A 72089-nucleotide genomic window follows, 5' to 3' on the forward strand; every position below is an offset into this window, starting at 1 on the left:
GTCATTTGAGAAATTTCCAAAATCTTAAAAATATACCACCCTCAAATACCTACAGGAATTTGGGGAATTTCCAAAATGCCTGGGTATCTGGGAAATTTCCCAAATGCCTATTTAAAAAAATGTAAATGCTGTCGAGTCATGTCAGTTTTTCAAAGATAATAATGTGTATATCTCATTCAATCTTGAGCACACAAAATCTGAAATGTCTTTCTTCAGTCACTTTAAAAATTTCCAGGTTGTCATTAGAATCTCATCATTTGGACATGCAGTACTTCCTTAAAAAAAGATTAAAATAAACTTGAATCATTCCTATCCCCATCTTATTCTGAAGTTTTAATGCAGAATGAATTTTCTTGAAAAATGTTTCAGAATTTTTTTAGAAATAATCTTTTACATAAATTATTAACATAAATTATTAACATCAGGAGATTAAAAATATCATTTCTTTATTTTTTATTGCAACCGTTTTCATTTGCATAAATCTAATGTTTATCTATTTCTATTGTTGTACAGCGATATATAACATTAAAACTTTTTTGAAACCCTTTTAGGCTTCTTTGCTATAATTGAGGTCATATATTACAAGAATATTGGGCTCCCTACATTATACCAAACCAAAGCGAATACAAAATGCGTCTAATTTTAATCTCTAAAGGCTTGTTGAAAGAACATTAAACATTGATTGAATTTAGTTTAGTGTTCTGCCATTTTATTTTAAAGAGAAATTAAAAAAGAAGAAAAAGGTTTGTGAAACAAAAACGTGAAGTCTGTAATTTCATAAATAAAAAAATCTATTTCCGGTAATTTAAACAAATTAACAAAATTTCTTTTTACTATAAACATGTAGAAAAAATTAAATGAAAATACAGATATTTTGACCAGTTTTCCCTTGAAGATTAACAAATACTGCAGACTCATTTTCAGCTAGCTTGCATATTTAAAAGTTTCAAGGCTAAGCATATTTTCTTTAAAAAATTATCTTCTTTTTTATCAACAATTGAAATCACTCTTGAAATGCGCAATCATTTTATTGAGAAATCAATTTTTTGAAAAGAAAAATATTGATATCTTATTGATTCTTGATCTGCAGACCATGCCTTTAAGAGTGCGCCTTTCACTAACCTATTATTTTTCGTCACAAAACTAAAGCGATAAAAGGAAGAATTTTGATTAGTCCTTTACAGTAAATATGGACTATATAGAGTGTAGAGTGTAGAGTGTAGAGTGTAGATTGTAGAGTGTAGAGTGCACTGTAGAGTGTAGAGTGTAGAGTGTAGAGTGTAGAGTGTAGAGTGTAGAGTGTAGATTGTAGAGTGTAGAGTGCACTGTAGAGTGTAGAGTGTAGAGTGTAAAGTGTAGAGTGTAGAGTGTAGAGTGTAGAGTATAGATTGTAGAGTGTAGAGTGCACAGTAGTGTAGAGTGTAGAATGTAGAGTGTAGAGTGTAAAGTGTAGAGTGCAGAGTGTAGATGAAGTGACTCTTTGTTTCTAGATTGGCATCTAGAGGATTCAAAACAGTATACCGTTACAAGAAATATCTATTATTTTCTCTTTCAAAAATTGAGAAATTTCAGCTGTGGTTTTACTTTAAAGTGGGTTGCGGATATTTGCGTCATAAACAATAAATAAAAATTCGTTTCAAGGTAGAAAACCGACATTATCTTTCACATTATTGATCGAATATGAAGGGTGTAAATCGGGTAAGCTCCTAGATAAATTGAGGATTATTTGAAATTATATTTGAAGTTATATTTATAGCCCCTTTAATCTTAAAATTAAACCTTTAAATTATTTATTCTAGATTACATTATTAATCCGATTTTTTAACAAATTCTCTTTTTAGGCGACGGACCTTTAACGGTGTATTTCAAACTCCCGGTATCAGAGATAAGTGAAATTGATGATCATAAATCGGTAAGTTTAATCTATTTCTAGAATATAGTTCACATATGGAAATTCTGGTGCTGGATACCCTTAAGCCCAATATCCACTGTGAGCACTTTTGATTTTCTGCATAGTCCGCTCTTTTGGATATCCCTGCTGGGTCCCGAGCAATAAGAGCTCACTTTTACCAGTTGTTGATTGGCTGTTCGGTTTGTGCACGTCACACTCTGATTGTTGAAATTTAAAACAGTTTCCTGGATATCAAAATAAAGATTGTATTAATCTGCAGATAAACAAAAAGACAGGGGAATTTTCTGTAGGTTTCACTGTTTTCTTCGAGGATTTACAGAAGGAACTAGAATTACTCTTATAAAATATAAAATACTCTACAGTCTTTATTCGATAATGGTGAAGAGTGCTTTCTGTGAAAATCGAACAGCCAATCATAGACCAGGGAATTTTGCGTTTAACCAATGAGAGAAAAGAGAAATTGCGAATATCCAAAATGGAAAGATCAAGCAGATTCTGCGTAAAATTCAAAAGTAACCACTGTGGATATTGAGATCAAGAGATCTGGATTATGGGTATTAAAATTTCCCAACTCTGAAATCAGAACTTTTCTGTTTAAAATCTCAGAGAAAAGCTTTACTCTCCGTCTTACGTAGACCTAAATGGTTAAGTCTAATAATACCTCTTTGATATCCTGTGGCGGTAATACACTGCAGGGATAACTCAAATTAAAAGTTGATATCGAGATCAAACCTTCAAGATTAAAACGATAATCTAGACAATAGTTCCTATCTCTGATCCTTTTATCTTTGCAACCTGGTAGCAGAGACTCCAGATATTTTAATCTTTATATTTTGCCAGATAAAGTAGCCAAAGTTCGAAATATCAACATTTACACCGCAACCGTCCAGTTGCAAAATCACAAGAACCATAATGGATTAGAATTAAAGAATGAGTGTCTTTAGATTAAAAAAGAATTTCTGACCGGCCGGTTATACAATTTTTGCGTTCTATCCACCAAGAAAAAAGAGTTAAAGTTTCTTAATTTGAAAACTCTATCATTTTTAACCGTGCTTTCCCCACAAAAATGATTTGAGTATTTCTACTGCAGGAAAACATAAAAAAATTATCATAATTAAATATTTTTGAGCCTTTAGAAAAACTACACTATCTTGCATATTATTAATAAGATAAATGATTAAATTTAACAGAAATAGTTGATTCCTTGACAATTATATATGGAATCTTAATACAGCTCAGCTTTCAAACAAGGAATTCAGGGAAATAAAATAGTTTTAATCTTAAAATTTCAAAATTCCTTTTTTATCTAAAAGAATGCATAAAAATAGAATATTTCTTTAACTTTAGTTTAAAAAATATATTTAGAAATTGTGATGCCCTGGGCCCAAAGTTTGTAAACGAGTATTTTCCATTATTTCTTAAAAATTATGCTAGCTTTATATACACTAGGCTTCCAATGCGCTTCGCGCCCATTTTCTATTTCAATTGTGCACATTTTCTCTTTGTATGCATTGTAAAAAAAGAATTCGCAGATTTTTTCAAAAAAATTTATAGATTTTCTAAATTTTTGACAATCAAATTTTGTTGGAGGCTAATTTTTAAAATTTTTATCATTAATAAACCTTCCCTGAGATTCTGTGAGGTACCACAGAACATTTTGGCCGATTAGTTCATTCGTTTTGACGTTTATTGGATACAAACAAACAAACAAACATCCTAACACCCGGACAAGCCAAGTAAATATATAGATATCTTAGCAGAAGACAATTCTAGTATATATTTCTGAATTAAGAAAATTTAAAAGTTCTTAGATTTTAAAAATATCGTTTTTAAGTCTAATTAGAGTCCTTTAGTAAAAACTTTAATCTTTAATTTCATGAGTTATTATCTATTTAGAATCTACAGATCTGCACTTAAGTAAACATAAAGAAAAATATTGTTTACGCTGCAGGATAATCTGAACAAAAAACGACATTTCAGAATCATAATCTCGAGATTTTTTTATTTTTAAATCCCTGTTTTCCTGTCTACTTTTTTATGTCCAATCATAAAACTGAAACATTTGAACTCGACAGAACCACAGAAATATTTGATCTTGGTTTCAAAATTCGAACTGTGTTAACCCTATACATAATTTCTTCAACTCTCCTCCTTGAAGTTCTGGATATACGATGTCCATATGGGGTAGAAGGTACATTTTAAAATTATCTCCGAAACCTTTCTCAGGATCTTCAAAATCTGAAAGATTTAGATTTTGCAGAATCAATTTGTAAAAAATTGTTAAAAACAAAATAACTTGCATTGTAAAACTTAAAAACATTATAGACATAAAAGGTTTTCCCAGGCGCAACAAAATCTTTAAATTCCAACAAGAGGAAGTTTTGCATGGAAAACATAAATTAATTAAATGACTAAAGTTGAGTTAAAGATAGAAATATATTCTTTTTTAAAGATGAACAAACAGTGTTTGTTTAGTTTTCATTCAATCAGTTAAAAATATCTGGATGGAATTCATCCGAAAATTTTGATAAAAAAGTTGAAATAGAAAAACTTGCTCCCGGCTGCAACCTGCAATATGCAATCTAAACTTTCTTTCATAAATATTTCGATTCTAAAATTTCTCTGATCTTTAAAAAAAACTTCAAAATTATGTATTTACAATCAAATAATTATGTATTAAGAATGATGAATTTTTTTAAATTAAAAAAAACAAGTTGCAAACTTTTTCTTAAATTTGCAAGAAAATGTTTTGCACAACCTAAAAAGAATAATTTTTTTTTTTTTATATTTTTTCGCCTTTTTGAGCTGTTTTTTTACCCCAATCAACTTTGATGTTTTCAGCAAGATATTTAATATTGATATATGTTTTTACACTTTATATTTAGTTTTTTGTGCTATTTAATGAATCCCAAAGTTCACAGCACAAAAAAACCTAATTAGTTAGTTAAATTAAAGCAGTTTATACTCTTTATAAACATCAAGTGTGGGGTTTAATTGTGTAGAATTTTGCTTGATGCATTGAAGTGTTTCATAAAACTTAATGAATCATTTTATTGCTAATGGTGAGTTGTAAGATTTTGCAAGTTTCATCAGCAATTAGAGTCTTTTATTAGATGTAACTAGCGGTGGGCAGTTTTCATTTTAACCTTTTTTCAATCGTTTTTTAAAACATTGCCCATCCTTAATTGTTACCGGAACCTTTAAAGTGTCCTTTTTATCAAACGTCATGGGCGATCTGATATTAGGAATTAACTTTAGAATAAGTTATTGGAAACTCCCAAAGGACACAGATAAATCTGCGAAATTGTTTTAACTAGTTACAAGAATAAAATGTCGCAAGTAAAGCACCATAAAAATTAGGGCTGCGAAGTGTGATATAATTCTTATATTTGTGGGAAGGTAAGACGGAGGGGAGGGGGGATGAGGACTATTTTTAGAAACAAGTATTTGTTTATGATAAAATGTGCACTGTTTATTTGCAGAGCTTTACCTCAGATCTTTAATTCAAAATCTCCCAGCCTGCAGTAAAAATATAAAATACAATGTTACTCTTAAAGAATTAGATTTCAGACACATTTAAATGTATTCATTCAAAAATTCTCATATTAGGTTTAAACCGCTCTGTAATTCAAAAGACTAAAATAAAAAGATTAAGCATTCTTAACCCTATTATCTCGGAGACAGTGGGGGGGGGGGGTGTTGGGGTATTTTGGGAAGAAAAAATGTCATTTGGTTATACGGGGCTAACCGTTATTATTAGAAAAAGCCAGTAAAAATAATAAAATTAAAAGGGTTTAAAAAAAATCGCGTGGTTCCATAAAAGAATTAAAAGATAAAGGATTTTAAACATTATGATATGTTTTTGCTTAAGTTTTATTACAAATTCAAAACTTAAAAGTCACGAGTAAAATAGAGAAAGGGATAAAACATTGAATCTTTTACTAAAACTTAAAATAAAAAGAATACTGGGTGAGTCAAACAAAAATGGTGATTAACAAGATCTTGCATATAATATAATTAAGTTTTTTTAGGTAATCTCATTTTTTATATCTATGTACAGTCATAATCAGAAAGACCCGGAATTAATTTATACTTGATCAGACGACTTTACAATCTAATTTTAATAAAATGATTGATAGAACGATAACAACAAAAGGCATTAGTCCTGCTAATTCCAAAATGTGGTCTGCCTTTATTGTGCGTTTCATATTACCTGAGATATATGTAAAGTCGTCAAATTAACTGTCAATTAATTCCGGGGTCTTTCTGGTTATGACTGTATGCAATTTTTTAATTAAGTTTAAGATAAAATGCACGAAATTAAATTTAGAAAATGTGCTTTTTAGTGTTGAAATAATCATTAGAAGCAAGGTTCTGCCTGCAATGGCTCCTCATTTTTCAACAGAACAGAGAATATCCATAACTTTGTAATACAACAAGAATATGGGGACAAGTGGATTTAAGAAACAAATACTTTTGCGGATTATCTAAATACAATTTCTCGCATTTTCACCAATACTACTCTTCTGATCTGTTCAAGATTTGAACTATTTATCTCTTTATTACAGGGAGGCAATAGGGATGCAACAAGATGGAGGGAAGCCAAGGCAATTAATATTGCCTTCTATTAGTATTGCATCCTTGTTGCCTCACGGATATGAAGAGATAAGTAATTTGTCCAATTTTTAAAAAATTTCATGGAGGTTTTTAGTTTTTACTTAGTTTTACTGATATTTTTAAGGGTCTATTAGATTTCCTTTTTAAAAAATATTTAAAAAATTTAATACATACACTGGTCAAAAATGTGATTTCCAAAGAAGTTCTTTATTATATGCAAGATCTCGCTATTCACCCTTTTATTTGACTCACCCTGTATGTTTTTATTTCAATGTTTATTTTATGTATTAATAAATTAATAAGGATTATTTTTTGACATTTGAAACGGAATTCCGCTGAAATGAATGTATCTGCGCGTTTTTGGTCCAATCTAAATCTAAGTATTTGTCGCACAATTGCATTGCAAGGATGAATACATTGGACGAAAGAGAAAAATGCGTTGCCCGCAATACATTGCAGTGCAGCTCATGTCCCAGCGATATTCCGGAAAATTTCATTTTTAAAAATAGTTTTGAAAGAAAACAAATTTAAAATTCACCTCGTTTCTTACTGCACACCATGAAAGGTTAGAGTTAAAGTTTCCAGCTATAAATTCTATACTGAGAATTAACTTTACAATTCGGTCACTCTATATTTATTCTTCAATATAACTTTATAGGAAACAATGCAACATTACAGTTCAATTCTAGAATTGCTAAAATATTTGGAAATGTTCAACTAAAACTTTAAAACATTTTTTTATGATACAAAATATTGTAAAGAGACGACCTGAAACATATGTAAAATAATAAAATCTCCCGAGCTGAAAACTTTAGAATGAGATATCCTTAATCTCGATACTGAATCTGAGTATCCAATGGGCACACTTTTGATTTTCTTCTTAAGCCATTCTTTCTTTGATAAAATAGAGAAAAATCAAAAACCGGTTTTTTTAAAAAAAGAGAGCCCCTCCCGTTTCTGTAAATTAATCTTAAATTCCGCGCAAAATTTCAAATCTATCAGCTTCATATATGCGACTCTGATTGGTTGAATTGTATACACTTTTGAGGATACAAGTACAAGGTTAGGTTAGTCTCGATATTAAGAAAGAGAGAGGATCAAGCATTAATCTCGATATCCACCATTCTAAAGTTTTCAGCTCCGGTTAAATCAAGTCTAATTTCTTAAAGGCGGTTTATTAAATGATTTGTCAAAGATACGTATCAAGTTTCAGAGCTAGAATCATAAATATAAAGATACAGACAGTATAGATAGATTTCATACAGTAGTCTAGCTCTAAAGTCTCATACATAATGGGTAACTATGTAATTTCGATTGTGGGTTAATTTGGCATCTAAGATTTAAATGCAGTTTCGATTGTGTAATAACGGTTTTCCAACAGTCTCTAATTTTTTTCCTGTTTACATTCACACAATTTTAATCCATTCATGTATTCATTTGACTTCTAGTCATGTACCGTTATAATTCCTTTCAAAATTCTTAATTAAATTCTTTGGAAAATTTGAAACCCGCATTTTATAAACTTATCAAACTTTGGAATATCTAGAAAAATTAATTTTGAGAAATAATTATGGTTTGGATGTAAAGAAAGTGGATTTCCATTCTTATGATAATCTTTTAAGAAGTCTGGTATACACACTAAACATTCCTCCCAAGGGACATTTTCAGGTCATATATTCAGCGCTTTGACACAACATGAGGGGGGGGGGGACCAAAAAATGGGAAAAATATATTTCATTTTTAAGTCTACCAAATATTTAAGAATATGTTAACAAGAAATAAAAAAAATATTTATTCCTAGTATTTAGGTAGAATTTGATCCATTTTCTATTCCTCCCCCTGCAAGCAGATTTTATTACTATGAAGTAAAAACAATCTCTGAAGTGGGGTCCAACCTCAAAACTTTCTTCATATTTCACAGAGGTTTTCGGCATAATTGTTTAAAAGAACTTAAAGGGAATGAAGACTCAGTTTCAAGTGTAACTCTTTTTGTAGAATGACATGCCAGATTCAAAACCGGTACCCATGAAAAACTTTGTGTGATCATATTTTTCTAGATATTGGAAAAATAATTGTTTTCAAGCTGAACAAAAATAAATGGAGGGTGAGGTAAAATTACAGAAAGGTCACATGCATTGGAAAAAAAATATCGTCGAATTTCTCTGCTTATCTAACATAGCTTCATTTTCAATTTTTAAACTCCATTATATCCATATTCACAACTTTAATACATTCCTAATCTTTCTCAAACATATTTCTAAACCTAGACAAAGATACTTTAACATATTTCTGATCTTTCTCATGCATATTTCTAAACCTAGACCTAGATACTCCATCATATTTCTAATCTTTCTCAAGCATATTTCTAAACCTAGACCTAGATACTCCATCATATTTCTAATCTTTCTCATGCATATTTCTAAACCTAGACCTAGATACTCCATCATATTTCTAATCTTTCTCAAGCATATATCCAAACCTATACCTAGATACTCCATCATATTTCTAATCTTTCTCATGCATATTTCTAAACCTAGACCTAGATACTCCATCATATTTCTTATCTTTTTTAACCTCTAAACCTAGACATAGATACTCCATCATATTTCTGATCTTTTTCAAGCATATTTCTAAAGCTACACCTAGACTCCAACATTTTTTCTAAACTTAGAACTTTAACTCTAACATGTTTTTATTCTTTATCGTAAACTTCAATATATTTCTATTTCCGGCTGGAGAGTTAGAAAACGGAAATTGAAATGATACAAAAGAAAGAAAATCTAGAAAATATTTGACCAACAAATTCAACAACTAGATCATTTATTATTCATGCCAACGTCGCGTAAAGGGTTGAAATCGTCCTACAGGCAGTTTAAGCTTTCAAATATTGCTTATCAGGTCACTATTTCTACCCTGTAACTGTGTAATTGAAAAATTCGCGGATTTTTCTGTTAGCATTGATGGATTTTCAAAATCTACTCATTTTTTAAAGTTAAATTTTATTTGGAAAACAAACAAAAAATTCAAATTAATTGAATCTTTGCCAAAAACTCCAATATTCTAATCCTTATATCTTTGCAACCTGATGGTGTAAACCTTTGTTAATTACTGGTCCAAAGAATTATTAACTCTAAAAGAGATGACATATGAATAGGTTTGGACCGCCTTAATCCAATTGGGGGAAAATGTTACCTATATGTTATTGAAATTACGGTTAAGAAATCATAATGCAAGTGAGTGACCGGCAATGTAGGTTAGTTGAATTGAGAATGTTTAAAATCATTCATATATATGGGTTGTTAGTGGTTGAGAATCGATTTTAAAAAAAATAATTAACTAATGACGATACAGTAAACTAATTAGATGCTTAGGAACATTTTTCTCAAAAAAAAATTGTCGATAAAGCAATGTTAGAATCACTTATTTCCATGAAATCTACAGAAATGAGAAACAATGAGACATTACAGAAACCAATAAGATTACTTCATTTCGATGATAAGAGTTAATTTTATTTTCTCAACCTGTTCATAAACAACAAATTAGTTTACTGTAGAATTTATTACATTTTTCGTGGTCTTTATTAAATAATAAAAAACGATTCTCAAACTCATCCCTCTAAAATGGACAATTTATTAGGATTTTAAAGATTGAAATTGCACTCTTGCTGAACAAATATGCATCGTAGAAACGTTTGATATATCTCAAATGAATCCTAAAACATTTCTGCACAATACTACTTTCTCAGTTCAACTACCATACATTGCCGGTCACTCCCTTTTTGTTAAGATTTTCTGCTAATCTGTTTGCAAGGCGAGATATTAATTATCAAAAGTTAATTATTACTGTACTTTTTGTTATATGCAAAATAAGAGCATCATGATTATTTTTGATTTTTTTTATATTTTCATAATTTTTATTATTACCATACATTACTTTTTTATTATCATTATCATAGTAATACATAATAGGATAATATCGACTATATAGTACTCATGTTTAAGTTTCAGCTTGTGTCCCAGCCTTTTATTTCTTTAATAGCTATATACATGCCTGTCAAGATAGTGATTGTATTCATATCTGTTTACTGTTTAGATAGTGACTATTCATATCTGTTTAGATGGTAACTTTATCCATATCTGTTTAGATAGTGACTATATTCATATCTGTTCAGATAGTGACTTTATCCATATCTGCTTAGATAGTGACTATATTCATAATCTGTTTAGATAGTGACTTTATTCGTATCTGTTTAGATAGTGACTATATTCGTATCTGTTTAGATAGTGACTTTATCCATATCTGTTTAGAGATCTGTTATGAAAGTGACTATATTCATATCTGTTTAGATAGTGACTTTATTCGTATCTGTTTAGATAGTGACTATATTCGTATCTGTTTAGATAGTGACTTTATCCATATCTGTTTAGATAGTGACTATATCCATATCTGTTTAGATAGTGACTATATTCGTATCTGTTTAGATAGTGACTTTATTCATATCTGTTTAGATAGTGTTTATATCCATATCTGTTTAGACAGTGATTTTATCCATATCTGTATAGATAGCAACTTAATCCATATCTGTTTAGATAGTGACTATATTCATATCTGTATAGATAGTGACTTTATCCATAACTGTTTAGATAATGACTATATTCTTATCAGTTTAGATAGTACCTATATCCATAACTGTTTAGATAGTGACTATTGTAATATCAGTTTGATAGTAACTATATCCATAACTGTTTAGATTGTGACTATTATTCATATCAGTTTAGAAAGTAACAATATCCATATCTGTTTAGATAGTGGCTATATTCATATCTGTTTAGATAGTAACTATATTTACTATTGAGATCTGTTATGAAAGTGACTATATTCATATCTGTTTTGACAGGGACTATATTCATATCCATTATGATAGTGACTTTATCCACATATGTTAAGAAAGTGACATATCTTTTTAGATAGTAATCATATCCAAATTTGTCAATAAAGTGACTATTTCCATACATGCTTAGAAAGTGACTTTATCCATTTATGTTTACTGTTAAGATAGAGGCTATATCCATATCTGTTTAGATAGTGACTATATCCATATATGTTTACTGATTAGATAGTGACTATAAGTCTACAGTTTACGTAGTGAATATATCCATTCATTTTTACTGTTATATTTATGATTATATGTTCTGTTTAGATAGTAACTATCCGACTGGGGTATAAGCTACGTTGGCCTGAGTACAGAATGTTAATCAACTATAGTTCAGATTGGTCTAATGGAGAGATCAATATTAGCCCAGAGAACATCAAGGTCAGATGGTTTTTTTAAAAAAGAAAGTACCCATATAGGATGAGACATTGATAACGACCTACAACTCTATAAGTCGCCGATATTAAAGTGTATTTAATGGCCCTTGGTCTTTAATATAGACTCTTAAAGATTTATGAGTTTTTAAGAAAGTAGAGAGTTGAACCTTTTCGTCCTCTGGGAGTCTGCTTAATTCGGAAATTTTTAACAATTGAAAAATACTTTTTTACTGCATAAAAAAAGGAAATGGTATAATCATAATTAAAAACTATTTATAAATTATTTATTTCAAACATTTCTTTATTACGTAGTAAACATCTCATTGTTTATTTGGTTTCATTTAGGATTTAATCTTAATTTTTAGAAAATAAAATAAGTATCTTTCAAGGCTTCTTTTTAAAATTATCTGGATGCAATTATATTGCTTGCAAGCTTAATTATACATTTTAAATATATAGCTTGTAACAATAAAATTGTACTTTTTTTAACACTGTCTCATTATCAAAAAGACAAAGGTTAAATAAATTATTACTTATTATTATTCAAGGATTATTCTTTAAATTAAGGATAACTTATAATTCCGTGTACAGTCTCTTTAAAAAATGGTCAGATAGACCATTTCCGTTTCCTGGTTTAGAAGATACAGAGTACGTAAAGTAAAACATTCACTACCAGGTAAATAACAAGAAAGGTTGGAAATTTTCTATTGGTTATCAACAATGCCCCAACTTGATATCCAAAGGGGAAACTTTTGATTCGAACTAACTAAGTGTTTAATCCAAGAAAAACAGCTCACTAGTAGTTTAACCATATAAAGACTGGGGGGTCTGAATCTATGTATAGCCTGGGGGGGGGGCGTTTGGCACCCCCATCCCTAGAAAAAGGCCTTAGAGAATAGTTATAGGGTTGAAATGTATGTTCATAGCACAATTTTTCAAAGCCAGCTTAAAGAAAAAATGGTTTGGGTGCTAGGAAGGGTTGAAAAAATGCCTATAAAAGGGTAAAAAAAATGAAAAAATTTTTTTGTTTTAAACATATATTAAAGTATGAAAGATGTTTCTAAATGCATTTTTCAAGGGCTTTTCAAACCCATAGTTTTTAGATCTCTAGCTTTAGCTACAAAAACGTTATGGGCTATTTTAGATTTTTTTTTCACAGACCGGACTTTTCCCACCCTGTACCCTAGGACAAAAAACTACAGGTGGGGGGCTCCAAACAGAGGATGTTGACTGCAACATTTGACAATTTTCAAATTTGTAGGTTTTCAATTTATTAACTAAAAGTTCTGTCAAAAATATTAAGTTTCTATGAGCATGCCTTTGGCTTAAAACTTGAATAAAATTCTTATTTCAAACATTTTTATTCTTTCTTCTCTTCAACTCTAGTTGCGCGCCTGTTATTCTGTGAACAAACAAATTCAAACTTTTACTGAAGTACTGAAAAGAACACAAACTGGATGGTTAATTAACAAATGATAAACAAATAAACTGAAAAAAAAAAGATGCGCACTCATCTTTAATTGCGGCTACAGTAAATTCATGTTTATACTCACCTAAAGTTGAGAGTAATGGTGTTGCATTTTTCTTCAAACTTGGCTTTTCCCCTGACTAATATCTCCTTCTTTAAAATGGTTTGATAAAATACAACTTGAGGTATTTTGATATTTTGAAAAAAAACTCACTTTTTTAAAAGAAGAATTATTTGTGCACTTTTTTACGGTGCAAAATTTGGTCATACTTTAATTAACATAAACAAACAACTGAACTGGAATGTACTGCAGTATACAATCCTGTGTTTACAATCAATATTAAGTGTCTATCAAATTATCAATACTAATTTTCAATTATCTACATTTTACCACCCCAAAGAAATACGATCACACTCTATATAAGTTACAATGTTAGATACGTAAACATATCGTGATGTATACAAACGACCACTCAATTAATTAATAACGTCCACTCCACTGCTCTTTCTGTTTGAAATTACGTCCACTCCACCGTTCATTCTGTTTGAAATTACGTCCACTTAACCCTTCATTCTGTTTTAAATTACGTCCACTCCACCGTTCTTTCTGTTTGAAATAACGTCCACTCCACCGTTCTTTCTGTTTGAAATTACATCCACTCCACCGTTCTTTCTGTTTGAAATTACATCCACTCCACCGTTCTTTCTGTTTGAAATAACGTCCATTCACCGTTCTTTCTGTTTGAAATTACGTCCACTCCTCTGTTCATTCTGTTTGAAATTACGTCCACTCCACCGTTCTTTCTGTTTGAAATTACGTCCACTCCACCGTTCTTTCTGTTTGAAATAATGTCCACTCCACCGTTCTTTCTGTTTGAAATTACGTCCACACCACCGTTCTTTCTGTTTGAAATAACGTCCACTCCACCGTGCTTTCTGTTTGAAATTACGTCCACTCCACCGTTCTTTCTGTTTGAAATTACGTCAAGTCTAACGTTCTTTCTGTTTGAAATTATGTCCACTCCACCATTCTTTCTGTTTGGCCAATTTTTTAAATCTTATTTTTTAGAACGTTTGCATTTTTGAGGATTATTGCTCCTTCGGTAGAATACGTTAGCAGTCCCTTTAATCCTAGAAAAAACAAACAAGATATACAGTGCTCAAGCTTATGGTTAATTGAATGAGACCCCTATATATATTAGAATATAGAAAACTGTCTGATTCTGTCAGACGATGTAAACTTATAATAATATACAACCTTACTTGTATAACCTTCCAGGTCTAATTCAATTATGTCAGAGAATGTAGAAAGAAATAAGTTTATTTACATTTGTAATTTTATCGTATTCTTTATATACTAAATATTTGTTCTGTTTATCTAATGTAATTTTGTTGATCTGTTTGTGTCCGATAAATGTTAAAACGGCTGAACCGATCAGGACCAATTTTTGTGGTAACCCACTTAAGACCCGATAGGAAGAGATTTGGTCGGACAGACTTTAGAAATTTAGATTCAAAGTATTTTTTTTTATATTAGGAAATACGTCAAATAAAACAGGAAATATTCGGAAGTAATTAAGTCTTTGCCACAAGCTCTGATCTTCTATTCCATATATATTTGTAACCCAATTCTGTAGACCTTTGATATTTCAAAAAATAAATTTTTTAAGATCGAATAATCTAAGACTTTAAATATCAAAGGTTTACATCATCAAGTTGCACAAATATACGGATTGGATATTTTCAGTTTTTGTCTAAGACTCAATTTATTATAAAATCTACGACACATCATCTTGGCTTCAATGAAAAGTTGCATCAATTTTCTAGACTGGCTCCACTTTGAAGTGTCACATCTTTGACAAAGTTTTCCAGGCGAATATGTCCGTATATAAAACATTGACAATAGCAGAAGTGGCGTAGCAAGTTAGCAACACATGACATAATTTGAATGTTAAAAAGATTTGGGGCCGAGTAGGGGGTTATTCTTCTCTTTTGGACTTTGTTCAAATTGCGATTTTCCCAAAAAAAAACTAAGGTAGGGGGTTTATAAAGTGGAACAAATGACCAATTTTTTTCTTTTTTTTCAACTGTTAAAAATATTGATTTCCTTCAGTCTTTAAATTATCGTCCATTCTGCATCTATTTTGTTAATTTTCTTACTGATCGATCTTCCAGTAAAATCATTCATTTTCTTATTGAATGATTGTCCAGTACAATCGTTCATTCAGTAAAATTATTCATTCAATAAAATTATTCGTTAAGAATCGTTCTTTCATAAAATAAAATTTTTTCAAAAGTTGGGTCGGAAATATCGTTTGTTCTGTAAAAAAGAATCGATTATTCGATTTCAAATCGTTCGTTTTTGTTTTGCTTAGAAACAATAGTTTTTTTATTCCTCTGAATGATCCATGTTGTTTATCCATCTATTTTTGTCTTAACGACACCATCATGAAAAATGTAGTTCGTTCTCAAACAATTTATTCGTTCACAAAAACGATGCCCATCTCTAGTGGGGTAGCTATGATGCCCATCTGTAGGGAGTTAGCTCTGATGCCCATTTCTAGGGAGGTAGCTCTGATGCCGATCTCCAGGGAGGTAGCTCTGATGCCCATCTCTAGGGAGGTAGCTCTAATGCCCATCTCTAGGGAGGTAGCTCTGATGCTGATCTCCAGGGAGGTAGCTCTGATGCCCATCTCTAGGGAGGTAGCTCTGATGCCCATCTGTAGGGAGTTAGCTCTGATGCCCATTTCAAGGGATGTAGCTCTGATGCCCATCTCTAGGGAGATAGCTCTGATGCCCATTTCTAGGGAGGTAACTCTGATGCCCATCTGTAGGGGGGAAGCTCTGATGCCCATCGCTAGGGGGTAGCTCTGATGCCCATCTGTAGGGAGGCAACTCTGATGCCCATCTCTAGGGAGGTAGCTCTGATGCCCATCTCTAGGGGGGAAGCTCTGATGCCCATCGCTAGGGGGTAGCTCTGATGCCCATCTGTAGGGAGGCAACTCTGATGCCCATCTCTAGGGAGGTACCTCTGATGCCCATTCCTAGGGGGGTAGCTCTAACGCCCATCTCTAGGGAGGTAGCTTCGATGCCCATTTTTAGGGTGGTAGCTCTGATGCCCATCTCTAGAGAGGTAGCTCTGATGCCCATCTCTAGGGAGGTAGCTCTGATGCCCATCTCTAGGGAGGTAGCTCTGATGCCCATCTCTAGAGAGGTAGCTCTGATCCCATCTCTAGGGAGGTAGCTCTGATGCCCATCTCTAGAGAGGTAGCTCTGATGCCCATTTCTTGGGAGGTAGTCTGATCCTCATCTGTAGGGAGGTAGCTCTGATGCCCATTTCTTGGGAGGTACTCTGATCCCCATCTCTAGGGGGGTGGCTCTGATGCCCATCTGTAGGGGGAAGCTCTGATGCCCATCGCTAGGGGGGTAGCTCTGATTCCCATCTGTAGGGAGGTAGCTCTGATGCCCATCTCTAGGGGGTAGCTCTGATGCCCATTTTTAGGGAGGTAGTCTAATCCCCATCTGTAGGGAGGTAGCTCTGATGCCCATCTCTAAGTAGGTAGCTCTGATGCCCATCTCTAGGGAAGAAGCTCTGACGCCCATCTCTAGAGGGTAGCTCTGATGCCCATCTCTAAGGATATAGCTCTGATGCCCATTTCAAGGGAGGTAGTCTGATCCCCATCTGTAGGGAGGTAGCTCTGATGCCCATTTCTTGGGAGGTAGTCTGATCCCCATCTGTAGGGAGGTAGCTCTGATGCCCATCTCTAATGGGGTTACTCTGATGCCCATTTTTAGGGAGGTAGTCTAATCCCGATCTGTAGGGAGGTAGCTCTGATGCCCATCTCTAAGTAGGTAGCTCTGATGCCCATCTCTAGGGAGGAAGCTCTGACGCCCATCTCTAGGGGGTAGCTCTGATGCCCATCTCTAGGGGGTAGCTCTGATGCCCATTTCTAGGGAGGTAGTCGGATCCCCATCTGTAGGGAGGTAGCTCTGATGCCCATCTCTAAGTAGGTAGCTCTGATGCCCATTTCAAGGGAGGTAGCTCTGATGGCCATCTCTAGGGAGGTAGCTCTGATGCCCATCTCTAGGGAGGTAGCTCTGATGCCCATCTCTAGGGAGGTAACTCTGATGCCCATCTCTAGGGAGGTAGCTCTGATGCCCATCTCTAGGGAGATGGCTCTAATGCCCATCTCTAGGGAGGTAGCTCTGATGCCCATCTTTAGGGAGGCAGCTCTGATGCCTATCTGTAAGTGAGGTAGCTCATATGCCCATCTCTAAGGAGGTAGCTCTGATGCCCATCTCTAGGGAGGTAGCTCTGATACCCATCTCTAGGGAGGTAGCTCTGATGCTCATCTCTAGGGAGGTAGCTCTGATACCCATCTCTAGGGAGGTAACTCTGATGCCCGTCTCTAGGGAGGTAGCTCTGATCCCCATCTCTGGGGAGGTGGCTCTGTAAAAATAATACACTTTCAGATTAATCTGTTCTTTAGTAAGGGGGGGGGAGAGTTGTGGACTGAAAAAGAAAACCTTCCTTTCTTTCCCCCTCAAAGTAAAACAGAACAAAAGATAACTTAAAGTATTGAAGAAATAAAATTGATATGAAAACCCTTATACACCATTCATCAGTTTTCCCCAAATAAATCATATTAATAAATGCAATATTACCGTTGTATTGTACTCTATAAAATAAATGTGAATTATACTCGAAAAAGAATTATATTTTTGTGTTTTTTAAAACACTGAAAGGTAAAAAAGAAACACTAAGTATATTTTAAAAATTATCCTTTTCGTCATTAATACCATGCTTGTTTGTTTTGCTGAACTGACCAGCAATGGCTCGTGGGAAGGTTTATGGTCGGTTAGAATAAAAAATTTGGCCTGTAAAAATGTCGAAATTATCATTTTTGTAAAATGCGCCAAGTAAAACAGAAAAATCCGCAAAAATTAGTAATTATTGAAGTTCGATGAGAAAATAGTTTAAAGTTAATCTAATTACTAGGAAAAGGTGCGCAAAGTGCCCCGGAAGGCTAGTCTATTTTTAGATGTGTGTGTAGATTTTTCCATTCCTTAGATTAACATTCACTTTCATGAGAGGTTTTCATTAAAAGTAATTATTTTTTCTCCATCTATAAAAGACAAGTTTTATATACTCCAGGATATTAATGTGCGTAATAAATGCATAATGCCTGCAATTTCATAACTTTTGATGCCGCAGTTTTTTATACAGAGCATGGCTATATGAGGCATTTATAATATAAATCTTTTTTATTAATCTTTTATTTAAGATTATTAAATTAAGGAAACGAGGAAAGTTTTTTATTTCCCACTTTTATATGGGGACAGTAAATGTTTTTGCTACAGTTTTGCATGCACTCAATTGCAGGGCTAAATATTTTTACTAAAATTTATTCATTGCGCCCCTCCTAAAACATCCAACGTTTCCTTTTAAAAAGCTAAATATATATAGAACAAATAATTTGTTCTATACAAATAGAAGCTAAAAATATTGATATATTGAAAATTTGAGTTTTCCCAAATTATTTGATTACGCAAATGGTGTTGTCTCCGAGAGCAGTAAACAAATCTTAAGACTTATGAAAAACAGTTTTGGAACCCGGATTTCACGAATGGGGTTAGGGGTTTTGTGGATATCAATATTTTTGTTATGAAATATTATTTTAATTATTTTCTTCATATTCTCCATTTTTCAAATCTCTTAAATCAAAATCTACTTGAATGCTAAGACCCATAAAATCTGATACTCTTTTAAATTTCTGGCTCTGAAAGTGCAAAATAGAGATCATTTGAATCCTAGGATACACAATATTTTAAACAGCAGGTTCTATTGCGTACAAAGTACAAGCCCAATCAATTAACTATAAAAAATTAACTATTTTCATCGAAAATAAGTAATCTTCTTCACTTATTGGTTTCTGTAATGTCTAATTGTTAACAAATATTTTCCGTAGATTTCCTTTATTTTTTATTGAAAAGATGACATTTAAAGAGTTTAAAGATATCCGCGAACAAAATACAAATTCAAAAAACAAAAGAATAATAAATTCAATATAATGATGAAAAAGCAATAATTGAATCTAACATTGATATATTGACATATATAGATAAATATGTTCCTAAGCATCCAATTAGTTTATTGTCGAATTTTTGTTTACATTTTTCCTCGTCGTTATTAAATAACTAAAGAAGAAACGATTCTCAAATTGTATGAGGATTTTAAATATTCTCTAAAATACTGCATGCTTAGCTTAATCACCAATGTCTAGCCAAACACCCCCTTTAAGTTGAAGCTAATTTTCCATAGAGTTGGGTTTCTTAAACTGAGCTGAAAACTTTAGAATGGTGGATATCAGGATTATTTCTGGATCCTCTCTTTTTGATAATCTCAAGATTAACATAATCTTGCAAGATTATCTTAAAAGTGTATGAAAAACGATAAAATTCAAATTAATATTTAATCATCAGAGAAACTGTAGCAGCCAATCAGAGAAAAGCGGGCAACCAGTGAATGAACAGAAATATTCTCATCGGAGAAAACAATTAACGGATATCCAAGGAGAGAGAAAAAGAGTGGATTAGGACAAAAATGAAAAGTTTCCACAGTGGATATTCGGATCAAGAAGTCAGGATTAAAGTTTATCCATTCTAAAGTTCCCAGCTCTGGTTTGATATTGTTATATTTGGCGGTTTTTCATGGTTGGAATTTTTGGATTTGAAGATTTGACTTAGATCAACATTGAGACTATAATTCTTCACTAAAACCAACCAAGGTCGGTTATATTTTCATAGGACCTTTTGTTGGGCTTAATGAGCTAGTAGTTGTTGATCACGTTACACAAGCTGTCGTCAGCTGATTCATAAGTTGGGTCTAAGATTAAGCCTTAAACCGGGTCAAAGGAGTTAAGTCAAATCTCGCGGGCTTTGGATTTTTTTTTTGCATGGATCCATTCCCACTTCGGTACACAGATTGGATGTATCAAATATGGGGGTTCGTCAATATATATTTCTTGATTCCAACAATGGTGGCCATTTATTTGGCTCAACTTCGTGATCACAAAATTTTAATCTTTTTTTTACAAAAAAACTTGATTTTTACTAAATATTTGAAAAGCTTTGATGATAAAGATCTTTTATTTATTTGAGTAAAAACTCTGATGTATCTGATGTAGCAGTGGATTATTTTCCTTCATCAATGGCTAATTAATTGGTTCATGTATGCTTTGTTTTCATTTATAATATATATAAATATATATCATTTATTATTTGGTTTTTAGATCAGATTACTCACAAAAACAATCTTTTTTTAGTTTTTTTTTATCTTGCAATCTGATGCATTAAACCTATATATAATAGCCCAAATAAAACACAATCAACCTTAGCAAGCGTCTAAAAAATACTGGTTTCCATCATTTTTTTAAAATATCAGAACCGGGAAAGTCAACAGAAGAAAAAGAAACAAAGGCAGAAATAATGACAAGAAGAATAATAAAATTAGAATTATTCTGTATTAACTGCAGTATCCATTTGGAAAACAACACGTTAAAATAGTAAATTGTATTAAAAACCTAAAATATTTCCAGTTTAAAATTTTTCGATCGAATAGAATTAACAATTTGGATTATCAAAGGTCTTTTTAAAATTTGATTTTGAGATGTGAAATTACTCTTTTAATATGACAATGAGAATGTAATAAATTTCAAAGTAAAAAATTCAAATTTACAATCAGATCTTTTATCAAGAAAACATTTCATAACAAAATACTGAATTAATTAGCAACCTGGAGATTTTAGCGGAGTTTAGACGTAATTCCAACTTCCAAGTGACCTTTCAGTTATAAAGTGAATAACCTATCCACATTTTACCTTTCCAAAGGTTTTTGTTTGCAGTTCTCTTTAACAGATTGGAAAGGAAAGTCTATAGCATACTGCTAATTCGATAAAAGGATAAAAAGAGTACCGTTGTGAATCAGAAGGCTTTAAAATGGAAAAGAATATTTCTACCTAGTATATTGTATAGATCAGGAACCACCAGGAAAACACTCAAGTCCTCATTAAACATACTTATCCTTCAGAGAACATTATCTCATCCCACAGCCATCCTTTAATATGCAGAAACAAAGAAGAACAAAAACTGAATATTCAAACTTTTTCATCTAACCATAGCTTAATAAAGTAGATTCGCACTTTTCCACATGACCATTGCATAAAGAAGCAGATTCGCACTTGTCTACCTAACCATAGCTTAAAGGAGTAGATTCGCACTTGTTCATCTAGCCATAGCGTAAAGAAGTATACAATTCGCAATTGTCCAATGTCCTCCCATATATTGCTTAAAGAAGTTGATTTGCATTTGTCACCTAATCATAGCATAAAGAAGTAGATTTGCACTTGACAATCTAACCATAGTTTAAAGAAGTATACAATTTGCAAAAGTCCTATGTCCACCCAACTATTGTTTAAAGAAGCAGATTTGCATTTGTCCGCCTAACCATAGCATAAAGAAGTAGATTTGCACTTGACTATCTAACCATAGCATAAAAAAGTAGATTTGCACTTGACTATCTAACCATAGCGTAAAAAAGTATACAATTCGCAATTGTCCAATGTCCACCCAACTATTGCTTAAAGAAGTAGATTTGCATTTGTCCGCCTAACCATAGCATAAAGAAGCAGATTTGCACTTGACTATCTAACCATAGCGTAAAGAAGTAGATTTGCACTTGACTATCTAACCATAGCGTAAAAAAGTATACAATTAGCAATTGTCCAATGTCCACCCAACTATTGATTAAAGAAGTAGATTTGCACTTGTCCGCCTAACCATAGCTTAAAGAAGTAGATTTACACTTGCCAACCAAAATATAGCTTAAATAAATAGATTAGCACTTTTCCACCGAACCATAGCATAAAGAAGTAGATTAGCAATTGTCTACCTAACTATAACATAAAGAAGTAGATTCACACTTGTCCACTAAACCATAAAGAAGTAGATTTGCACTTGTCCACCTTACTATAGAATATAGCAGTAGATTTGCACTTGTCCTCCTTACCATACTTTTCCCCTTTTCAACCTAACCATTGTATAAAGAAGTAGTTATTTGCATTTGTTCACCTAACCATAGCATAAAAAGCAGGGAAAAATAAAAAAATAGTTTATTTTAATTTTTTTCTCTTTATACTTGTCGACCTAATTCTCTAGGTTCTAACATGCAGGTTCAGGGGCCAAAACTGATAATTAAATACACATTTTTTAATTTAGTGAACCAAAAAGGGGGAAACAAAACTCAATAGCTTTATCAATGAGTGTAAGCACTATAGTTTCAGTGTAGGTAAATATTTCCATTTAATGATAGCACCGATTGAAGGATTCATAACTCTAATTGGATGATGAGATAGATAGAAAGATAGATGTTACTGCCATACTATTTCATTGGTTCAGAATAGACACCAAACACATGACTGAACCCTGATTGGATCAGGCGCTAATGGACTCGGTATACAGGAGTGTAAGGGCCAAGGGGCAATAAAACATATTTTATTTTCCTGTTTTTTTTAAATTGTCATATATGAAATAAAACAAAAAAATTTATATTTTTTTTCTCTTTTATTAAGAAGACACGAATACAGACCAGAATTAAAAGTTTAGAAACGTTTTATATTTAGTTCCAAATTTATTTTTGAGACAGAGCTGGACCAACCTCAGTTTGCAAAACGGAGGTTTTCGAAAATTAGCAAAATAGTATGGTAAAGCACGGCAAAACGGTTAATTTCTAGTTCGGTAACAAAATGAATTCGCCGTTTTTATTAAAAAACGGAAAATTTTCGGTTTAACGGTATGAATTAACCCTTAAAGAAACGACTTAAAAAATATGGAACATACCCATCCCTATTTAAAAACAGGAATTATCCTACAGGAGAAATCTATATATAAATTTGGCTTGTCTGTCTGTTTGTATCCAATAAACGACAAAATGGGCGAACCGATCGGGCCCAAATTTTTTTGGGACATCATGTGACCACAGGGAAGGTTTATGAATGATACAAATGTAAAGAAATGTGTTTTAAAGGTTTTTAATTTTGTTAAAAATTTAAATTCTTGAAAATCCGCGAATTCTTTTTTGAAAATCCGCAAAATTTTCTTCTTCTTTGTTTTAAAATGTAAACAAAAAGACCATGTTCACAATTGCCTAGTTATTAATACTACCGTATCAGGTAGAGAGGATGCAGGGTTGACAAATTCCAGGCGTCTAAGTCAATACATGGTCCACTTAAAAATGCACAATGTGCTTAAAGACTTAAAGGGACAGTAAAGGAAAAATGAAAGGTGGTATAGGCTGAAAGCTAATCACTTTAGCTCTTGATCGCGACCCATGAAAGTTTTATCTGATGTTCCTGTCTCGAGAAACTGATATAAAACTGTGTTAAAATTATACGAAAATTCATATATGTAAAATTTTGAAAATCTGAAACTTAAATCACGTGACCAGAACTATCACCAATGGCAGAGCAGTATACTGGTCACGTGTCTCCGCCTGTATCATGTGACCACTTTACTGCACTGCCATTGGTGGAATTTCTGGTCAAGCAATACGGATGTATAAATAATATTATGAATGAAATCTATTGAAAATAGAAACAACAAATATAAAAGTAAACCTAAATTACAATTAGCTTTCTCTGGGATATCATCGTTTTCAGATTGGTTGCTTATTTGCTGAATATGATCTGTTTAAACCTACTACTTTTATACAAAATTGTATATATATTAATTTTCGTATAGATTTGACACAGTTTTATATCAATTTCTCGAGACAAGAACATCAGATATGACTTTCATGGGTCGAGATCAAGAGCTAAAGTGATTAGCTTTCAGCCTATACCCCCTTTCATTTTTCCTTTACTGTCCCTTTAAAGTACTAGAGCCTCGCTTCCTCCACGGAACCACTTGACCCACTGTGCAGGGTTGTGCAGATAATATAATGTGCACAACATATCTAGTAACCTAATAATTTTCTTCTCTTTCGATTGATTATCTCGCAATAAATATCAATATCAGATATTTCATCTGTTTACGTTCAAGTAAAGATCAAGTGAAGACCAGATGTTTTACTAGACTTGGTTATCTGCAGTGTTAAAATTGGCTAGATTTACAAAATTAAAACTATGGAAATTGAGTTGTCTAAATTTACACTGATTAAAGCTGCATCAATCAGCTGATTATGCATATTATATGCAAACACAGCTTTGAAAGCATCTTTCATTGGTCGAATTTGTTTCAATCTGCAAACACAGTCAAAGACTAGAGTCTCCCCAAAGGCTTGAGCTCACAAAAGTATATTTTACCTTTAATATTTCATCTCTGATCCATCTAATACTGGTGCTAATTGCGCCTCAACTGCACTAGCACCCAGATGAAGAATTTCGTGACTGGCAATTCAGTGGCACCGAAGCTTATTGATGTTTTCAGTTAGTTCCGCCTAATTTTAAACTTTTCAATTGTTAATTGTTAATTGATTGAGTAAATTGAGCTTTTTGGTATGCCCTAGTCTCGGAAATATTCATTACAAAAAATCTATTTTCTGTAAATTGTAGAAACCAAGTTTTTATAAAGTTTTATTGTTTGACAAGATTACCATTAAAACTTCGGTGGGAAACAATATACTTTTCCCTGAACTGATTTGGGTCTTAGACATGATTGAAGGGAGGGGGCACAGGGGGGTATTGGGGGGAGGGGGGTCAGAAAATTTGAGTTTACATTATACACCTCAATAATTCAAGTCAAGGCTCGGCCGCTTAAGAATGTTTTTGAAAGAAGTGTATAATTCGTAATGGTTTGTTGAAGTTTTAAAATGTTTAAAGTTTTCATGAAAACTTAAAAAAAGTATTTTAAAAACGAACAAAGGACAAAACCAATACTTAATACAATGTTTGTAAATGAAAAGATATAACGTATAGATTTATTTTGTCTTAGTTTCTTTCAATAAACAAATAATGTACAAATAGTTAGATACTATTTTTTTCTATCTATCAATCTTAAGCTAACCTAGCCTGGAAATAATACAGATTCGACGTAATGAAAACACCTTTTTATAGAAATTAATCGAAATTCGTTTTTTAAAGATGTGTGTGAATCCAAAAGTCAATTATAATTGTGTTTTATTAGAGGCTTAGTTTTGCACCTTTATGAACATTTTTAAATGCTGTTATCAAACCCTGACATTTTCTAGTAGCAAAATCAGAATAAAAACATACTGAGCAAGTTTCTGTGTGTATATCATATGAAGTGAAAAAGGATCCTTTTAGAAAAAACTTATGACAATATTTTTCTTGGAGCTTATTCACTCTGTGGGTAGAAAGCCTTACTTTTCTTGACCATTTGGCACATCTTTGAGGGGGGGGGGGAAAGGGGTTGGCAGTGGTTTTATGTAACAATTATCTATTTAAAACTTTTTATTCATATTCAAGCATATAATTAAGCAAATTGAAAAGGAAAATTGTATCTAAGAAAATCTAGATAAAATAAACATACTTTGTTCTTTTAGGTAAAATGACTGCTGAGAAAAAGTTCCAAAATTTTATTTTAGTCCTGTGCAGAGCACCTCCAGTCCAATCAGAGACTTGTAAAGTTGTACTAGTCAACTACTACTCTTAAAACAGTCGATTAATTTATAATTATATTCTGCGCAGGCGCTGTGGATCCCAGATGTTATTATCCATGACCTCGTGAGTTTCACGAAACCAGAAATATTAACGGAAGTTGCTGCGCTAGAGATTTATCAAAACAAACATGTTTATTACAAAATTAGGTAAAAATTAGTTTAAAATAATGGGGATTTAGTTTTTTTTTGAAATGTAGTCTTTTGTTACTTCCCAGGAAATACGAAATTGTTATGTACAGGATGTCCCACGAAACATGACAGTTGGTAAATAATTTGGAATGTCTTCTTCCCTGTACTGAAATAAATATTAAAGACTTTTTCCATTTTTTGCGTTCAATAAAATCTTTTACTAAAATATAGTTTACTATGAAATCAATTTTACTTATGACTACCATTAAATATTCTTATAATTCTCTTTGGCATTAAACAACTTGATTTGATAAAACTTGTTGTTGGATGTTTCATGTCAACCTTTTGGATTAAAAGCTTCAGACTTTTCTTTTTCAAGAAAAACAAAGCTAGATAGACAACCGTCTGTCTTCAATATCAAATTCAAACTTAAACAAATTGTACTGCAGGGACTATCTGTACTACCCCAAAGGGACTGTAAGCGTAAATTTAAGTATACGTGTATGCAAAATTGCAAAGCTCGATTCACATCGGTAACCTTTAACCCCTTGATAGCCTTGTCTGATACAGCATCATAGATATCCATTTTCGTGTTCCTTTAATTCTTTTGTGTTTTCTCGCATTTTTTTCTTCAGGAATTAATTGAGAAATAATCAGAATTCATTAGTTTTCGAGTCCGAAAAACGACGCTCTTTTTAATATTTCTGATAAGATTAAGGTTTTTAAGGGTACCGTTGAACATTGGACATTTTCATCTTTGCATGGATTGCAACGAGGTTATGATGTGTACGCGAATCCTTTACTAATTAAATAGGCCATGAACTATACCGAGAGCGCACTGCATATTTGTTTATTATATTTATTTCACAAAAATACTGCATAAGCTACAAAGAAATTAGATCTATCTAGATATAAAACTCTACAGCCTAAAATGCTATAAACTAAGGAAAATTCTCTTAGTATTAAGATACATTCACTTGTCTGGCTTGGATGAAAGCATTCTTGGAATATTAAATAATAAAAAATATAAAAGAAAGATTAATAGACGAAACTATCCTATTTTCTTTGCAGATCAGAATATGTCAGACACACGCAATTCATATTTTCCAAGAAATATTATCTATTCTTCCTAGGGACTGTAGACGTAATTTCAAGAAATCTTTCATGACCGATTCACAACCGTACCATTTAAACATACCTCGTTTTTCTGTATTCTTATTCTAACTTTTCTTGTATAATCTTTGCAGCAGAAATCCGCAAGTCAATTGATAATGGGACTACAATTGAAAATATTGAGCTATGAAAAATAGGATATTTCGTATATCCTTGATCAGACAAATATTTGATACTGTTGGTAATCGGACACTTCGCCCTATTTATTGAGGGTCACTTGTGCGTTTAACTCATAGATAAAGATAGATTGCACATAAGACGACATTTTTCACCTTGAAAGATATAAATGTACACAGATGTTTTAAAGATATTCCTATTATATAGATTAACTAGGTCGATTGTGAACATTTGCTAATCTTATGTCATTGAGTACTTGTGGTGTACATGAGTTCTGTAGAGAGAAATTTAAGTTAGTTTAGTCCTTCTCATGTCCTTCTTCAGTTCTCGTCAAAATCATATAATGCTCAGTGAAATATTGTTGTTCAAATAGTTAAATTAAAACATCAAACCACCCCGCTTATCATTGAAGTACACTTTGATCCCAAGAAGTATGAGTTCGCGAACTGTACAATTCTTGGGGATTTAGCGTACATAAGCTATCTATGTTTATTTATTTATCTATGGTTTAACTTTCCTTTCATATTGGGACACATTTTTTGACACAAACTCAAATTCACAAATTCAGACATTAAATCATAAACAAAATTCATGGTATAATTAAAGGTGACTACATCAGGTTGCAAAGATATAGGGATCAGAAAAATATTTGGTTTTTTTAGTTTGTATCCAAATACTACAGTTTAAGTTGGTAAAGAGATTACTGAATCATTTTTTAAATCAGAATTTTCCTTCCCACGGAGAAAATCTGATTGAAGTACGTCTCTCATGTATATTTAATACTTTTTTATAATATTAAACTATTCCCTCATGTCTATACATCAAAGTGAAAATATTCATAAAATATATAGATAATATACATTTTTTAGATCAATATAGGTTCTGTGCATATTTTATCTGGAGTATACCCTGTTATTGTAAGATGGTGAAAGAAAAAATAAATTTAAGAAATATTTTGTGTCAAGTTTGTTAGATTTATTATTTGTGAATTGTGAGTGGCATATGGGACCAATACTTAAAGGGACTGTAAAGGAAAAATGAAAGGGATAATAGGCCTTAAGCTAATCACTTTAGCTCTAAATCGCGACCCATGAAAGTTATGTCAAATTTATACAAAAATTCATATATATATATATACAATTTTGTATTATAGAAATAGTAGGTTTAAATAGATCATATTCAGCAAATAAACAAATCTGAAAAACGAAGATATCCCAGAGGAAGCTAATCCTTATTTTAGTTTGCTCCAATCATAATTTTATAATTTATATTTTCATTTTTAATAGATTTAATTGATAATATAATTTATAAATCCGTGTTACGTCACCAGAACTCCCACCAATGGTAGTGCAGCATACCTGCCTGACCACTATTCTGCACTCTCATTGGTGGGAGTTCTGGTGACGTAATACGGACCTATAACAGTAGTATCTATTAAAAATAAAAACAAAAATTATAAAATTATAATTAGAGCAAACCAAAGTAAGGATTAACTTCCTTTGGGATTTCAGATTCGTTGTTTATTTGGTGGATATGATCTGTTTAAACCTACTATGTCTATACAAAATTGTATACATATGAATTTTCGTATTGATTTGAAAAAGTTTTTTATCAATTTCTCGAGGCAGAAACATCAGTTATAACTTTAATGGTTCCCGATGAAGAGATAAAGTGATTAGCTTTCAGCCTATACCCCCATTCATTTTTCCTTTACAGTCCCTTTAATGAATAATGTTCGAAAACGAAATAATAGAGTTAAGCAAAATATGTTGCTAGGGTCTTTGTAACGTGTATACATTTTCTAAATAACATACATTTTAAAAACTTTTATGAAAACAAATCAGTAACGAATTAGAAAAAACGACTTAGAGGATGACGACAACCCCTGTTTTGAAATTACTTCCCTGTATAATTGTATCAATATTTGTATCTCCTTATTATTACATTCTTTTCATGATGTCTAAACTACATAGTCTATGAAATTGTGCTTACATTCTTTATATTATCAGGAGTGATATAACTATTGTTTGTCGGGCCATGCAGTTTGGACAGTTTCCTTTGGACAGCCATAAATGCTACTTTTTGCTCAGCAGTTGTAAGTACATGTTATAATTTGGACAGCCATAAATGCTACTTTTTCCTCAGCAGTTGTAAGTTCATGTTATAATTTAATTGGACAGTCATAATTTATACTTTTTCCTCAGTAGTTGTAAGTTCATGTTATAATTTGGACAGCCATAAATGCTACTTTTTCCTGTACACATCAGGTTATTTAAAATGCAAACTTTTTGCATATTTAAAATGGCATGGTCAAGGGCTCTTAAAAAATTTACATTTATTCCTTTTTTTGCAAACATTTTTAATATATAACTGGATTTTGCATTTTTTTCCGATTCTAAAAGTAGAGCATAAGAGCTTTCCAATGACCCCCCCCCCTTATTGTTAATTTCCAAAAAGTTTAACAATGCTTTTAAGCATGGTATTACAGAGTCGTAACTCATAAGTAAAAATATGTTGAACAAATTCTTCCTATTTCCAGTTTATGTTTCTCATTTTCATAAAGAATGATTCAGCTTTTTTGGACTTTTTTATTGGACAAGATGCATTATATTATATTACAAAGTGTATACTGTACGTCAACGTGAGCTTTAAAAGAAAAAAATAATAAGTTAAAACAATCATAATCATATCAAATATCATTTATGGATTTATATATTTTACTATCATTTGTTCAGGAATGTATGTTACAACATGTGTCGGCACGATTTTGATCTTGAAGTTAATTTTTGAGATATTTCCCAGATTTTTTTTTCTTTCGGTTATTGATTTGTGTTTAGTTGGATATGATGATACCTGAGTCTAAAACTAAAGAATGCGCGAATTTTAAGTTCGAGGTTAAAAGTTCTGTAAAATAATGAATAGCTACTTAAACATTAAACTTTCTTAATTTTAAATTTGAATTTCCCGGGAAAAATCTGAACCAATCAGAAAAAAGGATTACGGAGAATTATTACGTAAGTATCGGTATTCGGTAATCAGCTGTTTTTTAAATAAATAAATTATTTATTAACAAAACATATTTCCAGTTACAACCGTATTTTGGGTTTAAGTGCAAACATTAATTAATCTAAAACGTGAAATTTATTAAATCGAGGTTTTTACTTTTAAATATATCGTAATTATTTGAATGCCGCTTACCGCTGAATGATGATAGACAAAAAGGGATTGCGGGATTTCAAGGTTTTAAGCCTGTGTTTAAATTTTAACTCGTCGATTTCGGCGAGTTAAATATTTAACCACACGGTTAAAGTTCAGGTTTAAATTAAGTCAGAAGTGGCATTTAACCATGAACTTAAAATTTAAGTCAAAACTTTTCGTTCTTTAGTTTTAGCTGGATTATGTTTAGTTGGATATGATGATACCTGGATTATGTTTAGTTGGATATGATGATACCCGGATTATGTTTAGTTGGATATGATGATACCCGGATTATGTTTAGTTGGATATGATGATACCCGGATCATGTTTAGTTGGTTATGATGATACCTGGATTATGTTTAGTTGGTTATGATGATACCTGGATTATGTTTAGTTGGATATGATGAGACCCGGATTATGTTTAGTTGGATATGATGATACCCGGATGGTATTGAGAGGGAAGTTTAGTTATGACAAGACAAACCAAAGAGCTTTATCCTTCAACGTAGATCTTATGGTGAGCATAAATGTCGTCTTTGAAAATATTGAGAAATATTAGAAAAACAGAATAGTGAAACTTATCTCTATAATCATTAACTCCTGAGGATTAGAAGTTCTGTGGATATGTTATGAATAAAACATTGGAGTCAAATATTTCGATTGGGAGAAAATTATAATTTGAGTTTGTTAACTTTTATACGGAAAACTCCTGGCAAAGCTGGGTTAAAAGCTGGTTATCCCATGAAAATACACATGATTTATAAAATATCTTCAGTTTCTGCAATTGTTATGAAAAATTAAACTTTTAGGCTCTTAAAAAACTTCAAAGAATTCGCTGACATTTTTTAAAGATAATTTTTCTTTTTAGGACTTACCCCCAGAGAGAACTTTGTTCGCGGGTGCTTCAAGTAAGTATATTTTTAGAAAAGTAAAATGAATTATTGTTACACGATTTTGTATAAAATGTAAAGTTAAAAACTGATATATTTATATATAATAAAATATGCATTTATTGCCTAATTTATAAATGATAGCTCATTAACAATAGAAATTTAATGTAGTAGTTAGTATGCTGGGGAGGTTACCACAAATTCCGAAAAGATAGATTCACAACGATACCCTCGAAATATTTAACTGATTTGATAGTGTTAAGCATAGATAAAGATAGATTGCGCATAAGACGACATTTTTCATCTTAAAAGATATAAATGTACAGAGATGTTTAAAAGATATTCCTATTATATAGATAAACTAGGTCGGTTGTGAACATTGGCTGTTCTTATGTCATTGAGTACTTGTGGTGTATACATGAGTTCTGTAGAGAGAAATTTAAGTTAGTTTAGTCCTTCTCATGTCCTTCTTCAGTTCTCGTCAATATGATATATTGCTCAATAAAATATTGTTGTTCAAATAGTTCCATTCCCGGAGTTAGTTTAAACACTATCATGAAATCCATTAAAACACCAAACCACCCCGCTTCTCATTAAAGTACACTTTGACCCCTAGAAGTATAGTTCGCGGACTGTACAATTCTTGGTGATTTTGCGTACATAAGCTATCTATGTTTATTTATTTATCTATGGTGTTAAGTTATGATAATTTCTTTATGTTTTCTTCCTGTATAGAAAGTTGTTACTTCTGAAGAGAAACCAAAACTGAAAATAATCAGTTTCAACTTTTAAACATTTATATTTAATTCAAACTTGATCAAATTATGTTTTAGAGGTACCGTTGTGAATCGAGAATTGTGATCTTAGCATGAAATGACAATGCCACTTGAAATTTCGCGTACAGCTGCTTTAATAATGACGACTTTCGTTTAGTTTTACCTAACTATACTTATATAAATGTAAAAAGTTATTATTTGGTCAAACTTGTGAAATCTTTTTTATCTTTAATCATGAAAGTAAATAAGTGTTAGTAACTAGATTATATACAGATTACTGTATTGTATCAGTCTTATTGTATTGTATCATTGTATAAAACTTTCACTCTTTTTAAGACGAAAGAAGGGGGGTGGGGTGAGCCAGACAACTACTCGATAATATTTCATGCAACTACTCAATAATATTTCAGGCAACTACTCGATGTACGGGTTTGAAATCAACCTCTCCAGATCTCTTGGTCCTTTTATTCTCTCCGTTTATCTTCCTTCAGCTATGTTCGTGATGATGAGTTGGGTCTCATTCTTCATCCCACCGGTATTGTATTCTTGATTTAATTCATCCTAACGGTATCATATTCTTGATTTAATTCATCCTACCCGTATAGTATTCTTGATTGGATTCATCCTACCAGTATAGTATTCTTGATTTAATTCATCCTACCAGTATAGTATTCTTGTTTGTATTCATCCTACCAGTATAGTATTCTTGATTGTATTTATCCTACCAGTATAGTATTCTTGATTTAATTCATCCCACCGGTATTGTATTCTTAATTTAATTCATCCCACCGGTATTGTATTCCTGATTTAATTAATTCCAGCGGTATTTTATTCTTGATTTAACTAATCCCACCGGTATTGTATTCTTGATTTAATTCATCCTAACGGTATAGTATTCTTGATTGTATTCATCCTAACGGTATAGTACTCTTGATTGTATTCATCCTACCAGTGTAGTATTCTTGATTGTATTCATCCTACCAGTATAGTATTCTTGATTGTATTAATCCTACCAGTACAGTATTCTTGATTGTATTCATCCTACCAGTATAGTATTCTTGATTGTATTCATCCTACCAGTATAGTATTCTTGATTGTATTCATTCTACCAGTATAGTATTCTTGATTGTATTCATCCTACTAGTATAGTATTCTTGATTGTATTCATCCTACCAGTATAGTATTCTTGATTGTATTCATTCTACCAGTATAGTATTCTTGATTGTATTTATCCTACCAGTATAGTATTCTTGATTGTATTCATCCTAATAGTATAGTATTCTTGTTTGTATTCATCCTACCAGTATAGTATTAATTCTTGATTGTATTCATCCTACCAGTATAGTATTCTTGATTGTATTCATCCTACCAGTATAATATTCTTGATTGTATTCATCCTACCAGTATAGTATTCTTGGTTGCATTCATCCTACTAGTATAGTATTCTTGATTGTATTCATCCTACTAGTATAGTAATCTTGATTGTATTCATCCTACTAGTATAGTATTCTTGATTGTATTCATCCTACCAGTATAGTATTCTTGATTGCATTCATCCTACCAGTAAAGTATTTCTTGGTTGATTTATCCCAATTTACATGAAATACCTTTTAAATTTTCATTTGAGCCACAACGACAAATATATCGTCACTTATCTATCTGTAAAATTGTTTTAATTCTTTACTCTGTTGTATACAAGTCACTTTTTTAGGACAAAGGTTAGAAAGCAAGGTATCTTATTCATCTTTATAACGTTGCGAAAAGGGCTTCATCCTTTTGATCTGGTCTACACGCCGTTTAAATTTAGATTTTTACATTTTTGCTTTAGTAAATAAATAATATGAAATGATAAAAATAAAGGAATTGAGTCTTTGTCACAAACTCTTGTTTTATAATCTCAATATCTTTGCAACACAATATTGTAGACTTATGACATTTCAAACCAAGAATGTTTTTGGATCAAAAAATTTAATCATGTAAGATATAGGAATTTTTAAAAATTGAACTGGTGACATAGACTTATTTCCTTTAACGTTTGTATTCACCATGGTAATAAACACATGATTGGTCTCAAAAAAAAAAAATTCTATTTTTCGTTTCTATAAAACATGCTTTCAGCTCAACAACTTATTTATCGCTAGGAGGGTTTAACTGTTTAAAGTTTTATTTATTTTTCTAGTTCTCAATTCAGCCCGAAGCATTGTATGAAATTTATTTTCAAATAAACATTAAATCAAGTTGAACAGGATAAAAAGTATGATATTTCCATCAAATATTCATAAAACAAATTCTACTTGTTATTCCTCGGTCCATTGATTAAAGAGACTGTACACTGTATATTTATAGATTCAGTTTTTGGAAATCTTAGTTATCTTTATAGAATTTTATTTTCAATCATATGCTGCAGAGAAAATAAGAAAAATTCAAATTTTTTAAAGCTTTTTTTTACAAATATAACGCCTTGTAAATCATTATTGTCATTTAACAGAGAGTAACTGGAAATTTAGTCCCTCTAATGGGGCATAATTAGCCCAAAGGCGAATACGATTCAAAAATAAATAATGAATCAGTTTTGACACTGTAAAAGTAAATATTTCTAAAAGAACATTTTTACTTCTTGAACATGTGATGGTTTATTAAAATAATTTAGCGTAGGAAAACCAAATATATTTCAAGGCAATTCCTGTCGTCATTATGGTAAAACTTTTGATAATTCCATTAATTTATTTTGTATCTCTACGTTAGCTTACGATCGTTAAAGTTGATATAACAGATAGATAAAAAACTTGAAATTATTATATTCGTTCCTTCCACAAATTTCAATTTAAAGGAAGTGTTCCGAAAAATGAAAGGGGGTATAGATTTAATGCGATAAAAAAGCGCTTTTGATCGCTACTAATCTTACTTCTATCTATTGCGTCTTTAAGTAGAAAATTGTTAAAGACGTCTCATACCGAAGAACGTAGCGCCCATACAAATTGAGAAAATTGCAACATACGACTTATACCGTAAAAAAATCAATTTAATTTCAAACAAATCATTCAGATATTACAACCTCTAGTCATCGATTATCTTTGGCCACATTTGTATATCGTTTACATTTTATAATATTTTTTAATTAATTTTTTTATCATTTATTTTTTTTAAAAACTTTTTTAACGGATTTTGAAAAATGTGAGTGGTGCGCGGCATTCTTAGATAGTTGCACAAGCGACGACAGAAATAATCAAATTCAAAACAAAGTAGTTAAAAAATAATATAAAATATTGTAATATCTGAATGATTTGTTTGAAATTAAATTGATTTTCATTTTTCGCGAACACTCCCTTTAAGTCACTCGACTTAAATAAGGCATGCCACTCTAAAACGGCGCAGTTACATGACATTACATCTACAGTTTATGTTTGAAAAACAAATAAAATCTTTTTAAAAAAGTGGGACTGGGACAACATTTAATCATGAGTTTCAATCTTCTTTGGAATGTAAAACACAGTAATTTGACATTTCTTATTCGATTAACGAGATTCTATAAACTATACTGGATTACCCAACATTAAAATCTTTCTTTCTTTTGCTAGGGATGCTGTGATTTAATTATTAAATATTTCTAACTAGTTTAAGAGCCTAGCGTTGCCCTGGAAAAAAACAATTCGAAATAAATATTTTTTGTAAATATTTTTTTTTTTAAATGTTAAAAAACACCCAAAAGCCACTCATGAGTGTCCACTAAAAATGTCAGCCCATTCGGTCCAGCCGTTTGGCCACTATAGACATCATATATGTGAATGTCTTTTTTTATTATATAAGTATAGAAATACAAGAAATTTAAAACATATTTTTAATTAAAAAAAGACAAACCGGTTCTTGAAATGAACCAGACTTATTTCAGTGGTTGGCCCTTTAAAGTTTCCCTTTTAAATTATTACTGCTGCCTAAATTCTAGGTCTAATTAACTGGCTAAAACTCAATTTTCGATTCCGCGCAATTTAATTCTATAGAAATTTAGGTCGTCAACAAACAGTTAGCGCTTTTAAAATCCTTAAAAAAATTAAATTTGTTGGCGAAGATTTGAATATCAATATCTATCCCCAATAATTCCAACTAAGCAGTTTTATATCCGTTATCGTACCAATTACAATTATTCTAAAATCACTGAATCAACAGTTTTAACTTAGTGAATAAAATTCATTATTTTCATGACGTTTTTAAAAATAATTTAAAAAGTTAAAAACTACGTAAATTACAATATCGATTATCTTTAAAATTTTATCTGAAAGTTTATTATTTTCAATTGCAGCTTCTCTCTCAACGGGATATGGAAGGAACTTGACAGAATTTATCACTTAATTTTAGGGATATTTCTAAATAAAACTCACATATATTTATATTCAGTCGACAGTCTCCCAGCAAGAAAATTTCAATATAAAATCAAGTTTTTTTATTTTTGATATTTCCTGTATGATTTTTTATATCTCGATTTCTTTACAATCTTCAAAGTAATGCATTTTTTGTCACAAAGTCTGCATTCAAACAAGTAACCAAATATTCCAGTATAAAATTTGTATACAGAAATTCAATGCATTATTAATTAACATTCTTAGATTTTTTTTAAATTTGTAAAGATTGATATGAAACATAGAATTTTAGGAAAATTGAAAAAGGTAAGAAAACATTGATAAAAAAACTGGAATTAATAATCATTATATTAAAAAAAGAAACACAAGGCTTGCTCAATAAAGTAAAGGTATAGGGGTACCTTTGTCATTCAAACATTAGTTTGTAGTTAATATGACCCAAGGGAAGGTTAAAATAGAAATTAACATTTACGAATTTAGAAAATCCACCAATTCAAACAGAAAAATCCGGTTTTTATTATGGTTTCTTGAGTTATGATTAAAATGACGGCTTGAAAAACAACAGTTAAAAGCATTGCGCCCGACCAGTCTAAATATTATTATATTTTTTACTGTTTATTTAGGTTTTTACTAACACTTTTTCGCATTATTGGTTCAGCAAAAACAGACCTATATATTTATACTAAAAACAGGTTAAAAACCTATATATTTATACTAAGAGGGTGCTTTTCACGTTGGATTTTTTTCTTCTGTAGCTTATTCTAAGAAATGACCAAATGTAATTTATACAGTAACAATATATACATGCTTGTATTATTACCATAATAAATAGTACCCTATACTACAACAATGTAATCACAAGCTATAAAGAAAATAAAACAATATATTCTATGTGTTAGAAAGAATCAAGGTGTATTGATTTATATTCTATATTGTGTATAAACAAAAAAAGGAATTAATAATGCTTCTTGTTCTTTTAAAGCTTTTTTTCTGGGAAAATTCCTACCTTTCATGTCACTTTGATCCTTTTCTGACATCTAATTCCCCTTCTCTAACCCTGTTCAATTAATGAGAGCACCTTTTCTTCAATATACAGTCAAACATCCATACCCTTTCTCCCATTCTAATATAATAAAACAAGAGAAATCTATGTAAAGGACCAGAAAGCTGTCGCATGATTGCCGTCTTTTGTTATTTCTTTTAATTAAAAATTTAGGATTTTATAATTTGGAATTGTGATAAGTCAAGAAAAGGGTTGCCAGCGAACGAAAACTATCGCGAAAAAGTGTAAAAAAATGTGAGAATTTTCGTTCGTATTTTGAAAACTTTTTCACGAAATTTCGCAAAAATTATTTTCGTTCGTAATTCGTGAAAACAAAATTTCGCGAAAAATAAAATTCCGCGAAAACCATAGCTGCAACGATTAATTGTGCAAATAAACTTGTTGAATTCTCTGCTCTGAGAGCTCAGCATTAGAAGTTTTATTATATCTTAATCAATTATTTTCACTTCCGTATTTTTTTCCAAACTTTTTCGTGTTTTTACCCCAAAAATTTTCACATTTTTTTGAGAATCTTTCGTGTTTACCGCAAAATTTTCGCGAGTAAACAAAATGCGAAAAATGCAAAAATTTCGGCAATGCGAAAAGTACAAAATGTTTCGCGAAATGATTTTCACTTTTCGCTGGAAACCCTAGTCAGGAATCACATAAAGTGAATGACTAGAATGCCAGTGTTTCCCTATTCTCACTGTATGTGTGTCAGCTAAGGATGATCAGCTTATTATTATTTTTTTAGAATTGGAATTAAAACACGAGTTTTTGCCCAGACTTGTAAGTCTAAAAACTTTGAACGCAAACGATATTTAGCATTTCAAAAGTTCATTTAAGTCACTAGTAAAAAAAATCATCAAAAAATATTGATGATACTCTAGTTCTTCTATTCTCCTGTAAACTAATTAATTAACTTTTTCTTAACATTCTAAAGTACATGTTTAAAAATGCCCCCCCCCCTCCTTTTTTTCCACCCCTCTGCCGCCCACTCAATTCTGGTAATAGGCATCTTCTCTGACATAAACACGATACACTAGGATAAATTAACTACTATTAGTGATCTGTTAACCCTATTCCTGTGGGGGATAAAGTTGCCCCCCCCCTGTAGTTTTTTTTACATAACTGAAAAAGTATTTGTCTGAGGCGGTTGAAATTTTCCGACATTTTCTAAATACCCATAGCCCTCCCTTTAGGTCTAAAACTGGGCTTTTACACTAACTTGCAAAGCCATTTTTGCAGATTATTTTCCAACATGGTCCACGCTCCCTGTTTTTTTTCTAAATAGCTTTAAAACGGCTTACATTAGAACGCTAAAACTTCTTTTCTTTTTCGACTTCATTGTTATTCACAAATTTAAAAAAAAAAACAGGAGGACAGTTAAACGGTGGGTCGGTGTTTCAAAAAATCAGAAATTGTTAATAACTATTTTTTTATATTTTATCAAGCTACAGGGCTAAAATCTATATGTCTAAAAAGCACTTAAAAAATGGGTGTTATTTGTGAAAAGCAGAAAAAGGTATTTTTGAGCCTTTTTCCGACGTACTTTTAAAACATTTTTTTTTTAATTTAAAGGGTATCGTTGTGAAAAGGGAAAATTTTCACCTTTGCATGGAAGGCCACTTGAAATTACGCTTAAATGAGATTGTTAGGCCAAATATTGTCTCATTAAATAAAATTTATAATTTTTAAGTTAAACTGATTAATTTCTAGAAAAGAAAAATGAAATTAAAAATTAAAAATGAGTGTTATATTTCTAGAAATAAAACTATTTTCGAAAGAATATTATTTTTAAGACAATCATGTTTTATAAAATTACTATCATATATTTGGCTCTCAAACAAACCTAATTTGGTCCTAATTAAAAACCTTTTATCAATAATTGAATCAATATATAATATATATATATATGTCGGAAATTCTACGTTTTGGTTGATTTAAAGAAAAACATCTTAACAAGTTTGTAATTCTCCAATTATATCTTTGTTGAAACATATTGTAGTTTGAGAAACTTAACAAAGCTGTACTTGACTCTCACTCATACATAAAGTGGAATGTCTCGGCTACAATGGCACTCTGATTATCGACGAAGGAGATATCCTTTTTTTCTTGCTGAAAATAGAGTGCTTGAAAATAATATTTTTCAGCTAAAAAGCTAATGATATTTCTTTCATTATTAATTGGCCAATGGTTAAACATGTACCGTTGTAAATTGGACACTCTGAAATGGTAGGTCACACTTTTCCTTTCCTTTGTTAAAGTTTTTCTATATAATAAAACAAGACATTCGTATATGTGTTCCCAAACGGCTGGACCGAATAAGCTGACATTTTTTTGGACACTCATAGGTAGCCTGGGGTGACATTAGAAATTTTTTCTTCTTCAAATTTTAAATTCTTTTTTTAAAATATATATATTTTTTCCACGGGCAACCCCGGGCCCTTCAACTAGTAGAAAATATATTCATGAATAGTAAAACAGACCTTTCATCCAGGTTTAATAAAACAAAATATCTCATTTTTCAAGAAATTTCATATTTGGACAATGCGGCACAAAATAAAAATGAAATTTTTTGTTTGCAGCAGATGTCAACCATTTTTCTTTCCTTTTAAACAAATTTTTATGGCACCTGGAGCTAAAATATTATTCTTTTTATATTTTCTCTAAATATGTTAATATTTTTTTTAAACTAACCAAAATATGAACAAACTACAATAATCAAATAGTTTACACAACACATTAAACACAAGTCACATACAGAGTTACCCACAATTAAAGGATGAGACAGTAAAGACGACCAAAAACTATAAAAATATGACGATTTAAAGCTTGATTTGGTTTCTGCATTCAATTGAGTATTTTAATGGTTTACTAAATGATAAAGCAAAGAAATAAGCCATTTTTGGCCTATAAGGAACCCTGAATGAAGAAAAACGACGGACCATACAAATTCCTTACATACAATCGTCTCTGAAGTGGGTACCTCTGTAAGTCCAGGCTGATATGAAAAGTTACAATAATTGTCAAGACTAGATCGAATTTAAAGTGTCCCAAAGTCTTGGTCTTTGATTTGACCTCATAAACTTAATTATATATAGAATTTTTGTGTAGCCTATGACACTTACATTTTAGAAGTATAAAGCACTTGTTTTAGGTCTTTTAGGTCTTTAGGTCTAACTAGAAATCATTGACATAATAAGTAAACTACCATTTACAATTGGCATGTCCAATTCACAACGGTACTCTAGTATCAATCAGGGTAATATCATATTTTCAGCTGAAAAATTTAATCTTTTTAGAAAAGTGCTTAAGTATTGCATATTTGTCAATTTGACATGTCCACTGTTCATTGATATAGGAATTAAAAAGCAGTGAGAAAATTGAGAGAAGGGATGGGGGGGGGGAATTCAGATCACGGCAAATTAAAAAATGTTGGATAAAGAATGTTTTAAATATTAAAGTGAGCAAAATTTGTGAACATTCTTAGTTCCCTCTCTCTCTTAGTCTCTATCTGCTAGATTTATGTTTTAATTTAGAGGTTGTGTATTAAATTAGTTCTTGATACTAGAACTTCGACTCACTCAGTCTGATTTTCGGAGATTAAAACTTGGATTATCTTCTATATAAACCAGAGTCTCAACATTTTATAAACTTTCATCAAATTTCAACTTTATTTCAAATAAAAAAGAAAACAAAATAAGATTTTCACAATATGAAAAATGGATTGAAAGTATTTTTGTAAAAGAAAAGACTTAAGAAATAGAGAAACTTTCAACTATTATTTATAATTCTTTCAAATCAGGTGATGACATTTTATAAAAAGATTCGATTTTTCGCAATTACATTTATGTTTTTACTTGGCAAATGTGTAAACACAAAAAAGTTAATTTTTTAAGAGAATGATCGGATATAAAGGTCAGTTGGACAAAGAGCCTATACTTTAATAATAATAAGTGTAGATGCAAGCAAATAAAATAATTCACGTGTTTCAACCACGTGTTCCCCAATTAGAATTTGAGGCAAATCGATTCAGGGGTTCATATCTTATACTCGGACATACAAACAAACAAATAGAGATTACTACTTTTAAAAAGAGTGTTCGCGAAAAATGAAAGGGGGTATAGGCTTAATGCTATAAAAAAGCGCTTTTGATCGCTATATAATCTTACTTATATCTGTTGCATCTATAAGTAGAAACTTGTTAAAGACGTCTCATACCAAATAACTTAGCGCCCATACAAATTGAGAAAATTGTAACATACGACTTAGACCGTAAAAAATCAATTTAATTTCAAACAAATCATTCAGATATTACAACCTATAGTCATCGATTATCTTTCGCCACATTTGTATATAGTTTATATTTTATAATATTGTTTAATTAATTTGTTTTATATTTGATTATTTCTCTTGCGGCTTGCGCAACTATCTAAGATAAATGCCGCGGACCACTCACATTTTTCGAAATCAGTTAAAACGTTTTTCGCGAACACTCCCTTTAAGTATGCCCATAAATCAGATATTCAACCATTTATCAGACAGATTTGTCTACAGGGGAATCCGTTCCATAAATCGTATTATTACAAATAATATCTAAAGGAACTGTAGACGTAACTGATCAAGTGACTCTCCAGTTCAGAGTGGTATGTCTTGTTCACAACGGTACTGGACCTAAACAGCTTTCATATTCTCTTGTTCATACAAAGCAAATTGACTCTTTTCTTCTAGCAAATTCTCAGAATTAAAACTTGTCATGGTAAAACAACAAGGATAAAGTTTCAAAGGTACCAATGTGAATCGGACGTGCCCAATATCAATGGAAAGTCTTTTTAATAATAATGTTATTCATAATAATAATTTATAATGATATAAATGTTTAGGATGTTGTACCAGCTCGAATAGTTCTACTGGTTACACTTTGTCTAGTCCTTATCAATATGTTCAACTCTACTACGTGAGTATTCATGATAGACATGATAGAAAAGTTAGATATTACAGATATGCGAGATTTGACAGACTTGACAGACATGACAGACATGACAGACATGACAGACATGACAGACATGACAGACATGACAGACATGACAGACATGACAGACAGACCCTAAGACCTGGATCCCTATATCTAACCCAATATTTATCCTAGGACCCGGATCCCTGTATCTAACACTGTAACTGCCCTTGAAGTCTGGTTATTGGCTTGTATGCTACTTGTATTTCTCTCTTTGTTAGAATATGCTGTTATACTCAGACAAATAGTACTCTACAGAAGGTATACTATATATTCAGACAAATAGTACTCTACAGAAGGTATACTATATAATCAGACAAATAGTACTCTACAGAAGGTATACTATATACTCAGACAAATAGTACTCTACAGAAGGTATACTATATAATCAGACAAATAGCACTCTACAGAAGGTATACTATATAATCAGACTAATAGCACTCTACAGAAGGTATTCTATATACTCAGACAAATAGTACTCTACAGAAGGTATACTATATAATCAGAAACAAATAGTACTCTAGAGAAGGTATACTATATATTCAGACAAATAGTACTCTACAGAAGGTATGCTATAAGGAACTTAAAGGGACTGACCGGCAGTGTATGGTAGTTGAACTGAGTATGCAGTATTGTAGATTTTTTTAGGATTTATTTGAGAAATATGAAAGGTTTCCACCGATGTATAATTACTGAGTTTGAGTGCAAAGCCGACGTTCAAAATCATGAATTTGGTTGGGTACGTTTTCAGAATCGTTTTTTTACAACGACGAAACATGTAACTCAAATTATAAAGTAAACTAATAAGTTGTTAAGGAACAGATTGAGAAAAAAATTAACTCGTATCATCGAAATAAGTAATCTTATTCAATTATTAGTTTCTACAATCTCCCATTCTTCACAAATATTTTCTGTAGATGTTTTAGAACTTTTCTTGAAAAGACGACATTTAAAGAATTTGTAGAAATCTGCGAACAAATTAGTAAAGAATGAAAAATTGAATATTATGATGGAAACGAAACTATTTATTCTTACATTTATGTATTGACAAATTGTCTTAATTTTAAGAAATATGTTCGGAAACAACTAATTAGTTTACTGTATAATATTTGCTTTATTTTTCGTCGTCGTTATTTAATAATTTAAAAAAAACAATTCCGAAAACCCACCCATATTCATGATTTTGAAGTTCGACTTTGCGCTTAAACTAAGTAATTATACATCGTGGAAATGTTTCACATCTCTCAAATGAATCCTAAAAAAAATTTCTACAACACTGCATACTCAGTTCAACCACCATACAGTGCCGATCACTCCCTTTAACACTAGTTTCAAACTCTGTCTTCATAAACCATTCATATTTGCAACCTGAGGTGTATAGATCTTTTTTGATTTGTCAAAATGTGAAACCTAAGTAATCAAATTTGTCAAAATTTTAAATATCAAAGATATTAGGATTATTAAAACAGAGCTTGAAACAGTTGTGTAGGTCCTTTATGTTTATTAAAATAACAGGATATTGGAAAATGGAAACTAGATAGAGGGGTGTGTGAAGTACTATTTAAACGTTTTACTATACATAATGAAACCAATTTTCAAAAGAATGCTTTTTAAACATTAAGAAAGAATGAAGTCTATGATCAGCCTAATTATTTCATACTATATATATATATGAAAATTAATGATGATCTGAAAATCTTAAAACTAAATTTCCAATACTTGGATTTGGAGTGTGTCTAAGATATAATCTATAATTGGCTTTATTATAATTGATTTGGCAAAGAAAGGTTTAAGTTTAAAAATACCCTAAAAAAGACAAAATAAAGTCTGTGAGTTGTCCTTGAAGCTTCATCTTATGTTTAATCCGTATGATTATTATTATTAGTTTTGTTCTTGAACATGAAAACTTGAAGATAAATCCTTAAAAAATGTAGAAAGAGAGAGAAGGATGGAGAGAATGCGTACTATAATGGAACTGGGACTTCAAGCTATACAACTATAAACTATGCCCCATCTACAAATAAGGTGACTAAAAAAGATTAATTAAAAAACAATTTTTATATACAGAGTTTCCTGGGCTTTTCTGTAATGTAGTAGGCATTTTATGTGGTTCCAAAATTATTTGAAATTTTAGTTGCTTGTTTATTTTTATATATCAGAATCTTTTTTTTAAATGCCCAAGGCAACCCTGGCACTTTAGATGGTTTTGTTTAAAAAGTAACGGGAAAATTGAGAGACGACATTTAAAACATCAAAACAAGTAATTTAATTTAATTCGATTTCAATCAGAAAATGGACGAAAATCGTCGTCATTTTAAAACAAATCAGTTCCTTTTTTATTATTTGCAGTTCTATTTCTTCGTTAACGATATTAAAATGAACGATTTTTGCCGTTCGTTAATTGAATCTTTTTAAAACCTGCCGTTCAGTTGTTTATAACGATATAAAGACTGAATTTACTCAGCTTACTTAATGAAAAGCAAGTTTATTAAAGTAGCAATTGAAGCCAAAAATAGGAAAATAAGATCAAATGATTTTTCTACATTTTTTAAAAAATCTTAGCCTGCATGGGTAACATGCAGTGAAGACTGAATTGAATTCCCAATAATATACAAATAATAATAACTTGATATAATTATGCATGCACAACAATTCTATACAGTACTAACTTCGCAGCCAATGTGGTTTATGAACTAATTATTTTAACAAATAAAAAAGTTTTCAAATTGTTTATTGTTCATTTTAATTTTATTTAACATTTATGAATAAGAGCATGAAACTTTAACGAGCTTAAAAAATCACGTGTTTGGTTTCTATAGATGTTTTAATAAAAAATTTAACAAAAGGAATCATGTAATGTGGAAATGTATTTCTATGATTTTTTTATTGAATATTTTTAATGATTAAGTTCTCTTTAAAATGAGATGATCTCCAATTAAATCAAATTAAATAATCACCATTTGCTGGGAAGGGATCTTCGATATAATTTCAAGTTACTTACAATTATATGCCCGCTTCACAACGGTTCCCTTTAAAATTGATAATTGATAATTGATAAATGATAATTGATAATTGATAATTGATAATTTAAACCGCTTTTCAAAATAAAACAATGATAACCTTGTGAAATCAGCACTCTAATTATTACGAAATCACATAGATCGCATATTTGGCAGCAAAGGTTGGATGGCCCTGCCAAATAACTGAATTTTCTTTAATTAAAAGCAATTTGTTGGTAAATATTTGCGATTTTTTTATTTCATATTTGATGGATGGATTCATCTCTTTATATGGACAATCGACACTCGATATTTAGATATTTACGCTCAAAATCCAGAATTTCATTTAAAAGTTTAAAACTTGAATTGAAAGATAGAAGATGAGCTGCTTTCATAGATAAAACTAGTTTATTATCTCCATTAGTTTAAGATATTAATAACCCTTCTTAAATCTTCGTTCTTTCAACTAATTACATTAATGAATGCAGTTAAAAATCCATTTTCAAATTTTTTAAATTACAAAATAATTTTTATTTTTATACATTTATGTCTTAGACATATTTTTTGTAAAGAAAAATATAGCGATTTATTGCTACGTGTATATTAAAAATATTCAATTTTGTATCTGTGTGCAGTTTCCTTTTATTTTACAACAAAAAATTCTTCTTCTTAAAGATGAACATTGAACACGTTAAATGATTTAGAATTTTCAAAATGCGCAAATATTGAAAGGTGTACTCAGCACTGGGGTGATATTTTACATACAGTAAAACCCTTAATAACGAATACATCGGAAGAATTTATCAAATGTCGTCTCGAACATTTTTCAATGGGTTTTATACTATTTTAGTAAATCTCAGTATTTGAGAAAATAAATAACTAGCAATGAATATGCGGGAACAGTTTTAAAGAGCTCCATATAATCATTTAATTAAAAAACTAAATATCTGCAACATTCCATTATCAAAAAGTGAAGAATATGACATTTGATGAATTCTTTCGATGTATTCGTTATTAAGAATTTCACTGTATAACCCCAAGAGATAGTGAAAATTTTACCCCAGCTCAGTTGGGATATATGGGTGTCAGGAAATATTCACCGTAGATTGAAAAGAGACCACCCAGGGCTTAAAAAAAATACACATAAATCTCAATTTTCTAAATAGAGAAAGAGATTAAGGCTTAACGTTCCAGATGTGAAACAAGAATGTGATTTTTCTTGAGATAGAGAGGAATTTGACATTAGGACAACAGTTCAATAAATATTCAATGTTGTTTACAGATCAAACTATTTTTTATGTTGTATTATGTTTAGATCATATATCTGAACAAATCTGAAGTTAGAAACTTTAGATGCTTATACTAGGAACATAATTGGATAAAAATGAGAAAATTTAATAAAAATGTTTTTACCCTGACATTTTTTTGCTTTTAAGATATTTTATTCAGAAGGTTTCTTCATGTACAGCATAACACAATTTTATTTAGATATCTAATGTTTAAAAAATATGCTACAAGAAGACATTTTTTGTTTTATATATTTTATTCAGAAGTACTCTCCACCTACATACATCATTTATTGATTTAGAAAATTTACCATAAAATATTCATATTTTAATATTTGAGCTGTTACTCTATAAATATTAATGTAAAAGTATAAAAATATAGGAAATACAATTTAAAATCTGTTTCACTCCCAAAAATTCTGAGAATTATGTTAAGATTTGTGTAGAACATAAAGGAATACTTTATCTAAACGTTACAAAATTCGTCACTGATAGAGACTGTAAGCGTAATATCAAGTAACCCTCCATGCAAAAGGGTAATTCCCGATTTACAACGGTACCCTTGAAATCTTTGCTTTTTTATCGAGTAAAGAGAGCTTTTTGTTTAAATTTCTGAAAAACACTTTCTTCCCTCTGAACCTCGGTGGACGTTGTCTATAGATTGACGTCAATTCTGCAGAGCTGGGAACTTTAGAATGGATAAACTTTAATCCTGACTTCTTGATCCGAATATCCACTGTGGAAACTTTTCATTTTTGTCCTTAATCCACTCTTTTTCTCTCTCCTTGGATATCCGTTAATTGTTTTCTCCAATGAGAATATTTCTGTTCTCTCATTGGTTGCCCGCTTTTCTCTGATTGGCTGCTACAGTTTCTCAGATGATTAAATATTAATTTGAATTTTATCGTTTTTCATACACTTTTAAGATAATCTTGCAAGATTATGATAATCTTGAGATTATCAAAAAGAGAGGATCAAGCATTAATCCCGATATCCACCATTCTAAAGTTTTCAGCTCTGATGCATCTTGTGTAACTTCACATTGCTGAATATCTTACATTTAAAACGATTTAAAAAATTCGAAAGAAAATTTTTATTTTCTGCCGATTTTAGAAAATGAATATTAATATTTTAAAACTTAAAACAGCTTGCGAACAAAGTGGTCAACAAATAAAAGCGTTTTTTATAGATTAGTGAGAATAAGTCCGACAACATTGATTAAGGTTTTTATAGATTAGTGAGAATAAGTCCCACAATTATTAAATAAGGTTTTTATAGATTAGTGCGAATAAGTCCGACAACATTGATTATGGTTTTTATAGATTAGTGAGAATAAGTCCGACAACATTGATTAAGGTTTTTAGGTACTGTTGCGAATCGGGCATTGCTATCTTTGCATGAAGGGTTACTTGAAATTACGATTACAGAATATATTTCATGTTTTTTTGCTTTAAAGATATTTTATTTAGAAGGTCTTTTTCTTAGGTTCATCATTTATTAATGTCATATTTTTCTCCACAAAATTTAAAATATTCATCTTTAAATCTTCCCAACCTGTCCCTGTTGTCTGTGATATTAATGTTAAAGTGAATCAGTTCAGGTATAAACAGATTATACTATCCATCTTAATATTTAAAATGCAGTTGTTATATGCTATTAGAACAGATTTAATTTTAATTTCTATAAAAACCATTATCCCGATAATGTTATACAATTTAGAAGTAGATTTTCGACCATTGCATGCAATGTTAAAAATCTTTAGAACTGTAATGGTCATTTCTGATTGGTCTATAAAAATATTTTTTGCACTAATTTTCATTCTAAAGTATCAAATGGAATCTCCCCATTAAAAATTAAACAATTCCTTCAAGGATGCAGATATAATTGCTAGATTTAAGGTTACTAGAAACAAAGTTACCAGAAAGACTAATACTAAATGAATAACAGCTAGTGCCCTTGATATCCCTTTTTTATTAAATTTTACAAGAACAGTCAAATAAGATTTTAGTGACGGCGTATTATGCTAATTTTGTTTAAAGACTAGTTAGAAAACAAAATATCAGCCCTTTAATGTTTAAAGGGACTCTAGGCGTAATTTCAGGCGACCAACTGATTCTATAAAGACATGTTCGATTCACAATGGTACTTTTTAAACCTTTGACTGGCCATGCATGAATGAGATTTCATGTTTTAACATTCAAAATTTTTTCGTTTTTAATCGTGTCTTTATTTTACTTGCGAATGTCTGCAACAGAAAACATACTAAAATTAGTCAGAATTAAAACATGTTACACAAAAAAAAAAACATTTTTAATTTTAAGATGCCACTCTTTAAATAAAATGTTACTTGAAATAATATCTGCAGTCCCCTGTAAGGCTCAATACCTTGTTTTAATCATTTTTGTTCCGAACAGTAAAATTGGTGAATTGTATAAAAAGTACGTAAATAAGAAATAGAGTAAAACAACACCTGTAAAAATATAAATATTTGTAAATATATTCTCCTCAGTAGTATACACTATACATATACTAGATTACATTGAATAAACAATATTTCTTTTCTTCGAACAATAAAAAGATTCGAAAAAGAAAACAGGTTCTAATTCTAAACAGTGAACAAGTTCTTAAGTTTTTAACAGGTTTAAAACAGATTCTATACAGATTTTAAACAGATTGTAAACAGTTTCTAAAAAGGATTCTAAACATACCCTGTTTCAAGGTTCTAAACAGGTTCTAAACAGGTTCTAAACAGATTTAAACAGTTTCTAAACACTAACCAGGTTCAAATATGTTTTGAACAGGTTTAAAAAGGTTCTAAACAGGTTCTAAACAGATTCTTAACAGGTTTCAAACAGGTTCTAAACAGTTTATGAACAGATTCTAAACAGATTCTAAAAAGTAAACATGTTCTAAACAGGTTCTTAACAGGTTCTAAACAGTTTATGAACAGGTTCTAAAGAGTTTAAGAACTGGTTCTAAACAGTTTATGAACATGTTCTTAACAGTTTTTGAACAGGTTCTAAACAGTTTATGAACAGGTTCTAAACAGTTTATGAACAGGTTCTAGACGATTCAAAACAGATTATTAACAGGTTCTGAACAAGTTCCAAACATATTCTTAGAAGTAAACAGGTTCTAAACAGGTTCTAAAATGCAGATTTTAAACAGGTTATAAACAGATTCCAAACTGTTTCTCACAGGTATGAAAACGGCTTAAAACACACGTGTTCATGGTCATTTACCTTAGTTAATGTATTAATGGCGGTTTTTATAAAAAATCTAGCGCACATCAAAGAGTATTGGACTGAATTGTGTTTTACGAAAAACCTTTGACTTTTTTATCTATAATTCAGCTAAATAATCTGTAGACTTTACAATACACCGATTTTTTTAAAGAGCTAAAATCTAACAGATTTGTTATTTTTGTTATTTTCAAAAATTAGCTACTATCAAAATTAGATTTTTATTAAATTTTTGAAAATTTATAAAATTGCTTTATAAAATCCACAAACTTTTTTGTTTTGTTTTGTTTTACAATGTACACAAAGAGAAAATGTTGAATACTGAAAAAGAAGATGGGAACGAAGCGCCCTAAAAACTTAGTATATATTATTTCCGGGCCAAACTTTTTGGGGGACCTCGCGTGACCCAAGGAAGGTTAATCAATGAGCAAATTTTCAAAAATTTGCTACCATCAAAATTAGATTTTTCTTAAATTTTTGAAAGTTTCGAAAATCCATGAATTTTTTTATGAAATCCGCTAACTTTTTTCGTTTTTGTTTTATAATGAATACAAAGAGAAAATGTTCAATTTTGGAATAAAAGATGGGTGCGAAGCGCCCTCAAACCCTGCTATATATTATTTCTTTATTCTATTTATAATATTTTCAGAGTTCCCCTGTCCGATACTTTGCTGCTGCTACAGAGACAGATCCCTGTCTTTCATTAGATCAAATAGACAACGGACTGGTAAATATGAATATTTAAATAAATATATAAATGTACATCTATATCCCTGTCTATCATCAGATCAAATAGACAACGGACTGGTAAATATGAATGTTTAAATAAACATATTTACGTATATATATATATATATATATATATCCCTATCTTTCATTAGATCAAAGAAAAAACGGACAAATATAAAAATATATTTTGTCTGTCTGTCTGTTTCTTTCCAATGAGCTGAACTCACCTGCCAAAGCAACCAGCCCTGAAAATAGATGGCGCTTAAGCTTCCTACTTATACCTTGCCGTTGAGCCAGAGCAGGTCCTTGTGACCCTGACGGCTCAACGATTAGGCAGGCTTGAACCCTTTCCCTGCTGGGGTTCTTGAACACCAGGATACGTTGGGGTGGATCAATTTAACTCTCCCCCCCCCCCTCCCTTAAATCCCATGGATTTGAAATTGTAATGGTTTAATTTTGTTGGCCCATTCTTGGATTTAAAATTGTTATGTTTTCATTTTGTTGGCCCATTCTTGGATTTGAAGTTGTCATGGTTTAATTTTGTTGGCCTATTCTTGGATTTTAAATTGTTATGTTTTCATTTTGTTGGCCTATTCTTGGATTTTAAATTTGGAGATGTAATTTAAAAGTTTAGCATCTTATTACCAAGAGAATTAAAAGCTTTTATCATCCTCCTGGCAGGTTTAATATTGTCAAACCTTTGTTCACAAAACTAATGAGTTTACTGTAGAATATAATCTTTTATTTATGGGTTTAAATGGATTCTATTAATTTCATTTAAAACTATGAGGAGTTTAAGACGCTTCTGGTTATTAGTTGTAAAGCGTTATATTTTTATTAATATTATTATTTTCATTCATTATAAAACATAACAATAACATTGCAAGATATTGCTGATTTTTTGTAAAAAAAACTGTATTTGAATAATTTCTTTACAAAACTTTTTGTTCTAACCAGCCATAAACCTTTTTAAGGGGTCTTGAAATTTGCCACACAATTTTGACTTTTATTGATTTCAAAGAAACAAAGAAAAGAAAAAAGACATTAGACAAGCCAAATATATTTTGATTTGAAACAATGTTGAATAATATTCAATTAACAATAATTATATATATACAAAATTTACAAAACATCTTTTTTTAACAAAAAAAAATGCTATGACCGGGGTCTTAATAAAAATACCATTCAAATATCCTTTCTCCTTCATCACCCTCTTTCCCTAACTCTCTACCCATCATATCCAGTTCTCTACCCCCCTCTCCTTTCTGGCCCACCCTTTTCAGCCTTCCACCCTCCTTCCTTCTCGGGCCCACTCTATCCAGTTCTCCAAGCCCTCCACCCCCCTCTCCTTTCTGACCCACCCTCTTCAGTCTTCCATCCTCCTCCACTCTTGAGTCCACCCTATCCAGCCCTACACCCCCTCCCCTTTCTGGCCCAACCTCTCCATCCCTCCACCCTACACTCTCGCCCCGCCCCCATACATGATGAATTCCAAGAATGTGGTTTTGAAGAAAAACATTGTTGTTTTGCTCAGACTAAATCAGAATTCAAGATTCATCTTAAAATATAAATTATTTATGAACTTCTCAATGTAGGGTTCCAATTCTTTTTACATTTCATACTTAAAATTCTTTTTTCTTTCTAATAAAATGTCAAGGTTTGCTTGAAGAAATACAGGAAATGTGTCTCACTAAAAGTGATAATTCAAGTATAAAAGATAATGTGACATTAATTAAAGGATCGATTTTAAATTATTAATTTGCGATTCTTTTTATTTTATCTAAACAGTTCAATTTTTTAACTTTAAAATCAACCCCCTATTACCCCATAGTATACTTCATAGTACCTCCTAGTATCCCTAGTAACCCTGAATACCTCCTGTACCCCTTAGTACCTCATGGTACCAGATTTTAACCAACCTTTTTAATTTAAACGCTTTGTCCTTCCTTGAAGAAGAAATAGAATCTTGTTCAGTTTGAGCGGAAAAAGAAGACGACAAGCAGGAAAAAAAAGCGTCGCACTAACTCTCTTATCAAGAAAGCTCCAAAGAGAATTAGGAGTGATGAGGTGAGAATTTTAGAATTTTTAGAAAATATATGTTAATAAAATAAAACGTCAAATTAATATTCATTGTTTGAGTTTATTGTTATCATATCACATAAAAAACTAACAAGATGTTTAAAATTGCTTCTAAATATTATTTATCCGAATTTAATGGTTCTGAAAGGTTGCAATGTTAACTAACATTTTAGCTTACAGAACAGAGTTTAATTTAGGACAGACCATTTTATGGAAACTTTTTGAAACTGCCACTTGGGACTTCATTTTCAAAAATATTTTTATATTGGATAGTTTGATACACACTGCATAATGCATATGCACTTTTAAAAATAGGATGGTTTACTATATTTGAGCAAAAAATTAGGTGGCAAATATATCAACGTTTAAAAATATTTAATTTTACATTTCTCACATTTACCTGGTTTCCCACAAAGGATAAGACTTCAGAAATGACTGAACGAAACTTTTTTCCTGTGGTCTTGCAGTTGCAAATCTTTCTTTTCCAAATCATTAAAACATCATTTTGAAAAATTTTCTCAGCCGTGTTAGTAATCCAGTTAATTATTTTGTTTTAACAAATTGTAATATATCGTTGATTCGTAGATTTCCAGAATATAGGTTTAGTTCAAGAAAGATGCCAATTTACATTTACATTTGTTCAGTTGAATTTCGATTTTATTGTCTGATAGTTAAATAAACTAAAATCCGTTTATATTTAACAAGTTAAAGAAATATTCTACTTTCAGGAGAGATTAACGAAATTTAAAAACACTTTGGATCGCGGAGCATTCCTTCTTTTTCCTCTTCTCTTCGTTTTATTCAACTCTATCTACTGGACCCTCTACCTTACTGTTATTATCACAAGGAAACAAGGAGCATTCCAGGGCTCAGATTAAGGATTCCAGGGCTTAGATTAGGGATTACAGAGATCAGATAAGGGATTCCAGGTCGCAGATTAGGGATTCCAGGGCTCAGATTAGGGATTCCAGGGCTCAGATTGGGGATTCTGTGCTTAAAATAGGAATTCCAGGGTTCAGATTAGAAATTACTGAACACAGACCCAGTGCGTTTTGTATGAACAAAATGAATGGCCGGACTAGAAATTCCAGGGATTCAGATTAGAAATTTCAGAAATTCCAACCAAAATATTCAATAGCTCAGATAAGAAATACCAGGGCTTAAATATGAGATTCTAGGACTCGCGAGGTACAACAATTTACAGGTCAAGTGTAATCGTACATTTTATGCATTGCTTGTACCAGCCAGTCTAATCTACCCAGTGTCTGGTGGTCCCAGCCATGCTCAGGAGAGTCAAAGAATCGGTTTATAACCTAGAATATTTACAACTCAAGCAAGGTGAAAAAGCCTACACAATTAATGCCGGACTAAAGTAAAGTTTCAAGACTTAATTAAAATTAAGATATTTACCTTTACAGGGCACCTAAAATATTTTCGAAGCGGCACAACATCAGATATTATGAGCGAGCTAATCAATGTTAAAACTACTCAAGGAAACAAAACTGTGTCAAAATATTGAAAGAAAGACATGTGATGAGAGCTTTAAATCTCCAAAGTATTAAAAACATTTATTGTCAAGCATTGAGTACCAAAATTCGAAGATCAAAATGGACCTCGAAGAAATAATTGTGTTAAATTTTCTGAAAAACACTTAAAGTAACCCCTCTAAGTATCTTAACATAAAATCGAAAATAAAAATTATGGAGATAAAAAAAAAAAATTGCATCATGCCTTAATGGTGCAAAAAAATATGCTTTGATACCGCCTCGAAATTTTGATCATTTTCGAGCAAGGGACATCTCACAAGTTTTAAATTCTCTAAGATTTTGGACATATCTTCGAACAAAATCTTCCTAATTTGTAAAATAGTTTTTGTAAGATCAATACTTTGGTCAAAATATTAGAGTTTTTTCTAACAAAGAACTGCATAGAGAGGTCGCTGAACTACCATACAGGCGGTTCAAGTCCTGAATTTTAGATTTAAATCCTCATGAATCTTTAACTTTAAATTAAGGATTTATGTTTTGAACCGGTTCAACGAGCTATTTAATTAATTAAATTTGATCCCTGCATCTTGTAAATATAATATCAATTCATCATTAGTAAAAAGATATATTAATAAATTGTTATGTGTAAATACAAAAGTTTTTTTTCAAAGAAAACATATCACTGTAGATATAATATATTCCTTATTTCAGGCATAAATTATATATTTTATTCAAAATTATAAAATTCAATATTTATAAATTTTCTGAAAACATAGGCTTATTGAAATATTGTTTAATTCTATTTTCTATACTTAAAATAGAATGGAATAAAATAGAACTTTATCTTTTATGTAAAATTACAGTGATCTAATAATTTAGTTAATTTAACTTAGAAAACAAGAAAATAAATGTGGACTCACCTAACCCGTACAGAGCTGGGAACTTTAGAATTGGACACCTTTAATCTGAACATCCCATGTGGACACTTTTAATTCTCTGTTTAATCCACTCTTTTGGGATATCCCATAGTTACGTTTGATTACAAATACAGATAAAGTGTTATATTGATTGGACTAATATCTGATTTCACAAAAGCTCAATTGTAATAAAGTCAGCTGTTCACAAACCGGCTTTTTGAATATTTAAACAAAATAGAATTCATCTATCTTAGCCGCAGCGATCGTCCCAGAAATGTTCGCTTAATCAACCTTTACTCACAAAAAAAATGTTATGTCTAGAATACTTTATAATTGATAGACGGTAATTTATAAAGAATTGAAAAATTAGTTTAATTAAAGAAATATTTTTTTCAAAAATACTTTAGTTCTTTTGAATAAACATTCATCCAAACAAACGTTCGTTCACCCAATCATTAGAACAATTGATATGACACCACCATTGCAGAACAATTTAAACCGGTATTTCAAAAGTTAAAGAGTGCATCCCTCGTCTCTAGAAAGTAATCTGAACACTAAATCAATCTGAAGATAAATCAAAAGAGAAGATCAAGCATTGATCTCAATATCCAACATTGTCAAGTTTCAGCTTAGGTTGTCTTATTAAATCAGGGAAAAAACCTAATTTTATCAAAACGTAAAAAGATGTAGAAGATAAGTTTTGAGAAATAAAAGAAAAATATTATTAATCTTTAGTTTAAGCAATAATTTTAATAGTTGTATCAAATTTGAATTTAGAAAAACAGTTTAAGATATCAAAATCTCATAAATTATTTTTTTAAATAAAATAAAAACCACAATATTTTTTTAATCATTCATTTTGTTAACCAAAGAGAAAGAAATATATATTTTTATTGCGAAACTGCTCATTTTTAATATGTTCTCAGTTTACAGTTTTAACAAAGCTATCAACAATCAAATTTTAGCATTCAACTATAAGAATGGAACAGTTTTTTTATTTAAAACCAACAATTATTAAGCATAAGTATGATAAATATGAATGTATTTAAAGTTGCTAACCCTAAACCTGGAACCATGTCATTAAACATTTTATCACAATTTATGAATAATAACTCCCAGAAGTGTAATCTAAATAAAAGAATATTAATTTCCAGGAAAAGTATGAAATCATCAATGTTTTGAGATTAAATATTTACATATACCTTGTATTTCTTGAGCAAACCCTAAGGCTGAAAAGTTTTAGAAGTGAAAAATTGTTTAAAAAGTATTTTATTATATTAACAAAAAACGAACAATTATTGCTTAAAAATAATCACAAACACCAAAAGAAATCTGCTTAACTGCTTTTTTATTGCCGTTCAAAGAGTCTAAGGGAGTGTTCGCGATCAATGGAAGGGTTAGGCGGATTCTTATGCGGACTATTTTCAACAATTTTTTTCCTTACAGACGTAAAGTTAGTAGCAATCAAATCCGAATTTTATTAGGATTCAGCCCAACCACCCTTTCATTTTTCGTGAACATTATTTTAAATATGACTAAATTACTGAATGAAACACTTTTCATCTAGATTGCATATTTAAATACGAGAAAATTTAAGAACAACGCGAAATAGATGTTTCATTATTGTCAAAAATTCAAGTTTTTTGTCAAGTACTAAATTTGTTTGTGTAGAATGTACTATATTTCGCTCATGTATGTGTAAAAAAAATAATCAGTTAACTCTTTTTTTTAGGATGCTCTACAAGACTATATATTTGAAATCGGCCAAAAAATTTGCAAATTTGCGGTGACTAAATTTTGTTGTCCCTCCCCCNTAAAAAGTATTTTAAAACAGAATCTATATTTATAATGTTGTACTCCCATGTGATGTGATGACCTTTCTTGAATAATTTAATTGTAATTTGATTGTCCAGTTTTGAAATTAATGAAATATTCCAAATTCCTTTAAATGGAAATATAAAAATATAATCGAGTAATTTCTGTCTATTTTGACTGATACCTAAAAACAATAAGTGTCAAGAAGACGACGACATCAATTATTTGTTTGTATTAATTGTTATATTTATTGTAACTTTGATGTTCTCACAACCTTTGAATGCGATTAATATATGACTCGTTTAATTTAATTAAAAGATGTTAACTCAAGTGTTGTAGAATGTCTGATGTATAACATCAAAATAAATTTAAGTCAGCCCCCCCCCCCNTAAAACATTTTTCATCCCGTTATCTAATAATTAAAATAAAGCGAATAATAACCCCTTTGCCCCCTTCTTTATCATAACTAATTCCATATCTTTGCCACTTTTCTTTGTAAAATAAGTGAAACTAAAGGAGCATTATAAAACTTAAATTTTTTCCTAGGAACAATTTTTTATCCGAGGAGTTCTCTGAAAGGAATGAAATACACAAAATTAAGAAAACACACTTGAAGAGAACAAAGAAATTTAGTCTTTGTAACAAACTCTAATTTTCTAATCCAATTTCGTAGACCAAATTGATATTTCAAATATGAATTCTGTCAGATAAAATAGTTAAAGTTTAAAAATATAAAAGGTTTACACCATCAAGTTTCAAAGATATTGGTATTTTTAAATTTTAGTTTGTGGCAATGACTTAACTTTGAGTCTTTGCCAAAAACGTAAGTTTTTGTATCCCTATATCCTTGCAACCTGATAATGAAAACGTTTGATATTTCAAACTTTAAATATTTAATCTAACATGGTTCATAGTTTGAAACATCTAATTGAAAATCAGAGTTTGTTGCAAAGACTCAATTCCTTTACAGAAATTCTAAACATTTTAGTTCTTTTCAGCAGCTTTAATTAAAATAGTTATTATTGAAATCATAATATGCAGTTCAGTTTAGTTTGACGTAAAGGAACGTTTAAATTAAAATCAACACACTTAGTTTGTATTTGTTTTTGTTTTTTAGCATCGATATGTATTTAAAAAACGTGTATGAAGAAAAACCCTAGTTGTATGCTCAAATAAAAAAATATAAGAAATCGTTTCTTTGATATTAAATCCTCGAATCTACAAAACAACTATTGGAAGAAATCCTGACAATGAGAAAACACATTCCTAACATTCTGGTCAGAATTTTAATTTTAGAACTTTATACAGTGAGAACCAATAAACTATAGAATAAAAAGACAACAATAATAGTATTTGATTTTGTTACAAAGCAGATTTACTAGGAACTTATTCCAAAGTATGTTGGTTCTTACTGTATATGGTAATTATAAATTGGCGTTATAGTTTAAAGTAGGACTGCAAAGGTTGTCCCAGCTCTGATATTCAAATGTACACCGGTGGGGCGTGCTAGGGAACTCATATAGAAACCCGGGAAAACCTTGTTAAAAGTTTTAAGTTGAGTTTTTATGAAAACAGAAATACACTTCAAACTTGTATGAAATAACTTCGAGTTGAATACATTTTTCAGGTTTGAATGAACATATAATCCTAAAATAAATGATATTTCTCGTTCCTCTTGCTTATAGGGCACCAAGTATTGAACTAACTTGTACAAGTATAATTGTTGAATTGAAATCATAAAATACCCCTAGACCTTACATCTTCAAAATGTTTTCTTTTACACTTAAACTATTATTTTAAATTTAAAATTTTTTCTTCAGAACACCCTCAGCTAAGATTTTGGTGTGTTCTGCAGTTATTTTCAGTACACTGACCGAATATATATAGTAGCGTTTAGTGATTTACATTTAAATTTCAGAGGACCAAAGTTGTTTAGAAATATGAAATAATATCTTCACAATTTCTTTATAAACAGTTACCCCCATAAAACTAATGAATAGGAAGACGCCATTTTAGAAATCTTATGTACATTTGATATTGTTATATATCAAACAGTTATACCATGGTAAAGCTAAAAAATTAATTTTTTATTGAAAAGGGTGTATGCAGTATGAAATCTGTACAACTGCTGTTTTTTATGTCTATTGGACTATTTTACATCATAACTTGAATCTATCAGTCGTCTTCTCATTTCAGGGTGTCAAGTGTCTCACTTTAAGAACGATATAATTAAAAGTTTATTAGAAATTTTTTTACAATCTCTGTCATTAGCATCAAAGAGATTTTAAGTATTTTTGATGTTTAATATTCATCTCGATATTCAAGAAAACTTTTTTTTTTCGGTATCTTTTATAGCTGAGCTATACTTTTTAAACTTTATGATATTTGAAAACAAAGCCTGGCCGGCTGTTAACCAAAAATCCTTTTATGTGTAAAATATGCAAAATTGAGTTTACTAAAAAGCTTTTTACAATTTTAAGAAAAACTTGAAAGAAAACAAAAACAACTGAATACATACATTTGTATGTTCATATTGAGAGCGCTAGAAAAAAAATTTCTATTCATTCTGTCTGAGAAATAAAAAGCAATTTATTTTTCACAAAAAAAACACAAAGTGTTTATATGGATAAAAATTCTTTGGAATCAGGAATTCAGTGAGTGTTAACACGTTGATCCAGGTATTTTGGCTTTGTTTACTCAAAAGACTTCACTTTTCAAACCTTTTTTTACCAGCTTAAAGTAGAAGTTCTTATATTTTGCTACCAGATGGTCTTAATCTTTTGTTATTTCAGACTTAGATCATTTGATCTTACAGAGTCAATACTTTGAAAAATGTTAAAGGTCTACACAACATTGGGGTGTCTGACTAGTTTTGCATGACACGTATCCGATTCTAGTAATTTTATCTAGTCATTTTTTTGTAGATTGTAGAGCTTTCTTTTTGTAGATTGTACTGCTTTATTTTTGTAGATTGTAGAGCTTTCTTTTTGTAGATTGTACAGCTTTCTTGTAGATTGTACTGCTTTATTTTTGTAGGCTTTCTTTTTGTATATTTACAGCTTTCTTTTTGTAGATTGTACAGCTTTTTTGTAGATTGTAGAGCTTTCTTTTTGTAGATTGTACAGCTTTCTTGTAGATTGTACTGCTTTATTTTTGTAGATTGTAGAGCTTTCTTTTTGTATATTTACAGCTTTCTTTTTGTAGATTGTACAGCTTTTTTGTAGATTGTACAGTTGTCTTTTTGTAGATTTTACAGCTTTCTTTTTATAGAATGTACAGCTTTCTTTTGTACATTTTACAGCTTTCTTTTGTAGATTGTACAGCTTTCCTTTTGTAGATTGTACAGCTTTATTTTTATAATTGTACAGCTTTCTTTTTGTAGATTGTACAGCTTTCTTTTTGTAGATTGTAGAGCTTTCTTTTTGTAGATTGTACAGCTTTCCTTTTGTAGATTGTACAGCTTTCTTTTTGTAGATTGTACAGCTTTCTTTTTTTGTAGATTGTACAGCTTTCTTTTTGTAGATTTTACAGCTTTATTTTTGTAATTGTACAGCTTTCTTTTTATAGATTGTACAGCTTACTTTTTGTAGATTGTACAGCTTTATTTTTATAATTGTACATTTTTCTTTTTGTAGATTCTACAGCTTTCTTTTTTTAGATTGTAGAGCTTTCTTTTTGTAGAATGTACAGCTTTCCTTATCGGTATCCTGTTTATACAATGGCATATATTTGATTCACAACGGTATCTTGTTTATACAATGGCATATATTTAATTCACAACGGTATCTTGTTTATACAATGGCATATATTTGATTCACAATGGTATCCTGTTTATACAGTGGCATATTTTATTCACAACGGTATCCTGTTAATACAGTGGCATCTTTGATTCACAATGGTATCCTGTTTATACAGTGGCATACTTGATTCACAATTGTATCCTGTTTATACAGTGGCATATTTGATTCACAATGGTATCCTGTTTATACAGTGGTATATTTAATTCACAATGGTATCCTGTTTATACAGTGGCATATTTAATTCACAATGGTATCCTGTTAATAAAGTGGCATATATTTGATTCACAATGGTATCCTGTTAACCTTTGTTCCATTATAATTCAACTTTTTAGATAGAAAAATGACAATACCTTCCAAATATAAAATTTTTAAAGGGTATCGTTAAAGAGAATCTGACATTTCCATTTAGATACAGTGATAACCATAACACAATTGAATATAAAGACGACATTATAGCAATACTTAAGCGTTGTGATGTTATTACAATGCAAATATTTTTACACAGTGGTAACTAGAAAACTCTGGAATAGTAAGATGGCCTTTGGAAACAAATTATAACTTTAAAAAGTCCAATGAGCATGGGTCACAGCAATTGTGCGACGTAAACACTACAGATCCATTTCACTCAATAGCAAATTTTTAAAGTGTCTAGTAAAACTATATTTGCTTTGTAAAAACATCAACATCGCTATTTTTGTCTTTTCCATTTTTTTCTGGTTATCACTGTAGTAACTATTTAAGTAAAAAAATTTTATTTAGACTGTACAATTGCTATGTCTAATGTTCATTGAACTAGTTTAAGTCCTAACTTGAGTTTAAAAGTCGTCTTTATATTTCAGAGTTTTCTGGTTATTACTGTATGTATCTTAAATTAATGACTAAAAATGATTATGAATTTTTATAAGAAGTATCTAACGTTAGACTGACAAATTTGAATTCAATCACTTTTTGGACTTTGGTCAAAACTCATAATTCAACTAATTTGAAAAAGTATCAACTGACAAAACAGTAATACACAAAAGAAGAGAAAAAAATATGTTTATTTTTTCCAGGGGGATGATAGTTCTCTACCTGTGTGCTCAGTTAGCTGTACTGTACACTTACAACTGTTTACTAATATTGATATACTATAGGCTAGGCCAGAATCTCCTTATAATAAACAAATATGCAGTACGCTCTCGGTATGTTTCTTGGCCTACACAATTAGTAAAGGATTAGCGTACATCACCACTCTATATCCTATATCACTATATCCTTGTTGATTTGTTCAAATTGTGATCGAAAGTCACAGAATGCTGCTAAATCTGAGTGATCCATCAATATATTTTTTAAATTCAATTGTTAAAAGTGATTGTAAATAAAGTTTATATTTGAAATTTAATGGAATGAAAACTGTATGTTCCAGTCCAATTCACATTTTTTATATTTTAAGAAGTAAACAACTTTTCTACAAATTTTTCGATAAATCATATATTTGATTTTGTATTTGAAAACATTAAATATGTTTTCTATGGATGTAAAAAGTAAAACTGTTCTGAGATATATAAAAAGAAAAAAATTATCTACAGGGTGTCCCAATAAACATGGGAATTCAGTGACGAATTCAATATCGTCTTTTTAAATAATTCTTTGATTTAGCATAGTTTACCTATTGAGAAAGCTGTAATCTGTTTAAGTTTCGTCTGCTATGTTAACATTTTGTTTTCTTATGTTTTGACTGCATACGGGTCTACTTAGTAAAACAAGAAAATTACAGTATACAAACTGAGTAAACATGTCCGTCTTCACTGTTCATCTTGCGGAAACATTATAGGCACCGTTACAGTCTTTTACCCTTTTCATAAAATAAACTGTAGCAGAAATAATAATATTATGGCTTTTGAAATTAGGTATTACAATGCTAATTCCTAACAAAGACGAAATCTGAATTCCCATGTTTTTTGGGACACCCTGTAGAAAAAATTGTGATGTTGATTGCAAGGGGGTTTGATAATTTGGTATTAAGAACATCACAAATAAATGGAACAGTACATCGCTTTTTTTTGTGCAGTAAGAAGCAGACAACTGTGTAAAGAATGTTATAATTTACTTAAGAAATATCGATAAGAATTTGCAAGTGTTGAAACATTGGTTTCTACCGAAAGACTATATATAGAAGCGTAAAGAAATTCCGCGAAATTTACTTTGTAAAATGAAAGTTTGCTTTATTTTTGTGATGATGCTAATAATGATTATAATGGCTAATGAGTATTGATGCATGAACTTGACATTTGACATGCAATTTTGTCGAAATTCCGCTCAAAATTTCAACGAAATTTTTTTACGTAAGGAACTACAATCAATTCAGAATTGGCGGTGGAATAAGAAATTTCCGTGCAACGATTCTTTAAGGTCGTACTCATTTTGGACATTTTGATCGGCCGAATACTTTACGATCATTTTGATCGGCCGAATACAATGAAAGGATTACTTCTATGTATCGGACTCACAGTGATCCAAAATGTGCACCCTCTCACTCAAAATATATTGCAGCATTTAGTCAATCAAATCCTATTCACTAGAACTAGAAACAACTTGTTTTTGATTTTAAATGTGACTGTTAAGAGCTATGACATAAATAACTGAGTTAGTGAGGTAAAACTAAATTCCAAGACGTGTTGACCCTTCAAAATCTATCCAGTCTTGAAAATTAAAAATTTTAAAGATGCCTGGGACGCGGTGTACAGTAAACTTGAATGAGCTGATAATAGGTGTTATCTCTGATGTAATCATGAGTTGAACAAATTCTTCAATGTCTGATGACGAGCAAGAAAACTAGAGTTAGGCTTACAACCATTCAAATTCAAGAATAGAGGGGAGGGGGGGGGGGCAAAAAGCGTTGCGGAGGGGTTTGCTATATTTCGCAGTGCTTTTTTTTCGTTTGAAAGTTGTTATTTTTGGTTTGTTTTTTGCCAAGCACGATCCAGAAGCTATCGTATTAAAACAATCAACGTTTTTTTAATATTTTCATATTTTGTTTTGGAAAAAAATATTGCAAAGTTTAATGAAAGGAAACTTAAATAGAAAACAGTTTTGAAATGTAGAAAGATTATAAAAAGTTTTCAAAAAAACCTAAGCGATTAACAACGCGTACTATTTAACATGAGCCATGGCATGTTTGGCAAGCTTTAAAGTGTAATAGATTACAATTTAAAACAGACTGTCGTTTTTTTTGAGTAATCCCACTGTTCTAATCAATTAATTATTAATTAAATAATTAATATGTGGAAAAATTGACGTTTCTCTAATTTACCATTTATTTTATTCTGACAATTTACTCTATTGTTTCTTTAGCAAAATTCGCTACAATCCCTTAATGAATTACCATTAATTAATGTTGCTTTTCTTCACAATTGACGCAGGAGTACATTAAGGTGACAATATCGATTTTATTATCATAATTCAACGTCGAAAACCCACTTTTTGAACCAAATGGCAAATAGCGCTGTTTTTTAAACCAATCTTTGTTTGGCAAATCGATTATACCAAAACATATCGAAATTACGAAAGAATGGTTTGCAAATATAAAATGTGTAAAATTACATTCTGCTATAAAAAAAATATGGTTTCAGAGTTCGTTCTTATAACAAAATGTTAGAAATTTTGCTAACAGCGTTCAATAAAACTTATTACACAACCCCTACCCCTGCCCCACCCTTACATATACGCACATTGGCGTGTATATACTATTTATTGAAATGATAACTATATATTTATAAATTCAAAAGTTTTCTAAATTTACTTTTCAACCTTATGGTCAGGACTATTGATATTTCCAATTGTAACTATATGATCTTGTAGAAGTCATAGCTTTGATTATCAATAGTCTTCAACTTTAAGTTCTACTGATGGCATCGTTTAAAACTCCGTTTTTAAAAATTCAGAATTTACTGACGTTCACGAAAAACAATTGTATCATTCTTAAAAATCATTTTGGTCAGAGGGAAAACTTTGCTTAATGTAATCTATATTTATATTTAGCTTGTATTGTTGTTTGTTTGGGTGACTTTTGTTTGTATCCAATAAACGTCAAAACGACTGAACCGATCCGGCCCAAATTTTGTGTGAGACCTTACATGACCCCGGAGAAGGTTCATGAATGATTAAAATTTAAAAATTTGTGTTAAAATTTTGAAAATGCGCGAAAAAAATATTATGAAACCCGCGAACTTTTTAATTTTTTTTTATTGTAAAAAGAGAAGATGCTCGCAGATAAAGTTGAAATAGAAGATGGGCGAAGCGCCCTAAAAGCATAGTTAAAGAAAAAATAGTATGTAATTTTGAAATAAGATTTACATCTCTGATACTTGTGGAGTCTCTTAAAAGTTGAAAAAAATCTTTTAAGGTTTAAAAACAGACCTCATAACGATACCCGCAGTAATACAAAAAAAATTTGATAATTAGAGTTTCAGGATATTAGGATGTAGTCTAAAAGATCATCATTGAAAATTATATTTGTCTGAACTTACCAGCCATAGCTAAGTGAGATGTTATGTCTTAGCTCCGATTCTAAATTACGTTTTAATTAAGTAAAATCGTATAACTTCAAGTGGAGGTGAGGGCGGTGGGGAATGAGGGTGAGATGACTGAATTTGAACAATTAGTTATGTTTCCTTCAAATCATCTTTATCTAATTAAACTTTGTAAACTTTAATTTTAGTTTTTATTTTGTGGAAACTTTTAAAATCTTTTTTTTTCTTTTTACCCTAGAATTTTACTCCCAAGCCTGGGTTTTTCTCCAGACCCTAGATTTTACTCTAGACCCTGGGATTTTACTCCAGACCCTGGGATTTTACTCCATACGCAGAGATTTTACTCCATATCCTGGGATTTTATTCCAAACCCCGGGATTTTACTCCAGACCCTGGATTCTACTACAGACCACGGGATTTTACTCCAGACCCTGGAATTTTACTGAAGACCCCGGGATTTTACTCCAGACACTGGGATTTTACTCCAGACCCTGGGATTTTACTCCAGACCCTGAGATTTTACTCCAGACCCTGGGATTTTACTGAAGACCCCAGGATTTTACTCCAGACACTGGGATTTTACTCCAGACCACGGGATTTTACTCCAGACCCCGGGATTTTAATCCAGACTATGGGAATTTAATCCAGACCTTCGGATTTTACTCCAGACCTTTGGTTTGTGGTTTTAACTTTCTGAGAGCAAGAAAACATTTATAACTGAGAGTACTTAAACTTAATACTTAAGTTTAAGGGAGTTAGGTATCAAGATTAAAAACTTCAAAGAGAAAATGAAATATAACCTTACAGAAAAAAATGAATTTTTTTAAACACTATTTTTTAAATTCATATCCCCCTCTCCACAATTTTAGCCTCATTGATTAAACTGATCTGATTAAAGTTGAAACATGTGCACACCTTCGAATTGCCTAGAGCTGCTGTATAATACAAAATAAATTGATTGGTTTGAATTAGTTGCAAGCTTGCAACCGCCCATACAATTTTTAACAAGCATATTTTTTAAGGAATTCCGCCGTTTTAAAAGAATAAGTTTAGCGAACATTTTGTTCAATTGAACATAATATTATATATTTTATATTAAAATTATTAAAACTTTAAATTCTAAATTGATCATAAGTTTTTTGAATACGAAACGCTTTGATCATTTACAATTCAATTAAAATGCAAAAATTGCAACCGAACACAAGCCGTATTTTTTTCAGGGTATTCACAATTTGATTTTTTATGTTGAAATTTCATAATAAAGTTAAGATATAGTTCAATTCAACATGACATACCCTAACATTTATCTTAAATCAAACATAAAATTAAAAATAAGATAGAAAATATACAGTTTAAAACATTTTTTGAAATCAAGCATATTTGATTTTTTAAAAATATATAAAAAATCAATTGGCTTAAATTTCGAAGCAAGCTTGCAACCGCCAATGCAATTATTAATAACAAGCCATACCTTTTAGGGTACTCCGTCCCTTTTTAAAAAGAATGCGATATGAATTAAATGCAACTTTAACATCGTTTAAAATTATCTTTACAAATTATATTTGTATTTTTTTTAAAATCTGTTTATAAATAATATAAAAGAGTGGTTTTCAATTTTTTAAATTTTCTAATGAAAAAATTATTTTCTTTTAAAATCCAATTTTTTTACAGAATATGTTAACAATTCATGTACATTCATTTATATTAAAAAATACAATTTTTTTCGTAAGAACAACTGAAAAAGATTCAGAACAAATCATATCAAGTTTTCAGTCACTGATTGTTTGAGTTTGATTTTTGCATTGTTTAAAATTTAAACACCCTACATATGTACTTCTTATGACCTTTATTAAAAAACAAAAAACACAAAAAAATCGAAAAAATACAAAAAAATATAGAAAAAAAACTGTAAAATTGAGGGAAAAAAATTGGGATGTTCTTCATATCTCTTCATCAGCGTAAATTGGTATATTTGATGAATATCCAGAAATAAATTCTCTAAACATACATGTTTATTTATTTATCTATGTTAATAAATTATACTATGAGACCCATAAAACGTTTGAAACCCAAGGAATCTTATGTGCATTTTCTGCTTGTAAAACGAAAATTATGAAATAGTTATGTGTACACTGCACAATCGTTGTGTTAAAGGTTTTATATTTACGAATTGTAATTAAGAGATTGGTTTATTTAAAGGGGCTCAACCCCCATTGCCTCCCCCCTTCTGTCCCCCCCTCCCTTGTCTGTAGTATATATAAGGTTTCATTATGGCTTTATACCATATATTATATGGGTCCAAAAGAGATTGCATAACAAATTATACCAATTACTTTAATCTGCTATACCTACTTTAAATTGAAATAAGCAATATATTTCAGGCCGTTACTGCAAACCATCTTGCATTTTAAATACCACTGCAGGTGGATTTAAAAAAGAATGGAAGGGTTTTGTAGACTGTACAGTTAGGGGTGTATATAGGAATTTTTTCTTTAAAATTAAATTTTTTTTTCAGAATTAATTTTTCTAAATTCGAAATTTTGTAAATAATTACAATTCAATTTTTTTTCTTAACATTTTTTTTCAATTCCACGGGCACCGGCAACGAGCCCTCTTCAGCTAGTCATTATTATATCTGTAAAATGTGGAATTCTGACAATTTTTAATATTTTTCCGTATTTTATATTCATTTTGCATAATGTTAAGATACGGTTGGACCTCTTTATTTTATTGAACATTAAACATCGTTTACAAGATGTAAAACTAAAATGTGGCGTAAAATGTTATCTGGAATCTAATCTCGCTTAATCTCTTTAGCCTTTCAAGGGGTTTTTAGAGTAACTTATCGATGCAAAGATAGAATGCCCGATTCACAACGGTACTCTTGAAACCTTCTTTAATCTGATCAACAATATGGAAGATACCGCAGTTTTTCTTATTACAAAAGTGTTTAATTCTGATAATTTCTCTATTTCTTCTTATTTATTAACAATATATGCGCAAGTCACTTTCGCAAAGAACCTGCAAATGATAAGGAACATTAAGATGGATATATCAAATTCATGTTCACCCAGACGAAGTTTTAAAGGTACCGTTAAAATTACGGTTACAGTCCCTTTAAATTTTAAATTAAGGGATTTTTTATTAAATATTTCGAAATACTCAATTTTTGGGCTGCGTAACAATAATATCTATTTACTTAAAGAAAATCAACAATAAATTAACTCTTTCACCCAAGACAAGTGTATAAAGGTAGCCCAATTTTCAGGATCAGCTCTTTAAAAAAAATACTCTTCTCTCTGTTGCGTCTATAGGGAGTAAATTGTTAAAAACAACTCATACCGAATGATTTGTTTGGAATTTAATTGATTTTTTACGTTGATTATTGTAACTTTCTAAAGGAAATGAGTCTTGGCCACAAACTCTGATATTGTAATCCCTATATCTTCTAAACCCAATGTCGTAGACGTTAGATATTTCAAACTATAAATTATGTTAGGCAACAGAGGTATAGGGATTCGAAAATTTTCTTCAGTATGAGTCGTTTCCTAACAATTTACTCCTTACAGACACAACAGATAGAAGTTAGATTAGTAGCAATCACCATCGAATATTTTCAACGTAAGCCTCTTTTCATTTTTCGCGAACAACCCCTTTTATTTTAATGGTTAGGGTGCTAGGAAGGTTTTAAAAAGTTGCAAAAAAGTTTGGAAAAATGTGAAAAAAATAAAAATTTAAGTTTGTGTTTTAATATTTATTTTTTAAGGGCTTCTCAAAATGTAAGTTTTAGATCTGTATCTTAAATATTAGTTCTGGACTTTTTTTATTTACATCGACCAAAAAAAGGGCTAGAAAACTAGAAGGAAGGGGACACCAAACGACCTCCTTGTCCCCCCATAAGTTTATACAGACAATAAATATCTCTTAACTAATCAATGAAATTATTCCAGACTTTGAGAAAATACATTTTAAAAAGACAGAAAGTAAACAAAAAAGTTTTTAAACTTTTGTTCTTTCTTGCATCCTTTGAATTTTAACAAAAACAACATAAACAGAAAAATAAAAATAAAAGTAAAACAACATAGTTAAGAGGAACTGAGTGTACAATACATATATATTGGACCGGGGATTAATTAACAATAATATCACAATTTTAAAATAAAACTTTGATCGGAAAGCAGAAGTCTAATAGAGTTACAAAAACACCTGTAACGGAACGAAACGGAAAAATTTCGTCTTTTTTGCGAGCAAATTTTTATTCCACCACAAATTCCTTTTTATCTGCTTCCCTTATATAAGATATTTCTAACTTACTAAACTAGACTAAAACTCTGAATCTTGGCTGTTGTGATATTTTTTTTAGCTTTTTTCTAAATTTGTGTAAAATATTACATCTTCGGGATCTGCTTCTTTTGCTAAATGGCCTTAAAACATGCAATCTAAGCTTGGAATTTTTTAATCGTAGATATCAAGATCAAGCATGGATCTTGATCTGTTGTTAATCTACAGATTAATTAAATCTCTATTCTAAATCACGTGGAATGATCAGGAGAGTATCCAACACAAAGGCTCTGAAGAAAAAAACTGTTGCAACAAAGAAGAAAACGTCACTTAGAATTAAAAGGATGTTCTATTTTGTTCCAACCGAATTTAAAGTTTGAAAAATCTAAGGTTTACAACCTTGTATTTCATATAGGGATTGTACTTGTGGTAAAAACTCATTCTATTAAATCATTAACCTTAAATCATTTCAAACGATCCAAGCTCTGATCTACTATAAAAATTATATTAAAGGTTCGATGGTTTGTAAATCTCATTGGTCAAATTTCAAATACAAGATGAGTTCTTCTTTTGCGCTGATTTAGTTTTAACATTTTAAATTTCAAAAGTTAAACTCATTCTTTTAAAAGTAAACAAATGAACAACTTTGATTTTTTTCATAACATTTTCTGGTGTATTCTCATTTGAACTACCGCCGTTTGAACTATGATCATTTGAACTAGTGATCGTTTGAACTATTGTTCACCCTATCCAGTGATAATGACGTAATTTCTTGTAGTTCAAACAACACAGTATTTACCTGGTATTTACTCATTTTAAATTTTAAATATGCAGTTAAAAATTTTATATTTCATGAAAAATATAGGTCTGTTAATCAATCATCACAACAAAATAGTTTATATGACCAAATAATATAAAAATGATTCAAATGACCAATAAAAATAATTTGAATTTAATGATTCAAATGAGAAAAAAATAGTTCGGAAATTAAGTTCAAATTAACCAAAACTTTAGTGTTCAAATGAGCAAAAAAGATAGTTCAAATGAACCAAAAAATTGTTCAAAAGAGCAAAAAAATTGTTCAATATTTCCCGCGACCGATGGTTTAAAAAGTCAATAGTTCAAACGGCAGTAGTTCAAACTAAATAGCACCCATTTTCTGGATTTAGTGTTCGTGTTCAACCAATCACTGAATTATATATATGTCAAGCTGTCATCAATATTTGATACAAATCTCAATAATCTCTAAATATATTTGAAATGGATTGGATTTTCGTTAAGTAACTATCCCAGCTCAATCTTAACCCTGTACTTGTTGGACATCAACTGGGTTAGGATCAATGTTATCCCCCCTTGATGCTAAAATTGTGTACCTTTCCTAAAAATACCATTTTAAAACAGTTTGCATATTTTTAAATTCCAAAAATGTTCAAGAATAAATAATTATCATATATGTGAAGACTTGGCCGCGTAAGATTTTTTTTGAGAGAAGTCTCTAAGTTGTTTCGAACAAAACCACGCTATTTCATTGAAAAATCTTAAAATGGAATTTTTAAACAAGCTATTGTCAGTAAATTATGGTTTTGGCGTGCTCCCGACACCCAATAAATCTTTTTTATATGGCTGTTAAAATCTATTTATAAATTTAGAATATCCCGAAAATGTTGTACTTTCTTTGTACTATTGCTGAAAAGTATAGGTTTTTCTTCTGAAATAGCGTCCTGTAACAAAGACGACATCTAAATATATTGCGGGTTTACAGGATCCATTCAAGAATAAATATATGGAAGGGAAAATTATTTATAAATTGAAATCATTATAAATCAATGTAAGCCACAATTGATAAATGTTTGTAAATGAAAAGATTATTAAAATATATTCATTTTGTCCATTCTCACCCTAAAACACAAAATAAATGCATTTTAAGAGGAGTATTGTGACCAAAACCAGTGACCCCCCTTGACCCCCTAAAATATCCCACCGTGTGGGAGGGGTGAGGAGTCAAAATATATTCTGACGCCATATATTTTTAATGTTGCAGTAAGAGTAGTTTAAAAAATGCTTGAAACAAACTTGCGTCAACATGTGAACAATATTGCCAACAATAGAGACAGAAAGTTGGAACTGTTGAAAACTATTTGAAAATATTTTTTTCATTTTATATTTTTAGACAATTTAAGACAACAATTTATTCAAATTGTAAACTGTTCAACTTTATCTCACTTTCAACAATTGTCTACAATGTTACAAATTTTATAAGTTA

General features: G+C 30.6%; 1 protein-coding gene across 1 annotated transcript; it reads left to right on the plus strand.

Annotated features, from left to right (window-relative positions):
* The first annotated feature begins 1838 nt into the window (after positions 1–1838).
* On the plus strand, positions 1839–55200 carry LOC111699859 (glycine receptor subunit alpha-3). Its single transcript, XM_023470612.1, has 13 exons — positions 1839–1912; positions 11730–11843; positions 26012–26130; positions 29412–29497; positions 31026–31117; positions 31469–31508; positions 32677–32801; positions 42550–42623; positions 42816–42941; positions 44615–44705; positions 50857–50934; positions 52911–53003; positions 53744–55200. The coding sequence occupies exons 2-13, from the start codon at positions 11778–11780 to the stop codon at positions 53891–53893; spliced, it is 1140 nt and encodes a 379-aa protein (XP_023326380.1). The 5' UTR covers positions 1839–1912; positions 11730–11777; the 3' UTR covers positions 53894–55200.
* The last annotated feature ends 16889 nt before the right edge of the window (positions 55201–72089 follow it).

This window comes from Eurytemora carolleeae, unplaced genomic scaffold (genome assembly GCF_000591075.1).
Source record: "Eurytemora carolleeae unplaced genomic scaffold, Eaff_2.0 scaffold381, whole genome shotgun sequence".
In the NCBI taxonomy this organism is placed as follows: Eukaryota; Metazoa; Arthropoda; class Copepoda; order Calanoida; family Temoridae; genus Eurytemora; species Eurytemora carolleeae.

Coding starts and splice junctions, on each gene's coding strand:
- LOC111699859 (XM_023470612.1), top strand. CDS start 11,778: ATGTTAATCAACTATAGTTCAGATTGGTCTAATGGAGAGATCAATATT. Junction 26,131..29,411: donor CATGTTTATTACAAAATTAG/GTAAAAATTAGT, acceptor TTATATTATCAG/GAGTGATATAACTATTGTTT. Junction 44,706..50,856: donor ATGCCCCATCTACAAATAAG/GTGACTAAAAAA, acceptor TAATATTTTCAG/AGTTCCCCTGTCCGATACTT.